Here is a 58,726-nt window from a genome sequence, read left to right as displayed (position 1 = left end):
AATGTATTGTTGATTTCTTTACAGGGTTATTGTTTTCATGTTGGAAGGCCATTTGATAATAGTAGTAACATCAAATTAAATCGTTTATTTAGATTAATATGATAACAGTTATTGTGTTTACCCATCTTTAACAGAGTATTAAGGTATAACCCAGTCATGTAGAGCTGTTGTTGTGATAAATATAAATCAGATTGTTTTATGAGGTGATGAATATTTAAAGTATAAAATAACATAAACAAACCATAAAATAAAAGCCCGACACACAGAAGAGCATTTTGCATCAAGTAAGTTACATTTATTTTAGCTAATACTATTAAAATAATGAAAATGCTCCTATTTTAATGTTCATGTGTAGAACTAGCAGGACCATCACTCACTATCCGAGCCGCTCGTTTTGCGCATGCGCGGTGTGAAACTGATGGCGACTATTGACAGCAGAAGCTAGCTATCGCCGTAACGTTTATCACAGAATAAATACAGATTAGTTCATATTACATGTTCTGTATGGTTTTATTTGTAGTTTATAAATTACATTAAAAGTAAATGGTAGACTCGTGGAAAGGATAAGAGTCCGTAAGTATTGTTTCATTCATTCATATAAAGCATGGCTAATGTTAGCGGTGTGTTCGTTAGCACTGGTTGTTTTTAGCAGCTAGAGCTAACGGAAACATTATAATGGCTTTATTTAATATACATTAACCCACAGCATCACTTTATACCCAATTTCGAAATCTTAGGCACGCAGGTCATTTAAGTAAACAGATTTCGGAACTGAATTACTGGTTAATTTTGTTTTATGAATTGCTATCTAGTTAGCCAGCTAGCTAACGGACTGTTCATGTATTGATAGGCCCCTGGTTAGCTTAGCCTAGCAGGCTAACCACATTCAGTCTGTATGTTCACTTATTTATCATATTTATAAGATAAACACAAGCTTGAAATTCAAACTGGTTTTACAAACCTTAGGTGTGCATTTATTTGCACGCTGTATATGTATGTTTTGTTTATTTGTTGATAGACCTTTTGTATAGAATAATATAATTTAAAAATTTAATATAAATATCAGTGGATAAATACGTTTGCATTCATGAAGGTATAAAATACAGGATAGTTTTAAAAAATAGTGTTTATCTTATTAAGCTTATTGTTTATTTTTATGCGTGTAAACTATTTTACTCTAAATTTATGTTATCTCGTTAAAATTGGTTATTTAAATGAAAACATTCTCTTAAATAAAAATAAAATTTTAATAGTCAGTGTTAATTTAAATTGTCTTAAATTTGACCTGGTTGTTAATGACTAAAAGGGCAGCGTAGCACATCAGTCAGGGTACTAGACTAGTGATCAGAAGGTTGCTGGTTTAAGCCCCACCTCTGCCATGTTGATACTGTTGGACCCTTGAGCAAGGCCCTTAACCCTCAATTGCTTGCACTGTATGTGGCCACAATTGTAAGTTGCTTCGGAGAAAACTGTCAGCTAAATGCCACAATGTAAATGTAAGAAATCCTGAATGGCAATGAATTCGCGTACATTTAAAAAAAATATATAATGAGCTAAATCTTATGGTTTTCTTATTGTTAACTTAATAATTAGTAATAAACATACTATTTTTGCATACTATATATTGTATATATGCACGTTTTACAGTCGCTACACCTTACTTACTTTATTTGTATTTGTATTAGTTTCTCTTCTTTGCTTGTTAAACTACTGGAGGCCAATAATTTCCCCCAGGATAAATAAAGTGTCTGTCTGTCTATCTAAGTGGGTAGAACTGTCGCCTCACAGCAAGAAGGTCCTGGGTTCGATCCCCAGGTGGGGCGGTCCGGGTCCTTTCTGTGTGGAGTTTGCATGTTCTCCCCGTGTCTGCGTGGGTTTCCCCCGGGTGCTCCGGTTTCCTCCCACAGTCCAAAGACATGCAAGTGAGGTGAATTGGAGATACTAAATTGTCCATGACTGTGTTCGATATAACCTTGTGAACTGATGAATCTTGTGTAATGTAATGAGTAACTACCGTTTCTGTCATGAATGTAACCAAAGTGTAAAACATGACGTTGAAATCCTAATAAACAAACAAACTCTCTCTCTCTCTATCTATCTATAATTTCCATTAAGATTAATTGCCCCTATTAAAATGCTAAATCTATCTATCATTTGCCCTATCAAACAGCCATGAATTTACATCTTTTTTTAAATCCATTTTCTCTTGGATAGTTTTTTGTTATCATGAGTTATTTGTGTGATTAAAATGTGATAAATTGTGGTTCATTAAGATCTTAACATCTTGAGATGACGGATGGTGGTTTAATGAATTTTCTCTCTTAATGCATTTAGCAATTTCTTTGGGTGCCAGTCACATACTGAATAACAATAATTATATGAATACAAGGAATAAAAATTTAATGCACTGATTTACTCCTGCTCCCCCATAATTGCAGCACAGTAAGATATAAAGATATATCCTTTATCTAGCAGAGCCTATTTAAGGACAATGCGTTTGCTTGTTTGTTTTTATTAACAACCTCTAGGAGGTTAATAAGGAACACATTAGAAATGTTATCTCATGGTCTCATGAACTGTTATGGTTGTTGTATTGGCACAAACACATCAAGTGCACCAGTAATCAAACAGAATGAATCGTTATCATATAAAAACATAAAAAAATCTGTAAACTAGGACAGATGGAACAGTGCAGAGCAGCATGCAGAGCATTATCCTCAGTTTTGCTTGAATTAAATGATTTGTTCTGTGGCATGTGTTCATCGTAAAGAAATAATTTGACCCTTTTTCGATTTAGAGTGTATTTGTGAAAGCCACGGCAACAGCAGCACGAAATGCACCATGGAGGAGGCCCATCAAATGCACAGAGAAACCTTCAGAGATCCAAATCCACCACGGGTTCTGAGACAGAAGACCAGCAGCAGCAACCCAGTGCAGTCACACAACAGCAGCCCGCAGCGGTCAGTCAGACTCAGCCCCCGGTGACGCCCTTCAACCCGGCAACCAGCACCTCGGCCCCGCAGTCTCCCAACTACCAGATCATCATGAGCCGAAGTCCGGTGGCTGGTCAGAACATGAACATCACTTTGCAGAATGTGGGGCCCGTGGTTAATGCGAACCAGCACATTACGCTCACCCCATTGCCCATGCAAAACCCAGCCTCTCCAGGCTTTCAGCACCAGGCGTCTCAGTGGAGATTTGAGCCTGGTTCGTCTTCGTACATCCAAGTGACCTCACCGCTACCCCAATCGATTCAGCCTCAGAGTCCCACCCAACACAGCCCTGTTCCCCTGCAGGCTGTGGCCAGACCGGGCAACGCTTTAGGTGTGTGTGGGCAGAGCCCAACACGTTTTGTTGAAGCTGGCATTATGGTACGGCAAATTAACCTAGGCAGCCCACCAGGAAGTGGGCATTTTGTGTACCAAGAAAATTCCGGTTTGACCCAACTTGCCTCGACAACAGTTGGCACGGTGCAGCTGACCTCTCCATCTGGAGCACCGTCGGCCATCCGGGAAAGGCGACTCTCACAGCCTCACTCTCAGACCGGTGGCACCATCCACCATTTGGGCACCCAGACTCCAGTAGCACCCGGTACCGCCCTGCCAGCCTTAGCCAGCCCGGGTCATATCACCACATCTAACCTGCCCCCTCAGATCAGCAGCATCATCCAGGGTCAGCTACGGCCCATGATCTTTGAGAAGCCCGCTCAGGGCGTTGTGGCGGGACTCGCTACAGCAGGAGTTGCATCTTTTGGCACAGTCCCTCATTCCAGTCCTTCTCTGAACAATCCAAACTCGATCCTCACACCTAAAAAGATTCAGCCCAAGAAGTTAGAGGAGATCGCTCCGGCCAACGCCGAGGTGGCTCAGCTGAGAAAGCAGTGCCTGGAGCGTCACACCAAGAAGATGGAAAGTCTGAAGGACGTGTTTAAGGAGTATCAAATCGAGCTCTTCTTCCTGCAGCACCTACAGGGAAACATGATGGATTACATTGCCTTTAAAAAGAAGCCGTGTGTGCCGCTTTTCCCTTACCTGAGGCAAAATGATCTGGACCTGGAGGACGAGGAGGAAGAGGAGGAGCAGTCTGAGGTTATCAATGATGAGGTATGATGTTCTAAAGGCTTCTGTTTTCTTTTTAAATAAAGGATGATTGTTAAAAATGAGGATTAGTCATTGCCCAAAGATTTTAGTATTCGGGAACTTTAAGTAAAGTAAATATAATAAATATATTATATTAATGTTCAAAGCAATAAACAATGAAAGTAGAAGTTAATGTTGCGATTTTGTCATGAGCTTAAATGTTTCACTTTTTTAATGTTATTTAATGTGACACTCATTTATGTTTTGCATTACTAGTAGGAACTCATTTGTTCAAACGTCTCTCATCCTCATCTCATCTTCATGTGATCATTAATTATGTACATAATAATGTACATACTTTTAAATAAATAGTATTAAGAGCCGACTAGGTGGCGGCACAACATACAGTCGCTGCCTAGCAGCTCTCTCCTTCTCACAGTGTGACTGTAAGCACGTGCCACGACTATTCGACGCCACCTGTAATTTCATTGTACCTGAGATTCTATTTAAACAGGAACATTAATTCTGCCAGTTCCTTTTGTTATACAAATAATCAGCTTTGTCAGATACAAGCTATGGATGTACTTTGTACAGCATAAGTCCAAAACTTTATACTGTATCGGAGCCTGAGAAAACTGAGGTAGATCAAGTCAAGTATCTTCCGGTCAGGCGTCTACACAGACATGATTGGTTGTTTGGGGGTCTGCAGGAGCAACCAAAAGAAATGTAATAAATAAAGATGACATAAAGCAGTGGTCCCCAACCACCGGGCCGCGGACCGGTACATTTATTACCAGGCCGCACAGAAAGAATAAATAATTAGAGATGCTACATCAGCAATGAAAACACTGCTTCCATTTCCAACACACGGGTGTTTATCATCTCATATCAGCCCCAGGTGGGAGCAGCATCTCGTTGCAGCGAAAAAGCTAATTTGTGAGCAGTATAGTTATTCTATTTTACATCCTCCCGTCCTTATATGAAACCGGTCCGTGGTGCAAAAAAGGTTGGGGAGCACTGCCATAAAGCATTTAACAAAGCTTAATGACAGAAAATAAAAGTGCACAATCAGTATTAGTCAACGTTGATGTTGGCAGAATATCAGCAGTGGTGTGTGGTAAATATAGATTTTTATTTAAGCTGTATGGTATTGCGATTATGTGTGTTAAATAACATGAACCAGGTAAGAGCACTCATTTCATCGCTGCTGCTACATGTGTACCAAAATGACAGCTGCATACATACATCTCCAAAGACCGCTTGATCCATAAAAACAAATAATGTGAAGCGATAAAATGGTCTGGAAATGTGCTTGTGTCGACTCGAAACAGTTCATGTTTACATGCAAACGTAAATGTGACCAATTCAGATTTGAAATGGATAAAAATCGCAAACCACTTCAGAGTAGGGCTTGGTAAAATTACTGTAGAAATGTGAGGCTGTGCTGTAAGGTGTCACAGAACCAAACTTCACAGCTCAGACGATTCTTCTAATCGATTCGTTCATCTTATAATTACAAGACGCACATAACCAGTAGAGCTTTTTAGTTTTAAATATATTGGTGTTAAAAAGCCAATATTTTGATCATTCCATCCCTAGCACGAGCATTCATGAACATGCATAATTCATTCCCATCGGACAGTAGGACCTTTCCATTCAGCCCATTTTTCTTCACGTATTTGACGACATTTTCGCACGCGTCACCACTCTTTCTATGACAACCCCTCAGGTGAAGGTAATGACGGGAAAGGATGGCCAGACGGTGACGCCTGTTGCCATAGCCACCCAACTCCCACCAAATGTGTCAGCCGCGTTCTCTGCTCAGCAGCAGTTTCAGGTGGGACACCACAGACATCCGATCCGGTCGCTCTCAAATGCCGTAGTCACACTTTAAACCCTATAAACCTTGGCCTTTATGCTTCTGTGCAAGACGGGTGTGACGAGTTTAGGTCTGTTAGGACTTTATTTATGTGATTACGCTTGTTAAGGAGCACTCAACCAAGATCTCTGTGTTTTTGAGGTTTGTTGGCAATTCACCTCCTAGCAGCCTGTTAAGCTTACTTATTTGTCGTGTACGGAACCCCAAACACGGCTCACGATAAAGCATATTCTGATCGAATGCCTCAAAAACACCACAGAAAGGAAACAGCTGGAGCTATTAAAGAAATCCTCAACCTAGAAAACACGAGCAATCCTAAAACTCCTGGCGGAAACAAAAATGAAAACAAGAATGTAAATAGACAAATAGAAACAAACAAAAAAAAGCTTGAACATAACACCGATCATGCCACAAATAACACATTCATGTATATAAAGTGGCGTAAAATATTTAGTGTGTACAGACAGTACAAAGACAGTTACACCTTCTAATCCAACCTCGTGACTGCTGAAGTTCTTACTTTGATTGTGCAGAAGTAAAGTAGTTGTCGATGAAAATCCAACACAGTACAACTTCACACAAAGTTTTATCCTGCAGAATTGTTATTCAAATGTAACTGCAGGTCAAATTCAGTCAACAAAAGGCTTGTGTGATCGAGGCTCTGAAGAGTTTAGTCAGAAAGTGCTTCCCAGTAATATTTTCATGCTTAATCTTTTGGTTTGTGATGTTGACAGGTTCATCCGATCGCTGTAGGTGGCAACATCTCCAATCCGGTGGACATGGAGGCTTACAAACGGCAACAGGCCTTGGCGAAAGCAGGTAGAACGACGTCGACGCAGGACAAACTAACTTACAAACTTACTGAAGCTACTCGATTTTCTTTATTTTCCTCCCTTAATCTTTCATTTCCTTTTTCCTTCTCGAATGTGCTTCTGCTTAATCAATGCTCCAGCATCTTTTCCCAGCTCTGTGTGTTTGAAGCTACCGAACGGGGAGCGCTGCTTCCTAACGTCCTACTGCTGGTGTGCAAACGTCGTCGCTGTGTGCCAGTGTTTTTTTGTTTGTTTGGTTTTTTCTTTTCTTTAAATCTTTGTGCTTCTTTTGCGTGTTGAGGGTTCTGTGTGTTTTGCATCCCAGATCAGGCTAAGCGGCCCCGGATCGAAGTGGGACGCCATGGGATGATATTCCAGCACCCTGTTGTAGCTCCTTTAGGATCACCCGGCGTTCCCCTCCAGCAGCTTATGCCGACAGCGCAAGGTAGGAGCGCCGCTGTTTCTCGGCCTGTATCCGTGGTTTAAATGCTGCTGGAGGTCTAAGGTCATACCCAGAGGTCTCAGAGTCGACCTGCAGTTCCTCCTGAGCCCAGTCAACCAGATTTTACTTCATCACTGGACGTTCAGATTTAAGCATAGCAAAGTCTTTCCATTAACTTGAGTGGGCAGAAGATCCAGCAGAAGACAGAAGCTCTGAGAGGGAGGAAACTCATTCGTCTTTCATTCGTTTTGTTCTTTTATTATTTCAACAAAAAACATTCATGTGTGTTTTTTTTGTTCTTCTTTACCAGTTTCTTTAACCACTCATTGGTCAGTGGATCTTCGCTAGCTCTCTTTGTAGCGCTGCACTACCTCACTTCATTATTTGTCTTCATTTTGGCGTTCGTTTGCGTTTTGCAGTTGAATCTCTTTCAGCTTCACCTTTTTTTTGGTTCATTGCATCAACCAGCGCACCTGAAGTGTTGGTTGCCAGCACATTAAAAATCAGTTTGTTTGTTTTTTTTACTTGTTCCACTGTTGGCATCTTTTGGTTTGTCATTCTTGGTTTCTTCAGCATCAGTTCAGATATTTTGGGCCCTGAAAGTAAATGATTAGAATGGAGCTGTGGAAAATCAGAACAGATAGCAGAGGCAAGAGAATCTAGTGACATTTACGCTGCAAGTAAAAGGGACTCAAATGTATAATTTTACCTCATTTTATGATGTTAATAAGAGAAAAGTCACTACCTGTTGACCCGTTCAGTTTCAGATTGGCCACTCCTCACATTTTAAGAGACACGATGGCTTGCGCTCCTTCTCGGCCAGTGTGGTTGTAGTGGATGCATTCATGTAATTGAATATGGGAATATGGGCCATATCAGTTAAACACTTGGGCCTGCAGTGTAAATGTAGTTAGTTTACCCCAGAAGGGGCTTCTATAAGTGTGCACTGTAAGCCCTACACTGTCCTGCTTTCTGCCTAACCTGCCCCCTGTCTTTATCCTGCTCTTACACCCTGCTTTGCTCTCTTGTATTAGCTGTCTAAATGCAATGCCATGTAATGTAATAGATGTAACATGCATGCTCATCCTCTAGTGTCTGTGCTTGATTCTGTGCATTCTTTTCTATTCTATTTTCTTTTGCTGGTCATTTTGCTTTCCCTCTTTTTAACTTTATTACATTGTGTTTTTTTAAACTTTTAAATTATTTTATATATTTAATGCATGACGTATTATTTTAATTAAGTCATTAAACATATGACTACTTGGTTTTCTTTATGATTTCTTTTTTCTCAATGTTTTATTCTTTCATATGTGATTATTATTATTTAGATAGTGTTTTCTTTAATACCACACCACTTTTGTTGAGTAAGTATATAATTACTGGTAATTCATAACATCACACCCATATAATGGTTATTGTGAGTCACAATATGATGCTGTAAAACATAGCAGCACTTAAAAAAGGAGAGTAAATTTCAAACTGTACAATATTATACTCAGTGCCTTCATCCTGTCCTTCTTTGGCGACTTTTCTCCTTCCTTCTCTCCACACTTCCTATCCTGCTCTTCCTCCCTATCGTTTCCCTCCATTCTCTCTCAGGTGGTATGCCTCCCACACCACAGGCGATCCAGCTGGGCGGGCAGAACCAAAACCAGCAGCAGTACGACCCATCCAAAGGTCCACCGGTGCAGAACGCGGCGAGTCTTCACACTCCTCCGCCCCAGCTCCCGGGCCGGCTGCCCCAGGCCACGCTGCCCATGGCGGCTCTGCCTCTCGCTCGGTCACAGGCTCAGCCTGTGGTGCTAGATCAGCAGTGCCAGGTGCCGGGCGGGCAGCTCCAGGCTCAGGTCAAGCTGCAGGGCGCTGGCGCAGTTCTGGCTACGGTGAACACACACCCACATCTGAAGATGCAGCTCCAAATACATCAGCAGCAGCAGCATCAACAGCAGCAAACTCAGCAAGTCATGCAGCCAGGACAAGCTGTGAGTGAAATGTTTTAAAACACATTAAGTAAGGTTTACTATTAAAACTGTATGGCTGGCTTGTATATGCCTGCATCTTCCACTCCTCTGAGGAGGCTTTCCACAAGATTTCGAAATGTAGAGGCCCAAAATTGGCCACAAGTCTGCTGGGTGGAAAAGACTGGACTAACTGGGTGGGGTCTTCAAACACTGTGCAAGGACCCTGGTTAGCAGACCGAGGCGCCTGTGCAGAAGTGGATGAGCCTCAAGTGCTAATCCACTGAGGCATGGACGAAAAAGAAAAGGTAGAGGGAGTGCGCACACTTAGGAGGGGTCGTGGAGCAGGCGAATTTACCCTCCTCGAACGCATTTGGGATCCCCAGCAGTGGAAGACTAATTGACTATGCTAAAATTCCAAGAAAAGGGGAGAAAATGCACAAATAAAAGATTTCGAAGTGTTTCTGTGAGAATTTCCACCTATTCTATTAAACAGCACGACTCTGAGGTCAGCCACTGATGTCTAATTAGGTCTGGGTCTCCATCGACCCAAAAAACACTGTAATTTTAATAAATAATTAGTGACCTTGCTGATATTTTTTACTCCTGTTAAAAATCTTCTCTTATTCTGAACGTTTTCTACAGACCGTCACACTGGTCCGTCCTGGAGTGGAGATGTCCCAGCCTGCTCAGCGTCTGATGTCCAGCTCTTTGATCTCCTCAGTCATGTCCCCCTCTCCTCTTGCCTCCCTGCCCTCCCCTCACCCATCCGGCCCAGTCCGCACCCCCACACCCCACACGGCGTCCCCCGGTTCACACTCCAAACTGGCCACCACCAACGGCGGTGCAACTCTGAAGCTCTCCACTTTGGGTCAGGGCTCGACTGGACACAACGCTCAGGAAAGCTCACAGGACAAGCAGGCTGAGCAGGCCAAGCTGGTAAGAAGAACAAATCTAAAATGATTTATCTATTTGTAGTGGGTCTGTCATGACTTTCTGGCATTTTTTCCTTGCTATGTTTTCTGTATTTATATGGGCTGTGCAAATATGGAATGCTATGGGTTGTGCCAGTATGTATTCGTTTACACTGACCATGTTTGAGATCAGTAGCTTTGAAAGTCCAGGACATTTCCCACAGGGGCAATAAGATGTAATAAATTTGATTGTGATACCCCCTACAGGAAAGCAACGTGCACCAGCGCATAGCGGAGCTCAGAAAGGAGGGCCAGTGGTCAGCCAGTCGGCTTCCAAAACTTCAGGAGTCCAGCAGACCCAAATCACACTGGGACTACTTACTGGAAGAGATGCAGTGGATGGCTGCCGATTTTGCTCAGGAAAGACGCTGGAAGATGGCGGCAGCCAAAAAGGTGAGCGGTGAAGAAATGTATCACAAATCTGAAGTAAATGTGCCACTGAAACCTAACAAGGAGCCACGGGATTGATTACAAATTACAAAAGGTCTAAAAATGTTTATTTTTTCCCTGCCTGTGCAGTTGGTGCGCACTTGTGCCCGTTACCACGTTGAGGTAAAGAAGGCAGAGGAGCGGGAGAAGACGGAGGAGGAGCTCAGGATGAGAAACATAGCCAGCACCATTGCTCGAGAGGTGGATTACTTCTGGTCCAACATCGAACAGGTGAGAGATTTGTGAATGTGTGTGAAGTCATGATCATGTATTAGTGAAATATGCTTTGATGGTCTCAGCCTCTTATTTAGCGGGGTTGCAACAGGGGATCATGATCATTCTGGTCTGCATACCTGAATTGGCACAGATTTCCTGACGTAACCCTCCTTAATATATCTGTGTTTGGGATCAGCACTGAGAGCACACTGACAAGTGCACCTGTTATTAGCTAGGCGGTTTTTGGTCATCCCCCACATCGGGCACCAGCCTGACATGTCTGTAGACGCCTGATCGACCAATAGTAGTGGGCATAAATACTTCATCTATTACATTTTGAACATGCATTTGATAGATTGTTGTTTGGTTTGTTTTTGTGGCTGCCGGGAACAACACGACTTTGTTAATGGCCGTTGTCAACACTGAATTGTTTACAAGAGAAGTTTCTCTCTTTTTAATTGGCTGGAGTAGGTCCTTTATTGGTGACTTGTGTTGTAGCTGATTGCTTTGTAGTAACATGAGCATACAAATTGAAACACAACTCAGGGTAGCACTGTCGCCTCACTGCAAAAAAAGGTCCTGGGTTCGATCCCCAGGTGGAGCGGTCTGGATCCTTTCTGTGTGGAGTTTGCATGTTCTCCCCGTGTCTGTGTGGGTTTCTTCCGAAAGCTCCAGTTTCCTCCCACAGTCCAAAGACGTGCAAGTGAGGTGAACTGGAGATACAAAATTGTCCATGACTGTGTTTCTTATTAAAGACTTGAACTGATAATCTTGTGTAAGCAGGAACTACCTGCACTATCATGAATGTAACCAAAGCGTATAAAACATGACGTTAAAATCCTAATAAACAAATGAAGCACAACTCAAAACGACTTGAGACAATGCAAACCATTACACTCAACCAGCTCCCTCACCAAACTGTTCTGGATGTATCTCATCTCACCCCTATCTGTTAACAGGTCGTGGAAATTAAACTCCACCTGGAGATCTCTGATAAAAGACAGAAAGCTCTGAGCCTCCAAAAATCAGGAAACAAAGGTGAGAGTGGTATTAAAATAAAATCATTGTCTTTAGGTACACTTAACAGTATCCAGCTGTAGAGCTGTGATTTTTACCCTACTTTTGTTATGCTGATCCAGGACAAAGTGGCAAACTTGGACAGGCTACAGCAAAGAAACCTGAGAAGGAGTCCAGTGAGGTGGGGCTTTTTGTACCTACGTTTTTCTCTCTGGGCGTATTCAAGAATCCACAGTTAAAACCAATAGAACAGTACTGAAGTGAGACAGATGAACTGGATAAATGCTTTATTTAGTGATGAAAATGCAAATACGTGCTTAAATACATGCTTTTTAAACTTTGTTACGGATCACGTTGCATGAATACTGGTAATATACTGTATAGAGTAGGGAAGTATGAATGACTAAATGAATGAAGGATGCATAAAATAGCTGTAGAATGAAATCATTGGCTACCTGGTGCTTCTAAGCTCAGTTCAGCTCTTTCTGTTTCAGCATGAATCTGGCAACACCACCACCAAGAGGAAGTCAAGCATGTCACTTTCTGATGTGGACGGTATGTACTTTAGACATGTGTAATGGAATCTGTGTCCATTTCAGTTCATTAACTGTGTGTGTGTGTTTGTGTGTGTTGCAGCTGAGGATGAGGAAAGTACGATAGAGGAACAGGAGGCAATGGAAGTAGCTACTGACCAGAAAGAGGAGCTCGCTGAGCTCTCCAAGGAAGGTCAGTTACAACCTACACATACGTGACGTTTCTGTTTTTAATCAATTGTTTGCCCCATGCATATGGCATGAGATCTCTGGGAGTCACATGGAGCTTAATGTGACTCTCCATTCGCAAAACGTAAATATATAAACATGTGGAACAACTTCTGTGGTAGACTTTTAAATGAATCCGCGGGGTACAGGATTTAGCATAACACTGGGGTTGCACATTTAGGGCATCATTCATAAAGTAAGCTTTCATAATATCACCAGTTTTTACTGTAATATCTGCAGTTCCTCTCTCAATTCAAATAGCACTCGTGATTTAATGCCGTTTTTAAGGAACAGTGTCAATTAAACAATTCTTTAAAACATCCCGAGTCCAGATGACTTGGGCTCTGCTCATGTTTTCTCCCCTCTGACACTCTGATACTGTACAATCTATATAAATATAAAAGGCTTTCATTTACTTAATGCATCTGCTGTCTTTCTTTCATAGCTGAGGTGCCATTAGAGGCTTTGGTGAGGAAATACGCTGGTGCTTATGCCGAGGGATTTGAGTGGCCCCAGCCTGCCAGCCAGAGTGAGGACGAGGAAAAAGATAAAGTTGAAGGTACAGTGGTGGAGCTATAAATTTTTCATTTTCATCACTTGCTTTATTCAGTTTCAGTTCCAACGGCAAGACAGGGATACACTGGAACAGTCTTTGGTCATTTGGACTTTTGGTAATATCCCATTTCCTCCCCTTCAGACATAGCCAAAAGTGTCTGTGTAAATGCCCAGCCAGCAGGTAGCACAGCTGAGCTTCGAACCCGATCGCTGGGGTGATGGACTAGTGGAATAGATGGCTTCCCCACCTGAGCGCATCATCATTCCTCTAAATCAGGGGTGTCAAACTCATTGTCACCAAGGGCCACATCAGCATTACTGTGGCCCTCAAAGGGCAGATTGTAACGTGTCCTGCTGTGATTGCAGTCTGCTGTTTTTCCTGGAGGCCGAATTCTGTGTTTGGTGTCAAATTGTCAAATTTATTCAGTATATTTATAATGTATATCTACATTTACCACAGACACGGCCTCATAACACAAGAGACGCACCGGTTTCTCTTCCTGAAGCACAAACTTGTTTTCACTTTCATTACATTTCTTCATTCTGCTTAATTTTCTTAATTATCTTCTTGTACATTTTAGGATCATGTGTAAATATGTGTAACATCATCTACTGTGTCACTTTGCAGGTCACAAAAAACAATAAAGAACTTAATACAGTAAAAGCACACAGCTGTACAATATGAGATTTAACCAAACGTAAAATAGCGCTAACGAGTTAGCATTTAGTGTAAATATACTAATTACTATAGTAACGGTAACAGTTGTATTTAATTACGGTAAATTTGTAACTAAAACGCTGTGATAAACTTACTAAACATTTACTAAACTGAGAATATAAACGCCACTACTTACAGACTTACAGTCTGTATTATATTGCAAGAGAATTTTTTTGTATTTATTTATTATTGTTTACGTTACTCACTACGCTACCCCGCGTTCTTTCGCAGTAAAAGTCACATGGCTACTAGGCGAGGTCAAAGTTAGTTGCTATGACTACGATGTCACCGGTTGCCACTTAAAGGCGCAGGAGTCCGATTGAATTATAAGTGCGTCTCTGTAACGACTCGAACCATCACAACAATCGTACAGTCGTTTAAGCTCTCGCCGGATCTGGCCCGCGGGCCGTGAGTTTGACACCCCTGGTCTAAATGATATTTTTCTTATTTGGTGTTTTGATTGCTGTGAAGACTTTGTATCTGGTAACTGTAAGGGTCATAGCATGTCGTTTTTATACTCATCAAACCATTTAGTGGCTTGTCATCCTAGGAAAGGCCACTCCCATCTGAATCAAACGTTCCTTAATAATTAATGACACCACTTTGTCTTAGAGGACAAGCATACCCAAACCATGCCTTCCTTCCAACTACACACAGCATAACAGTCAATGGGGCTTTTTACCATAGAGTTTAAGCATTTAGGCTGCACTGTTCCCTTGGTGTACAACTTTAAACCCTTACTAGCTGAGCAGCCAGCAGAGGTTGTAATTGCACCAGTGTTGTGAGGAACCCTGGTCCGGCTTATACCACCCTGTGAACAACAGCCAGTCGTTGTTCATGTAGCCGCCCTGCCTAGGTGGATGGCAGAGCTGAGATCGCAACTCTGGCGTGCTAGCGTATTTTACTGCTGCGCCACCTGAGCGGCCTAGTTGAGCAGTTTTAATGATTAAAGCCTTTTTCTTATTTAAGTTACTAAGTTATCCAATCTGTCATCCTGCTGAAAAACTAACATTGGTAAATCTGCACGGACACTCCCTCAAATATCTTCAATCTTGTTCCTTCTCAGACATGAACAGTTGTCCTCTGGACAGCCCTCACGAGGCGGTTTTAATCGACTCGCTCTTGAGCAACGAGCAGTACCGTGGAACTGAACGAAGCAGCAGCTCCTCAGGAACCAATGGCAAACCCATAAAGGATATAGCAGAGGTGTCCACAGCTACAGACCTCATCCTGCCTAAAGGAAGTGCTCGGACAACACCAACCGTGAGTCCATATCCAGTCTTTCAACACGATATTGTAGAAAACAAGCAGTATTTAGGTCACTTAAGTAGAACCTTCACACTAGTAATAGTTCAGATGAGTGAGTCTCAGATTATCAGATTACGATCTTATCTCAGCTGTGTTACTATTAGGTTTTCATTAAGTCCTTATCTGTCTTCTTTCTCTGCCGTTAGACTCGTCTTCCCGTGCCCTCTCTGCTTCATGGCTCTCTAAGGGATTATCAGATGGTGGGTGTCGAGTGGCTGGCCAACCTGCATCGCAAACACCTCAACGGCATCCTGGCAGATGAGACCGGCCTGGGCAAAACTGTCCAGACTGTAGCATACTTCGCACATCTGGCTTGTCACGAAGGTCTGTCCACAACTGGTACCATTTTACCATTGTTACTGAGTTAGTGGTTCACATGTTAACTCCAAATTGAATCTACTGTTGAAGTAAAAAGTTTAAGTACACCTGTAGGGTTTTTTTTGTATGGATGAATGAATGATTATGGCATTTGACTTCTTTCATAAGTTTATTGAGGATGTTTCTAAAAAAATCTACAGATAGTTTTGTGGTGTTAAAAGTTTAATAAGGTCATTTAATTTTGTGGCATGACCTTCTCATTTCTCATGAGTGCCTTGGATTGACTACAGCCGTGGCCATATAAATAGAGCTAGTTTGACTGCACCCATTAGAGCCACATTCATTTCAAGGGTAAAGTCTGAGGAGCTCTGTACAGATCTCTGGATCATAGATTTTCATGAACATAATGATTTCATGCAGGCGCTATTTCTGAGCATCTTTAGGTCCCAAAATCCCAAGTGTACACACAGCTGTTCTTTAAAAAAGTACACGGGACAGTAATATATTTGCCAAGCTCAGAAACGAAGAGAACATTTGTCCTGATGGTCAGATGTAATCCAAGAACCAAGAAACATGTTCCATTCCTGACACAACCCTCTTTATTTAATCCGGGCTTGGGACCAGCACTGGGGGTGCACTGACGAGTGCACTGCAAATGGCTGGACTAATTGCCCAGTCCTACCCCTTTGACAAAGCCAATTACTGCCTGATAGCTGTAGCAGTAGTAGTGGGCTTACACATTTTTTCATTACGCCATCCATTGGATCATCTTATTAGAACAAAACTTGCTCTAAAGGATGTTCTATCCATATTGCCAAAAGAGACTTAATCTACTGGTTAAAGGGAGAGCGTGACGTTATTGATTCTCGGTCTCGATTGCAGGTATCTGGGGCCCTCACCTGGTGGTTGTGAGGACCTGCAAGCTGTTAAACTGGGAACTGGAATTCAAGCGCTGGTGCCCTGGCTTCAAAATTCTTTTGTACCTGGGCAGCAAAAGAGAGCGCAGATACAAGCGATCGGTACAGATCTAATAACCTTCACTCACGGAACCAGTAACTAACCGCATTTGTTGCTGTTCTGAACAAAGAACAAAGTCTTACGTTTGTCTGGTTTGTTTCTTTTCAGTTGTGGCGTGAGCCCAACAGTTTCCACGTTTGCATCACATCGTATAAGCTGCTACTGAAAGACCAGGCCTACTTCCAAAAGAGGCGCTGGAGGCACCTGGTACTGGACGAAGTACAGCTGATCAAGAAAATGACTGAGAAACACTGGGAAACCATCTTCAACATTAGGAGGTATCCCTTCATCTCTCGCTCTGTCTCTTTTAGAACATTTTAAGATACTCCGGGTCTTTTGATTACATCAACACTCTTGATCCTTGTTGATTTACAGCCAACAGAGGATCCTGTTGATCAACAGCCCTCTGCAGAACACTCTGAGAGAGATGTGGACCACCATCCACTTCCTTCTGCCCGGAATCACTCGCTCGTACCTGGACTTCCCCATTAAACCTGGCGGCGAACAGAACCAGGACTACTGCCATAAACTGGTCATCAGACTGTACAGGGTGGGCATGCACTCACCATACCGAAAAACCAGTCTTATAACGAAAATCATGTTGTGTTCCTGAATAATGAACGCACACTTATTTAGACTTTTAAGGAGCAAAGTTAATTTCATAGCAAATCTCCATTTAAAATCTCTATCATATCAGAACTGTCCTTCACTTTGTACATTTAAATGTAATTATTATGGATGAAATATTGCTGTATTTTGTTATATAACAATAAACGACCACATTAATTAATTCAGTCTTGTGCCGTCTGTAGATGATCCAGCCTTTCATCCTGCGGCGCTCCAAAAGAGATGTGGAGAAGCAGCTCCCTAAGAAGTACGAGCACATTCTGAAGTGTCGTCTGTCTGCAAGGCAGAAGAGCATGTATGAGGACATCCTGACACAGCCCAGGTGCGTATCAGGCACAACTGTTAATTAATAACGTGTTCAGTGTGCGCATAAATATATTAGATATCGCTACATGGCCAAAAGTGTGTGGAGTTTTATGCTTCTGACTTTTTTGTGGAATGCAGTTTTCTCTTCCAACATGACTGGACACAAAGCAGGGTCCATAAATGAGTTTGATATGAAAGAACACCAGTGTTCGGCACAGACCCTGACCTCAGTTCTATTGAACACTGTTTCTGTCCAACAACATTTCTAATTATTTCTAATAAAAGGGCACAAATGTCCTTAGGCACATGCCAAAATCCTGTCCAAACCTTCTATTAATTCACATGGTTTACCATATAAGAACTCACAGACAAACAAGTTTGATATTAGACTATGCTGGGTACCTGGGCATTGCAGAATATCAGGGAAATGAATAAGCTGACCAGTTAGCAAGAGGAAGAACTCTCCAAAAAAAATCATTCATCTCAAACCCCTTATAAATGACTACATTAAAAATAAATGGCAACTTCAATGGAACACACAAACAAACAGTAAGCTACACGAGATTCACCACAATGTCAGAAATAAACCAAAAATACGTTATGAAAACGTACAGATTGATACACCAACACGAAATACTAGAAGAAAACCCCAGCAAAGAATGTCAGACACCAATCACCATAAAACACATCCTGAACGAATGCCCAAAGTACAACAGTGAAAGACTAAGACAAGATAATACAGAAATAATCATCAAATTCCTTAATAATATAAAACTGAAAACATATATGGTTTCAGAACAGGGTGTCTAATGAGCCCATGGTCGTGTGTGTGCAGCACAGGTAAACGAAATGTCGCTGATCTCTTGTGTGTTTTGGCTCCGTAGTGCTCAGGAGGCTTTGAAGACGGGGCACTTTGTAAGTGTGCTGCAGGTCCTCATGCAGCTGCAGAGAATCTGTAACCATCCAGATCTGGTCCAGCTCAGGGACACAGCCAGCTCGTTCACCTGCCAGCCTCTTCAGTTTAACACACCGTCTTTAGTGCTCACAGCTCTGCAGCAGGACCAGTGGAAGGTAGGGGTGTGTGTGTGTGTGTGTGTGTGTGTGTGTGTGTGTGTGTGTGTGTGTGTGTGTGATCGACAGATTCCTGTTGCTGTGACTCTGTTTGTTTTTGATGTTTGCTTTATTTACCTTTATTATAGATGAGTTCCTTTGAGATGAAATATGTTGTTCAAGGATTTGTGAACTTAAAACAAATGTGACGACAAACTAATCAGGAAATATGATTTCCTTTCCCTGTTAGACAGTTGACTTGTCCCCGTTTGACCTGATCAATAATGAGCTCATACTGAACCGCTACGAGACTACAGAAGTCTTGCCCAAACTCAGACTGACCAAGCAGCTCATTGAGGAGATCCACAGCACACCAGACCCTCCAGCCAGACCCAAACCCTGCAAGATTAAACCCATGAGGTATCCTCAGGCAGTATACTGAAGTATTATTAAGTGACACAAGCTGTTGTTTTGAAGGTCTTGACACCAAATACTTTGTTTTTTAGGTTGTTTCAACCAGTGCAGTATGGGACAAAACCAGAGGGGTGTCTTGTACCCTTAACTAGCAGTTCTCAAACTAATCGCTCTAGTGCTACAACTACAACTGCCCCCTCCACCACCTCCGCCCCTGCTGCTGTGGCTCAGAACGCACAGGCCAGGGGCAAACCGTCCATTACTACAACAGCATCGACGCAGGGTAAGACCTGTTCATTATCTGGGTGCCTCTTGAAACTTATTGAGTAGTGCTTCTTCAGTTTGTTCCTCATATTCCAAATAAAAGTGTGATTTTTATCAAATTCTAGCAAATTCCGCCACAGGTACAGAAATTAACAACAAACTTTTTGTGTTGACCATGACAACGTCAGCAGAGCTTCATTAAGACCCGGTTTTGTGCCTACAGTTACAGAGGTCTTTAAAGTGAACAGGGTGTTTAAGCATTTATCACTGTCGGGGTGGCTGCTGTGACCAAATACAAACCTGCATCGTCACTTTAGCTTTGTAAAATAATTGAACTTAATAGCGTGGGTTCAGTTTTTAGACCATAGATGTCTATAACAGTGCATACTCCATATGGTCAAAAGTATGTGAACACAGCTCTAAACGGTTGGGTTCAGCTGTTTTTGTCATACCCGTTGTTAATGGGTGTATAAAAGCACTGACATTAGATTATATGGTTCCAACGTTGTGGCAGAAGTCTAAAGAAGGCTCTTTCCTGTTCCAGCATGAATGTGCCTCCGTGCACAAAGCAAGCTCCATACATACAGTACATTCTTTAACACATTTGTTGTGGACGTCCTCTGTTAAAATCACTCATTTAAATCATTTAGCTTTTAACCCCTAGGCGTCCAGGTGGCGCAGCGGGATATAACCGGGACACCCCGGTTCGAATCTTGGCTCTGCTACCGGCCAGCTGGGCAGACTAGCGACCATCTAGCGGGCACAATTGGCAGTGCCTGCAGCAGACAAAATTGACTATCGAGTCTGCTGGGTGGGGAAAAAAGTGGGTGGGGTCTTCTAACGCTGTGCAAGGACCCTGGTTAGCAGGCCGAGGCGCCTTGGCAGAAGTGGATGAGCCTCCTGTGCTAATCCATCGAAGCACGGGCGAGGGGGGTGTGAATCGGGCGAGTATACCCTCCTCTAACGCAACTGGGATTAAGACTAATACAAGACTAATTGGATACACTAAAAATTAGGAGAGAAAGGGAAAAAATGCATAAATAAAAAAAACTGTGCACTGTCTTTTTGTGAGTTGTATCACCAGCCACGTTTGATGTTAAATCATAAATTTTGAATGTGAAAAGTGGCTTTAAAAAACTGCTGCATGTGATCTTAACCTAAAACAGTAATGTTACCAGCCAATTTGTTTTCCAAATGACAGCAGTGCATAAACACCTTAGCCATCCCAGCACCTTTCAGTGCTTAAAGTCCCTAATATTCACAGCCCAGTATGATGTTTCATCAAGTTTCCTTTTATTTCTTGCAAACTTTGCAATTCATCCCCCGTTTTTTTTTTTTACAGCTAGTGCAGCACCAGTTGACTTTTATCTTCTCCTCCCTAAACCCTACAGCTGGCAGCACACCAGGACATGGCATTGCAGCCGCACCTCATTCCACTACTTCTACCCATGTGGCTTTGGGTGTAGCAGGGGTGGGTGCGGTAGCCCCCAGACTTGCTGTTACACCACAGGCTCTATCCACCCAAACCCTGCTTCCCCAGAGGCTTCTTCTCAGCTCCCAGGCTCAGCCTCGGTTGCCTAGTAAGTGGCAATGAAACTTCCTTCCCGTTCAGTCACTGTTTCTTCTTTTCACGCTCCCAAAAGCAAACTACTGAAAATGGGAGACTACTGAGTACTAAAAATTACTTTGCACATAAGGCCCGTGATGGATTGGCGTCCTGTCCGGGGTGTGTTACTGCATATAGCGCCCAGTGATTCCAGGGAAAATCCTCTGGCTGAGGTGATTTGAGACATAAGCTCTACTATCTGATATCTGACTACAAGTGAATTAGGAATAAATTGAGCATTTTATAGACTACACCAACCACCTGTGGTGCTCGGGTGGCATAACGGTCTATTACGCTAACCCATCACCTCTAAGATCCAGGATCCAATCTCAGTGGTGGTGGACGAGCATAATAGATCCTTACGCCACTCGAACGTCAAATCAAAACACTAAACAAGACTCTTAGCATTAGCCCAGATTTAGTCTCTCCGGCGTCAGCTGCATGAGAACGCTCTCTGACCTGTACACAGCTCCTGGTTATGTTACGTTAACCAGATTTTTATTTCTTTTCATTTTCTTCTCTCTTCCCACGCTAACTCTCTTCCCTATTCAGCACAGCTCAAGGATCCTGCTCAGACTAGCTTTGCTCGTGATTTTCTCTCTTTTTTTAAGATATAAACACATTTTCTTTCAGCTGAAAGCACATGTAAGCTGAAAAGTGCATGACTTTCTTCACGCTGCACCTTTTTTATGCACTTTTCAAGCTCATAAAAAAAAAAAAAGTTTGTGATTAATACGACTATTAACTCTAACTTCTTTTCCAGGCCTGTATTATTCACTAATACATCTCTTAAAGAAAGCAGTTACCAAACCGTGGTCCATGTTTAAATCTGCTTAGAAACTGTCCAACACTTTTGTTAATTCTGTTTTGTAACAATGTTTTGATTTATACAATATCAGGTGATTTTGCTTGCTGTCGACCTCAAAATTATTCTAAATTCCAATCATAACGTCACAGCATTCAGATACGACATGACTTACAATTAATGGATTCTGGAACATCATTTTTTATTCTGCATTGACAAGATTTTGAGTAAGATTTTGCAATGCGAAACACGTCTTGCTTGAATAGCCTATTGTGTTACAATATTTTTAATCTGACCCACTTGTCCAGTGATGGTTTATTGCATCACAGCAATACAGTCCCCCCTCCTGCAAACATTTTGTTAACTGCTCCTCTAGGAGTCGAAAAAGTTAAGAAGTTCCTTTCTCATAGGTCACTTTCTAATAAACCTACCCTGAGCATGTCCTACTTGCCAAACTCATTACCTTTCTTACTTTTAAAATAAAGGCCATGCCCTCATCCACTTACCGTCTGTTTGTCTGTTGCTGCTGTGCTGAAGGTGACACGGTGAAGGTGACTCAGCTGGCATCTATAACAGGAGCTCAGAGTCGAATAGCACAGACAGAGACCCCGGTCACGCTGCAGTTTCAGGGAAACAGGATCACCTTGTCCCCCAGCCAGCTACGTCAGCTTACCGCAGGACAACCTCTCCATCTTCAAGGTACTTTGTCCACACTTTTTGCTGCAACTAAAATTAGTGAATATTATATGACGATTCACAACAACTAGGTTGTGAGATAATGGGGGGAAAATCCAGAAAAAATAAAGGGACTTGGATATAAGCAAGACTAATGCTGGCATGGAGGCTTCACCACATGTCACATCGCCAGTGGACCGCTCAGTGATTAAGAAGCTAAACTATTGACCAGAAGTTCCCACTGTTGAGCCCCTAAGCAAGGCTTTTAACCCTCAGTTGCATGCATTGTATTTACTCTATTTTATGACAGATTTTATAAGTTTCTTGACAGTCCTATTGGCTAATAAGGAATTATTGTTGGTCATTTTTTTCATTAGAATCAGTGATTATTTTGCACATTGATGCCACAGCAGGTAGTTGTGCTTCAAATAGTCATGGTTAATACATTATTAGATAGAACACAGATGCACCTATCAGGTTTGTGCTATTTATGTTAGAGGATATGTTTGAAAAGAAAGCTTTTGTTGTGTACTTATATATGTGTATATATTTATATATATGTCTGGGGTTGCCACTGCTGATCTGATCTGCATACCAGACTTGGCACAACCTTCCTAATTTTATCCGGGCTTGGGACCGGCACTGAGAGCGCACCGACACATGCATCTCCCAATGGCTAGGGTCTTTAACCAGACTTCTCCTCAGACACTAGTCAATCATGTCTGTGCAGACGGCCAACAGTGGGTAAAAACAAAACAAGTAAAAGTGATGTATTCATAACCTGGCTCTGCCACTTAGCTGGTTAGCAAATCCTCATCAGTTCTTCTTTTCAAAATGCCAAATGTGTTGTTATTTTTTCTTTTTTTGCTGACAGGTGCACCAACAATTATGACTGGATGTCCCTGTGACACAATATACACGTTTTTCTAACTGGTTGTCCCTCTTTGTGCCAGCAGGTAACATTCTGCAGATAGTGTCTGCCCCCGGGCAGCCTATCCACAGACAGCAGAGCTCTATGGTGATGCAGGCGAATTCTCAAACTGTGCCAGTTCAAAACTCCACAAGTGCTCCGGCTGTGCATCCTCCAGCTGCCGCCACACCTCTGCAGGGTAACAATCCTTATTTTACTTCTTTGTCTGAGTGTTGAGATAAAAACATGATCTGCCACTGACTCTTGCTTGTCCTTGTAAAGCAGCTGGTGTCAAAGCTGGTGGCACAACCCCGGGCCTCTCGGATGCAGGAAGCAACGCCAAACCTTTAACCAACGCTCTGCCACAAGTGGGTGAAAGTTTTATTTCTTTACAAGATGCTCAGTTTGCTTCGTTTTAAATAATTCTTTCTGTAAGCCTGATTGAGCTTTTATTCAGCTTTATTTCTATTGGACAGCCCTGTTTTAGGCATTTTACACCTCAGGTTTGTACTAGGGATGTTCTTTTATTACACAAGACTGAATATTGAGCACCATTGAACAAATGTTTAAATGTTTTGTCTTAAGATTTAGGTCAAATTTGGTCACATTTTGTTGTTGTTTATTTTTCTTATCAGGTGTCAAATGAAGAGAGAACCAGGCAGCTGAAAGAGCGTTTGACTCGTCTGTTCAGCGTTAACGAACGGCGTGTTCAGCGCTCTGTGCTGTATGGGGCTGACGTGCTAAAGGCCTGCAACTTACTTGAAGGACGTTCTCCTTCTTCCATCTCTGCTCCCGAGCACTCCCACTGGTCATGGGCGGGCAGAAATGCCTGCTTGAAGGCCCAGAGAGATAGTGTATCTACGTCTGACTTGCTTCGTTTGGCTGTCTGCTCCAGTACGGACAGACTACAGGATGAGGGCAGCCTCCTCACGAGGTTTGTGTTTCTTCCACACTTTTGTATATTTTAGATTGTATTTGAGTGCTATTTTTAACCTTTTATACTAAGTGAACAGTAAAAGGTTTTCTCTCTATGCAAGATTTCAAGTTTGATTGCCAGGACTGTCTGTGACAAGGAGTCCTAAAGAACATAATTGGCCTGATATTTTTGTCCATATAGTGTGTTTGTGTGTATACTGCTTGTGTGTGTATATATATATATATATATATATATATGGGGTGTCCTAATACTTTTTGTCTATATAGTGTGTGTGTGTGTGTGTGTGTGTCTGCTTAATTAACTCATCAATGACTTCTTCCCGCCCAGGTTGTCGTGTGTCCTTCCTGCTGCTGTAGCTTCAGCCCCTCAGCTGTACGCATCCAATCCCCCACCATCTTACAGCCTGGAGCAGAAGTCTTTTACCCATCGTCTTAAGGAAGCGTCCGCCCCGTACAGCTCGGAAATCCGCACTCTGACCTCTCCTACTCTGTTTGAGCTCCCTGATAAACATCTGCTGGAGATGGACTCAGGTTAGTTACATTTCATTATTCTCTGTGTGGAGAGGAGTAAGGCTTGGTTTGTTCTGCAGCAACTGTGGGCTCAGTAGATTTATAGTCTATTTAATAACTCTAGTAACTATTGCATACAGTCTAAAGATGAGCATAAGGTTATTATTTTAACTAATATACAACTTGCCCAGTACAGCAAAGACCTTGGTTTGGGTCACTGTAGGACCACTAGTCGGTTAGCCACTCTACAAACACTATTAGGCCTGACTGGAGAAGGAAGATTGGAATGTAGTGCCCGTCAGTGTACTCAGAGTAATATGGAGTGTGTGGTGTGTTCCTCCAAGCAAGTAGGGCTCATAGGGCGAGTAGAAATGTGTCTCTAGGGTGCTCAGGTAGCGCAGCAGTTAGTCTATGTCTGAGATTGGGAATACTGATCCTGGTCTAGACTCGCCTCATACAGGTGAAAGGAAACAGTTGGCTACTACACACGTTTCGGAGGGGGTGTGTGTTAGGTACAGCCCTCTTGGTCTGGGTAGGAGTCTGCAGTAGTAGTGTGTGCTAGCTGGATAGGCAGGATGGAGAAAAACCTTTATAGCGGTAACACAACACAGCAACCGAATTGCTCAAGTCAGTAAGTAAATCTGGAAGGACTGGTGTATGTGATTATAAAATGACCAACCGTTTATAAGGTATAGCTACAATGTAAGCTATATGCTATGTATTTTAGTCTGTAGGCTATATTAACTCTTCATTTATTACTTTTATTTATACTTACTTTAATATTTACTTTATAAAACATCACCTGAATAATGCAATCTTTGTGTTGTGTTGTGTGTGTGTGTGTGTATGTTATTGGTTTCTATAGGTAAGCTGGAGGCTTTGTCTATCTTGCTGCGAAAGCTGAGGGCAGAGGGCCGCAGAGTCCTTATCTTCACCCAGATGACCAGCATGCTGGATATCCTGGAGGTCTTTCTAGATCGCCACCATTTTACTTATGTGCGCCTGGACGAGAGCCTCTCCCTCCAGGAGAGACAGGTATGTGGAGGATCTATAAGAATGTACAGCTTCCTCTCAGTTTCCATTGTTCTATACAATTATATAGTAATATATAGAATGTAGTGAACGTGTACCAGCATTACTGTCTGTATTATTCATTGCATTAGGGAAATATCACTATACACTATAAGGCCAAAGGTGTTTGGACACCTGACCATGAGCTTGTTGGACGTCCCATTTCAAAACACCGTCCATTTCGAGACCCCACGATAGATTGGTGTCCTGTCTGGGAGATGTTCTCTCTGCACCAGTTCTGCTCTTAACATTGTCTCCCCAGTCTAAACTGTGGGATTTGTATTATGTAGAATAATGACAGTTTGAGCTCCACTCACATCTTCACGCATTGCTTTACCCCTTCCAGGAGCAGATGAGGGCATTTAACCGTGACCGAAAGTTCTTCTGCTCCATTCTGACCAATCGCTGCTGCTCGGCCGTGGGTCAGGTGTTCGACGCAGACACTGTCGTTTTCTTCGACACGGATCTTAACCCCAGCATGGACTCCCGCACGCAGGAGTGGTGTGACAGGGTCGGACGATCCAAAGATATCCACATCTACAGGTAAACTGTGCATCCGTAAATCCATAAAATAGATGATGTTGATTTTTCCCTTTGTGAATGCCGAGCTATTATTGCTGATGCCCTCAGGTTGGAGAGTGGAAACTCTATAGAGGAAAAGCTGCTGAAGAATGGCACTAAGGACCTGATCAGAGAGGTGGCAGCACAGGGCACGGACTACACACTCGCCTTCCTGACACAGGTACCCAACTATATCACTATACATACCTGTTCAGTTCATTTTATCCCTCTTGGTCTCAACATTTAACCACAAATTTGCACTGTGTTGGTTTTTGACTGGATTAGTGACCATTCAGGTGAAGGAGCATTTGTGAGGTTAGGCAAAGAGGATGCCTGTCTCTCAATCTATCAAGCTGCTGTAGTTCCTCCATGCCAAGCGTATAGAACCACATGTTTATGGGCACAGTCATGCATTTACATTTACGTTTTTGGCGTTTAGCAGACGCTTTTATCCAAAGCGACTTACAGTACTGTGATAATACACTGTCTAATCAATTAAGGGTTAAGAGCCTTGCTCAAGGGTCCAACAGTGACAGCCTGTGGTGGGGCTTGAACCGGGAACCTTATCATTACTAGTTCACTTATCATTATTGCTCTTCCCTAACACTGTTGCCTCAAAAATAGATTGATTCCGGATGGAAACCTTTTTGATTGTATTTATTAACACTGTAGACTCAGGAACGCTGCTTTGATGCGTTTAATTTCATACAACCTGTGCTTCGTTTGTTGCAGCGCACCATTCATGACCTGTTCGAGGTAGAGGCGGGCTCTGGAGAAAAAGTGGAGGAGTATGTGGTGCTTCATCAGGAACCGTCTCCATCAGAATCGATCCCCCCACACGTAGCCAGACCGTACATCCAGGCCCTGAACAACATCATACGGCAGACTCTTCTACTGGAGGAGGAGCGGGGGATGGCGGAGGAAGCGGTGACTAAGAAAGCGAAGAAGCGGTCGGAGGACAAGAGTGTGGTGACCGGTGATGAGTGCCAGCTAGATGAGCTAGCAGCTGTCATAGAAGAGGTAATTGGACCAGAGTGGAAAGGCTGATGATTGAAGATGGTTGAAGATCTATTTTTGTAACTTAACATTTCCTCTGTGTTTGTTCTAGCTGACTCCTATTGAGAGATACGCCCTGCAGTACCTGGAGTACCTGCACATCAGTGACGATGAGGTGGTCGCCAGGGTGAGTAGAGAGTTTACACAGAAGTATTTTCTTGTTTTATTCCAGGGTGTCCACTCAGCCCTTAAAGGTTTGGACATGGTTATCAATTGCAGGGTCTCAGCCATCCTGTCCATCCCTGCTCTCTCAGACATAGCCAATTGAGTCTGAGCCTATAGCACAGCCGAGATTTCAACTCTGATCTCACCGGAGGTGGACTAGCATAATAAATGGCTGTGCCACCTGAGCACCTATGGTAGATTCTGTATTTCATTTTCATCAACCACTTAATCCTTGTCTGGGTCGCTGGCAGGTCCAGTTCCACTGGGAAACACCCTGGACAGAATGCCGGTCCATCCCCATCTTCCTTATCTGACATTGCCGGTTATGTTGGTGTAGACACCCAGCCGGCTGATAGGTGCTGGGGTGTGGTAATAGACCAGTAGTAATGGTCGTAATGGGGGGAAAAATAGTAAAAGCTGCTATGCTGGTGGTTATGGAAATAACAAATATTGTGATAAACGAACACCACTAACTGTTTAATGGAATTTAGGTTTTACTCTGAACAGAAACATTATAGAAAGTTCACATTTATCTCCTGGACTCTGGGCTTACTCTGGTCATTGTTTAGGCTGATATGTGTTTTATTCATGGCTGTAGGAGTGTATCGAGGCTACTAAGAAAGCGTGGGAGCTGCGTCAGCATCACAAGATGAAGCTGGAAAAAGAAGAGCAGATGATCCTGGAAGAGGAGGAAGATCTGTTTACATACACACGAGAGGATGCTTACAACATGGTACACTCACAAACCTTTTCTTATCATCTAAAAGGTCATGGGTCGAGTTTTATCCAGCGGCTTTTCTACTCACTAATGTGTTTTTCTCTCTCTCCGCTCTGTAGGAGTATGTTTTTGAAAATGCAGATGGTCAGACCGAAATAATGCCGGTACGGAGTAAATAAATACCCTCTTTATTTTGTAGCATTTTTAAGGCTTAGATGTATAACCTGTGGATTTAATGGATCCACAGCTCTGGACCCCACCAACACCCCCTCAGGATGATAATGATATCTACATTGACTCAGTTATCTGCCTGATGTATGACACCGCCCCCATGCCCGAGTCTAAACTGCCCCCTGTCTACATTCGCAAAGAGCACAAGAGACTTAAGATGGACCCATCTGGTAAGTAAACAGGATGACTGGAACTTTTTAGGTCAGGATAAGCTTTACCAGTTTGTTAGTTTAAACATGCTAGTTAGGTTGAACCTGTCATACCTACCTAACAATGTATTTTCTACAGCCGTGGGCCGGAAGAAGAAAAAGGGGCATGGGGAGGCGGTGATCCCCCCGCGTTCACTGTTCGACAAAGCCAGCATGTTGAAGGTGCGGCGAGAGGGTAAGGACCAAAAGAAGAACTTCTCTCCGTTTGCAAAGCCGTTGCCCTCATTGGTCAAACCTGCCATGGAGGCCGGACTGGACAATCCAGAATGGCTCATCAGTGAGGACTGGGCCCTGCTCCAGGTACTAAACCACGCTCCTCTGCATTATTGCAGTGTGAACACAGGTACAAAGTCTGTGTTAATAGTATAACACACTACTGTGTTTTTCTTTTCCTCCCAGGCTGTAAAGCAGCTGCTTGAGCTTCCTCTGAACCTGACCATCGTGTCTCCAGCTCACACACCCAACTGGGACCTGGTGAGCGACGTCGTGAGCTCCTGCAGCCGCATCTACCGCTCGCCAAAGCAGTGCCGTAGCCGCTACGAGAATGTGATCATTCCGCGTGAGGAGGGCAAGGTGAGAGAAAGAGAACTGCCCCTGATGACTCTTTGTGCTTCTTGGTGGCTGATCTGATTAACTGGATAGAAATTATCATGCGAACAACGGGCTTGTGATGCAGATAAATGTTATTGTATTATAGTGTAATATAAACCTAGTTGTATATATTCTAACTGTGTTGTTTTGTAATGCAGTTGATCTATGAAGCGAATCCTAAAAAGAAGACCAAGAGCATCTATAAGGTGAGATTATAAGCACACAATAATAAGCCTTGCTCCTTATTTCTGGATTTTCACCCCTTTGACCAGTCTCCAACAAGCGCATATCGCAGCAGGAAGAGACCCTGTCCTACCTTCCCTTCCTCAAACAAACTTGCAAGTTCCAGCACTCCACAATGAGCCATTTTTTTATGCATTTTACCCCCCTTTTCTCCCAATTTATCATAGCGAATCCACTGCTGTGGACCCCACAGTGACCAAGAAGGGTGTATATTGACCTGACCCACACTCCCTCCAACATTGTGCGCAGTCCACCAATCCCTTCACGCATGTCGAGCCACGCCCCGATCTCTGTGCTTCTCCACTTTCTGTACAGACGCCCTGGGCAAGGTCCTTACACAGTATTGAAAATACTTAGTCCGATCTTTCCCACCCAGCAGACTGGAAGCCAATTTTGTCTGCTGCTGGCATTAGCCAATTGTGCAAATGCTGAGATTTGAACCGGGGAGCTCAGAATCAGCGCTGGTGTGCAGCGTCGGCCTCGATGACCCATGTTTTTGTTTTTTTTCTTTGCAGTCGAAGAATAGCCGTCCTCTACGCACCTGTCAGATCTACACCCAGGATGACAACGCCACCCAAATCCAGCTTTACAACAGCCGCTTTGAGCTCATGAAGATCATTGCCAGCAAGAGGAGTCCTCCCATTAAACCTATGTAAGAGCTGAACTGTTTTAATAGTGCTTTACACTGAACCCAATACAAAGACCTTGGTGAGTTGCTTTATTTTGCATAAATTTTTTTCTTTGTTTCTCAGGTTGGGCATGAACCCATTTCAGAAGAACCCTAAGCACGCTGCTGTGTTGGCTGAAAGGTAAGTTATGGCACTGAATAAAATGTGCTCCATCATAGTGTGATATTTCTTCTCCACATAATTAGTACCTTGTGGACCTGGCTTTGTAACGAGCTAACCTCACTCAGGTTTAGTCACAGGTTCTTTAGCCACACAGTTCTGTGGCTATTATCAAAGTCTTTATTCATAATTCAACTGAATTTAGTGTTAAGACTAGTTAGTCTTCCAAAACAAGGTTTGAGGGTAAGGCTGGACTGGGGAGCAATTTAATAATCTGGGAGAAAAAGTGGTTTCTCGATGAAAGAGCATATTGTGGCTTTGTGCCCACATCCTGTACTCAGTTTGGGCTGTGAATTTGCAGTTTGGGGATCAGAAGTAAATAATTGGGAGAATCTGTGTGTTTCAATAGTTTTTTAACACCTTATACAGCTTGTAATAGTTAAGTAGTTTAAACAACAACTTTTATTGTAGTACTTCTGTTAAATGCAGCCAGAAACCTTTTGGCATTTCCAAATACTCCGATAACTAAGAGATGAGACCTGCCTATATGAGTTATTACACAGATTTGCTGTCTATCAGATACACCCACAGGTCAGTGTTGTTGTTTTTAACTCTGTGCTCCCTCTGTTTATTTTCCAAACAGTGGTATTAGCTATGATAAGCCCTTACCTCCAATCCAGGTGGCCTCTCAGAGAGCAGAGAGAATCGCTAAGGAGAAAAAGGTGAGCGATCGGTTCGTTTTTGGTAGACCAAGACCAAGACTGTTCACGTTATAGCAGAAATAACCCAACAGCTGATCTCTTTCAGGCTTTAGCAGAGCAGCAGAGGACTCAACAGTTGGTTCAACAGCAGCAGCAGACAGCCGGAGCAGCCCAGACTCCAGGTGCTGCAGCCCAGCCACAAGCACAGCCACAGGCCGCCGCCACAGGACTGCAGACCGCCGGAGTTCCTCAGGGCACCCAGCAAGGAGTCACCGCTGTTCCCAATACTGCTGTACTGGTAAGACTTTACTCCCACCACAACTTTTTACTATTTTAATATCAAAATGAAATGTAGTATAAAATAGAGTTAGGGAGCAGTAGGGCTTCTGTTGTGCTGAAACTAACCTTTTTTTCGTTTGTTTTGTTTTCTTGGAAAGGCTGGAGCTATCAAGACTGCTGCTGCTGGAACAGGCATTCAAACAGGTAATCCCCCTTAAATCACTGCCCAAAACTAACAGCAGGTTTTTTACATTTCCTCATATGGTTTATTGTTGCTCTCATTTCAGCGACTGCAGTGGGAGGGAACGTGATCGTGAACACGGTGGCTGGAGTTCCCGCGGGACAGTTTCAGGCTAACAAGCGTATCGCTTCTTCTGTCATCCCTGGAGCCTTAACTGTAAGTCTTGCGTATCTAGATAGCAGCTTTGAGTATTTTAAGTGGGCCCATTAAAATAATAATAACAAAAAAAATCACAGTTAATGATGGAGGCTCGATGGGTAGCACCGGCGCCTCACAGCAAGAAGGTCCTGGGTTCGATCCCCAGGCGGGGTGGTCCGGGTCCTTTCTGTGCGGAGTTTGCATGTTCTCCCCGTGTCTGCGTGGGTTTCCTCCGGGAACTCTGGTTTCCTCCCACAGTCCAAAAACATGGACATTGGAGGCACTGACTTGCCCTATAGCAGAAACCTTCTGTGGTGAAATTGAACCTTGGTGATGGGACTCATCCAGCAGGGCAAGATTTAAATCCTCATCTCAGATCATCTTTGGTTGGGTTTTAGGAAAGCAGTTTAATCGTGAAAGTCATAAACCTTGACGAGCTCAAAGCTTTGCACAAGAAGAACAGGTATAGATTCTATTCTATCTATTTGCTAATTGAGTTTATCAGAGTAAAAGATGTTCCACCAAGTACTGAGGCCGGGGGTTCAGTAATAATAGTGAATGTGGACCTTTGTCAAGAGACGTACATGATTTTTCTTTCAACTGAAAATGATGTCGATTCTCTTTAGTAAGACTTCATGTTGCAGTTTTTTATTGAATTCTATTCACATCTTAGTAATAATAAGAGGGTTGAATATGTTCAGTCGTAACTATAAATTATTATTATTATTAGGATTAGTATTATTATTCTGACCTTTTAAAAATAAGCCATACAAAGAAGTTAATCACGTGTCCTGCAGTCGGCTGTATTAAGTGTTTGGTTTATAAATTCTACCCCAGGCTACAGGAGCCGCTACAGCCCAAGTGGTTCACACCCAGCAAAGGACGGTCCCTGCTGCACCCGCCACTGCCCCTGCTGAGGTTGTTACCATAGCTACCAGCCAGGTGGTCCGAGCTGTTGCCCCGGTCTCCGCCTCGGCTGTGGTGTCCACCAGTCTGGCTCAGGTGCAGTCACAGACACGCTCGCTCGTGGCTCCAGGTACAGCAGTTTGAACACACACACTCACGGTGCATTTTAAATTTTGCTGTAAATATTGACCTTTTCAGTACGTTGATTTAAATCTGTAGATCTTGCGTGATGATGCTGAACTGTTGTGTATCGAATCATTAAATTCAACCCTAAAAGAAGGCACTACTTGGATTGATCAGGGATCAGGGTTAAAAATGATGTCAAGTATTAGGGGCGGCACAGTGGCTCGGTGGGTAGCACTGTTGCCTCGCAGCAAGAGGTCCTGGGTTTGATTCCCAGGTGGATCAGTCCGGGTCCTTTGTGTATGGAGTGTGCATGTTCTTCCCATGTCTGTGTGGGTTTCCTCCCACAGTCCAAAGACATGCAATTAGAGATACAAAATTGTCCATGACTGTTTGACATTGAACTGATGAATCTTCTGTAACGAGAAGCATAGCGTGGTTCTCGGTTCACTATACTTTTCTGTGTGGGACACCAACACTGGCACGTGATGTGAAGCGGCTGTCGACTGGGTGCATGATGGTGTGCACTCCTTGGCCAGATTGGATGAAGTGCAATCGGCAGCGAAGTTACCATCACGAACTGTAAATAACTAGATTAGATGAAAGAAAATCTGAGAAGAAAACATGGGCAAAATTGGATTTTTAGGCATACTTTTAAATAATGTATTTTTGTTTTTCCCACTGTTTTAGCAGGGGTTCAGTTGCCCCAGGGGAAGCCGATCACCCAGGCACAGCTGCAGATTCTCAGGCAGCAACAGCTGCAACCACAGCAGCAGCACGCTGGATCTCCTCAGATCAAAGGAGTGGGAAAACCACCGGTACACACACACACACACACACACACTTGTTAGGATATTTGTGATTCCTACTGATGTTGCTCAGCTTGCTGCTGGTCTGGATTTTTGTGCTCTTTATCGAAGGTGGAAGTCTGATGTTATTACGAAGCTGCTGAAAAGCTGCTTTGCTTGCTACAGCAGGATAGGTGCTTATTCAGCACCTCTGGCTTTAGTGCACCGTGTTTCTTCCCTTGCCTGTTTTTTCCCCCTAGCTAATGTGTAATCCTAAGCACAGCTTAAATAAATAATAGGTAAAGCCTTACCTAATTCACAGCCGTAAAAATGGACCGTGAAATAAGTCGTTTCCTGTGTAATATGCAATTTGCTGTGAAATTCATACTTTAAGGTTTGTGTTTAGCAGTTTACCATTTTTTTATTCGTGTAGCGTTCAAGTTCCTCAAGTTTACTGGTTAATTTGCGCTATGAGGCGTCCTAGCAATCCAACGGCAACTCAGTTACCAATTGGTTAGTGAAAATGTCCAAGATGTTGAAGTTTAAAGCAGCTAAAAACACTGCTCAGTTTGGAATACTCCCAACCAATTCTGTGGATGCGCAGGGGAGGGAGGGGGGTTGTTTAACACAGTCGAGTATTTTCATGAAGCCTCATTAACATTTAACTATTAAGGTAGGCTGCGCTGTGTATTGTAGCCTCTATTTATGCTTTCATTTAATTTATGAGTGTTATTTAATAATATAAAATAATGTAAAAAAAATATATAAATTTAGTTAGGCCCTAGTTATAGGATCAATGCTGTTAAACAGTCCTGGTGGGTTGACTGTTCTAGGTGTAAACAGGGTGCCTTTGAGGCGCAGTGGTCTGTTTTACTAGCCCACTACTATTGGCAGGAAGGGCATCTACACAGACATGATTGGCTATGCAGGGTGGTGGGATGTGACCAAAGCCCTGCAAAGGATAGGTGCTATTCTTGCCTTCCAGACTCCTTTGCAACCCTGACCAGGATAAAGAGGTGGATTATTGGGTGCATGGCAGAAATACAATCCGGACAGTGTACCAACTCAGGACCAGCCCTAAAAATGCAATAGCAGTGATCAACAGGAAGTCATATGTAGGTTCAACCTAAAATGTTCATACTTGTGCCTGTGTGTAGGAGCTCCTGAAGACGCACAAGCCGAAGATCCAGGTGGGAGCAGCGGTAGCTGCGGCTCAGGGCCAACAGACCACCGTTACCGCGCAGCCTCAGCAGGTTCAGGCTGCTCCAGCCCCCCAGGCCAGCACACAGCTTACTGCAGTGCCCGCTGCATCCAGAGGCATGCTTACTGGGGCCACTGTTACCAACCTTCCGATGGCCAGACTGGTGAGCACACCGACACACACAAACATGTTCTAGCCAACTAAAAGAAATCAAAAACATTTGGAATAGTTCTCTTGCTTTTCCACATCTTTTCTTCCTGTTCTTTTCATTTCAGGCTCGAGTCACTCCCTCAGGTGCTCTCCAGGCTCAGGCTGGTACGGCGACGCAGGTAACTCTGACTAAACCTCCACCGGTGGTGTCCGTGCCTGCTGTAGTGTCATCCACCGGAGTCACCACCCTGCCTGTCACCGTCGCTGTAGCCATTGGGCAGGCGCAGAAACCAGGTACTAACCTCAGTGCTGGCATGATTAACAGTAGTTACGTCTGTTGAATATTATTAACACAGGTTTATTTTAATTTGTGGTCCAAACGAATCATGTATTATGTATAATTAAGGCCCGACCTAATTCACAGCCGTAAAATTGGGTCACAGACTTTAAAATGAGGCAGTTTTTGTGTAATATGCAATCTGTTACGACATTTAAAAAGGTTTGTGTTTAAGTGCCTCATGTTTACTGGTTAGTAGGAACTATGACACCTAGGCTAGATCCTAGTGTAACTGAGCGTCTTTAGAGTTTGTTGAGTTTATAAAGAAAGAAATAAACTGTACATAGACAAACTATCAGGAGCATAAAAACTTTACTGGCTTGTTCTTTTGAGGTGCAGCTCAGACTACAGAGAGATGATCATGTGTGTAGAGAAGCACACTTTTCCATTGATTATGGAATCCCCAAGGGGACAAAATGCACTCAATACGTAATCACATCCATCAAATTTATCATGACTTTTAAAAAACAAGGTCTGTGAAATTAAACACATTTTCCTGTAGGGCCCTAATTTTTATGTAGAATTTTATTGACCTGTTAGCTCGGGTGTTTTTGAAATACTTGAATTCAATAATTAGGAGGGGGTGTCCACATACTTTTGGCCGTATTGTGTATGTTGTATAGCATATTCAGTGGCTAAGATACAAGTCAAAACATTTTACAGCAATTAAAAAACGGTTCTGTGTGCCTTCGTTTGTTTGTGATTAGGCGCGCAGGTTGCGTCCCACATGTTTTCTCTACCGCAAGTGCAGCAGCCGGTGCGGCCGAAGCAGCAGGCTCCCTCTCAAGCCGCAGTCGCGCAACAGAAAGCCGCACAGCCGCAACAAGCTCAGGCTGCAGTTCAGCAGAAGGTAAGTGAGTTAAAAAGTGAACCAACTATCACCTGGAGCTTCTGTTCCATCAGATTTTCTAACCGTCCTTCCATTATCGTCCCAACATGTTATAAAGCTGGCCACTCAGCAGGTTGCTCAGACGGCAGGTCAGGGCCAGAAGATGACCTACACAACCACCACCCAGCTGCCGACAGGCATCAAGACTCAGTCCTTCACCACTTACCTCGCTGCCCCGACCCAGAAACCTGCCACACCGCAGCATATACAGGTACACACACATCTCAGCATCCAAGTGTAGCACGTGTATGCATGCTGTCAGCTAGCGCAGGGTTTTACAAACTGAGCCAAATAAATAGGTCACTGAAAAAATAGTCATCATTAAATACACGAATTTTAACAGCCACATAAGTACAGTACTTACGCGTTAGTAAGTACGTTAGTTATTAGCTTTTCGTTACACCTTGTAAACCACAGCGGGACCAGATAGCCACCATTTTCATTAATTAATTAATTTTGTTTTGTTTTTATGAATTTAATGTGTTGCCTGGTCGCGATAAAAATCATGGGCAAAAGGCGCAGCGGTTAAACATGCTAGCACGCCAGAGCTGACATTTCGAACTCGTTGGTTTGAAACTCAGCTCTGCCATCCAGCTGGGCTCGGCGCCTACATGAACAACGATTGCCCTGCCCAGGCGGCGCAGCAGGATATTTTACTAACACGCTAACGTCAAGATTCTGAACTCCTCGGTTCGAAACTCGACGTTGCCACCGGTCAGCTGGGCGCCAACTAGCGGGCGTAATTGGCAGTGCCTACAGCAGACTCCTAATTGGCTACCGTGTCTGCTAGGGCAGGATGACCGGACTATGTGGGCGGGGTCTTCAAACGCTGTGTATGGACCCTGATTAGCAGAAAGAGGCGCCTGTGCAGAGTGCATGGATCAGTAAGAAAGGGTCCGCTAAGGACTGCGCATGGGTCGATGGAGGTGTGAGCAGGAAATATACCCTCCTCGAATGCAATCGGGGATTCCTAGCAGTGGAAGACAGACCTGACTACACTATATCGGGAGAAAAATGTGTGTGTGTGTGAAGTTGTAGTTGCCGTTGCTGCTGTGTTTCAGTTTCTGCTTCTTCTCCGCTTGTAGGTTACTAAAATCCCCCAGATAGTACAGCAACAGATCGGGTCCTCCCCCCAGCAGGTAAGAGCGAACAAAAACACGCGTAGCTCTTAATCGGCAGCGTCACTACAATCTGCGAGGTCTTATCATTTCGCTTGTGTTTGTAGATCCAGACAGTGACTCTGACGCAGACGGCTGCGGCGGCGGGACTGTCTCCCCAGGCTCAGGTGCAGGTCATTCCCGCAGGCGCAGCCCCCACCATGCAGGTCGTTCAGCAAAAACTCCTTACCCAGCAGCAGCAGGTGGTGGCTGCCGCCGCTCCCGCCGTGTCTCCTCAGATCACAGCGCCGGCCCCACAAAGCCCCGCCCAGCAACAGAGCTCTACGGTCGCACCCGCAGCCGAGATGCCCATACAGCAGCCTGGGACCCCACAGTCCGCACAGGGCAAAGGAAACGCACGAGCAGGGGCCGCCATGCGCGCTAAAACACCAGCCAAGCCCAGCGGGGGCAGCTGAACGCACGCAGCTGAACGCACGCAGCTATGTAATGGGTGGATTTTTTTATGACTGATTAGAGGTGTGTGTTCATTTATACACCGTGTACACTTTCCCGATGTAACATGCGCACATCCATGCGCACAGTGTACAGTGTGGCAGTTCTGTTTTACAGGACTTATGTGCTGTAAAAAGCTTTTTCAAGTACTTTTACTTTGTTCAGACATCCATCCATGTTCCACTGTCACAACTTTTGAGAATGTGAACAAATTAAAGTAAAAGTTTCACTGAAAATTACATTTACATCTTTTCTCCCCCTGAATGCCGTCGTTCAGCCCAGCCATGTTTGGTGTCTGTTTAATTTTGTCTAACATTACTAAGTCTCCCTATTGGTATAACAAACAGTAAAGAAGAAATCTTGTCCAACTCCACAGTGCCATACCATTTATTATTAAGTGTCCAAGCAGCATAATCGGCACTGGCTCTCTCTGGGTAGAAGGCACGGTATGAATAGAGAGACTCCAGACCGTCTCTGGCCTCTGTAAGCTAATGTGTATATAACAAGCAGTTTGCACCCTACTTCAAAGCCAGTTGAATTGTTGAGTGTTGTTACATAATCATTATTATAGGTTTAATAAAATCAAAATATCAGCTGGATTTACATGTCTCTGAGAAAACCCTACAACTATATCTTGTTAACAACTAGTAATCCAAAACGATTTAGCATAGTTCAAGTACGAAACTAGAATAAACGTCAGATTACAAATACGTCTTAATTGGCAATATTTCACATGCATTTAATGTCAATTGCTTCTTTTCTCCCACACGAGGCGGTTTTACACAGAGGGAAGTGTTACAGTTAAAGAATCACACACTGCTCTTCATTATTCACCATGTCCGTGCAGGCACCCTCGACCAACCAGCAGAGGTCGCAGTTGCAGGAGTAATGACCATCCCAACCTTATTTCAGTAGGGAAGGGATTAGAATCTGGCTGGATAAGGGTACCTAGCTGGCCCTAGCAGACAAAGGGTTCTCGAGTTTGTTGAAAGTAAAAATAAGATGGCAAGATAGCAAGTCCTTTACAGAGAGCAAACGTAATGCAGTTTTTACTTTGAAAATCACCTGTTAACCACAGTGTTCTAACTTTTGCGTAATATTAAGGTACACGGCTGAACTTCAGGACCTCTGTCGTACTTTTGCAACCCTAGATTTTCCTCTGATTGAGGATGTGTGATGGATTGTTGGAAAAAGCTCCAAGAATCCAAGTTCATTTAGTTAAGACATGTTTAGTGTCCAATCTTTGTTTTTGTTTTGTATTAAAAACTAATGACGAGACAAGACGAGACTACATTTTGGCAGTTCCACGTCCATATATTCAAATATTTGCTTTAAGCATCATTTGACATCAGAAATTTCAGTAGTAGCTGGTGTATTTACGTCAATTTTGGAGCTATAATATAATTGGATAAGCTTAATTAAAAAGATTAAGTTTTGATTATGTATTCACACTTTAGACCTCAGCAGTTTAGAGAAATCTTGGCTTATTGGATGATCACTTGGGTTAAGTAAAAAATAACGGTGTAAATGTAACGTTCCATCAGACTTTTCTATAAGGGTGTCTACATCTCTGTTTTTTGGGCATAGTATTTTTACATGTTAATGCATGTGTGGCCAGAGACCAGCTCCTGTCCACCTTATGAAGGCCAGCTGACGAAAAGTATTAATATAATGGATGGTTCCTGTTTTTAGAAAATTAGATGTTTCCAATACACGTGTTTGTCGCTTTGTCATTAGGAATGCACTGATCCAGTATTGATTATCTGTATCAGTTTATTAATAACGACCCTTGATCCTATGATCCGTGTTATATTTGATGGGTGTGATGGCGGCACTCTTAGACGTGTGTAACGGTGATATGCTGCTGTTTCTTAGAAAGGTAAATGGTAAAGTAGGTTGTGATTTAAACTGTCACTGTGAGCGTTTCATCTGGAGCTGCTCAGGAAGCACGAAAGCCTGTTAGAGCTACATGTCTACTTATAAAACGATCAAGTGTCTCCCGTACAGCAGAAACAAGGGTTCAGACACTGCTGTATGTGGTTTAGTATCCCTCCAGTGCATATATTCATTTCAGATTTACACACAGTCTTGACTTTGTACTATAATCATATAATATTAGCATAACATGCATAAATATACATGTTCCAAAATCTGATTGAAACCTTAAGGTATTTGGGTATTTTGATTGGTGTGTTGCTGCCCTGTTGAGTCGTCTTGGTTGATAAGCTGGCACATGTGTAACATCTCACTGCTATCATACTTGGGATTGTTTAGTACGTTTAATCCCTACAGGATCTTTCATGGCACTGAATTTGCAGGAGTAACTCGATCTATAACTCGACTTGTTTTAATCCAGCCTCTACATATTTCATTTTTTAAATAGATTTTAATGTATATTTTTTGTTTGAAATATGTACTGTTCATATTTTTTCTTTATTAGGGCAAAGTACATCATGTGTAAATTTGAAGTGGGTGTGTGTACTGGATGTATATGAACTAACAATACTTGGTGGAATGCTTGTAAACATGTAAATGCAGTGATGATTGAGCTCAGGCGTTTATCTCTATACAGAAAACTGCATCAGATTGCAAATGTTTTTTATTTTATTATTGTGACTTTGTGTGAGCTGTATTGTAAAATTGTCTTGATGTATGTGTAACGTCGGGGATTTTTCCATGTATGTGTCCTTTTTTATACATTTTGTGGGGGAGAGCGTGTACATATCAGGAGGGGTTGGGGACGTTTGTAACTGTAAATCAGTCGTGTTTTCATTGGATGTTTTTCTTTTTTCAACTCGATAAAATGTTGTTTTTATACCAACGTTTGCTGTTCGAGTGTTAATAATGGTGATGAGTAATGAGCAAGAAGCTCCGTGAAGCACTGTGATGCAGCTGGGTTTAAACCTGGTCTTTGGTTCCTGTCTGTGTGTGGTTTGTTTTACTCGTATCTGTGTGGGTTTCCAACAGGCACTCAGTTTACCTCCTGGTTCGGCTTGGTGGGTAGCACTGTCGCCTCACTGATACAAAGATAATAATAAGTTACATTTATATAGCTCCTTTCACAAAACCCAAGGTCGCTTTACATACAAAAAGTAACAATCACACAGAGATAGCAGAAGATGATGTGAGAGAAAGTGCTGAGAAAAAAGATGAGTCTTTAGACTAACACTAAACAATCGACCGCACATAGTACTCAGCCTAAACCTGGGAACAACCAGGAGACCAGCATCTGACGACCCTAAATTCTAGGATGGAGTGTAGCTCTTGAGAAGGTCTGACAAATAAACAGGACCTAAACCATGAAGTGCCTTAAATGTGAGAAGCAAAATTTTATATTGTATACGCTTATTAATGGGCAGCCAACAAAGCTGCTCAGGGACAGGAGTGATGTGATCGGATTTCTTTATTAGAGTTACAATCCCAGCAGCAGAACTTTGAACTATTTGTCAAGGTCGAAGATACAAAATTGGCGGTGTTGGTGTTTGAGACTGAACTTAAATCGATGAATCTTGTGTAACCATTAACTACCTGTTCTGTCATAAATTAAACCAAAGTAAAACATGATCTTAAAATCTTAATAAATAAAATGATAATTTGTTCGCCCCCCCTCCCTCTGGAAACATACAGTATTCACTCTATTCACTGGCTTCCTGTAGGCTCATACATTAATGGGAGCTATGGGCTGTGGACCACAAGAATAGAATAGAATCTTTTGTCTTTACTAAACAGAGGTACAATGAAATTTCGAATGGCTTCTCTCCGATAGAGTAGCAGCAGTAGAGAAAAAGACAGTAGTAGTAAAATCACAAAAATCTTTACACTCTTAAATAAATTTACATTTGTAGGTTTAAATATTAAATACTGACTGTGTGCAAATGCTGCATAGTCCGTGTGTGACCCGTAGTCCTGTGTTTGTCTGTGTGCTCAGTCTTTTTCAGTTCTGTGGTGTGTGATGAAGGCCACAGCTCTGGGGGAAAAAAAGCTGTCTATTTGTGTGTGCTTTTATTGTCTTGAATCTTTTGCCTGAGGATAGTAGCTGGAACAGTGTGTGTCTGGGGTGTGTGGTGTCTCAGATGCTGCTGCTAGCCTTCCTCCTCAGTCGGTAAGCATACAACATAAGTGGGTGGTTCTGTGACCTACAAGCAATTGGACCTTCTTGTGCCAGTGACCATCCTTGTAATATACAAAATGAACTGAACTGTTTGTGTTAATTGAAATGGTTATTTTTACTGATGTTACCAAAACTGTTTTGATGGTTTTTGATTCACATGTGATTTAAATACACACTATATAAAGTATGTGGACACCTGAGCATGAGCTTGTTCTACATCCCATTCTAAAGCTGTTTGCATTAATATGAAGTTGCCCTTTCCCACACACACACACCAACACCAACCACATTTATTATTGTGTCATTTCTATTACAACACTACTCTGTTCTGTGCTCATTGAATTAAGAGTATTTGCGAGGACTTGATGTCAAAAATTAGACCTGGCTTGCGATCAGTCGTCCAATTAATCCCCATTTCTCCACATCAAAGGTGTTAAACAATGTTTACTGTAAAACTAACGTGGTGCACAGTGGTGATGGAACAGAAAAGGCTCATCATGCTTTTTCTCATCTTGTACAGTGGGGGCGCTCTGGTCCTTCAATTACTATGCACTGCTTATTACTCCAGCAGATGTGGACCATGCTGGAGTGAATTTTCCAGATGTTAATGCAATGGGATGATGTTGCTTTCCTGTGTGATTACTATCTCAGACAGGTCTGAATTATCCAGTCAGTTCAGGTTGAGTGAGGTTGGCTGCACATGTGAAACAGATCTGCGTGTGTGTGAATACTTTCACTGTCAGTGTAGGTATGAATCTGGGGCAGCTGGTTGTATGGGTGCTGCACGACAAAGTGAGTCTTGGGGATCTAGGTTTGTTCTTTCCCTCCAGCAGCTTTCCCAGTTGTTTGGTACGTCCTCCAGAGGTTTTCTTTAGGCCCTGATTCAGGGGCAGAGGTGTAGCTTAGTGGTTAAAGTACTTAACTAGTAATCAGGAGATTGCTGGTTCAAACCTCACCACTGTTGGGCCCTTGAGCAAGGCCCTTAACCCTCAATTGCTTAGACTGTATAAAAGTATCTGCTAAATGCTGAAAATGTAAATGTAAACTTATTCACAGTGCAGCCATGTGTCTTTTTTTTTTTTCTACCTGAGTGTGGCTACATTACCCACGCTGCTTCACTCTATTCTCTGGCTTCCTTTAGCCTCCTGTTTTAAATTCTACGTTTACATTTTCGGCATTTAGCAGACGATTTTATCCAAAGTTACAGACTTACAGTACTGTGACAGTATACAGTCTGCAATTGAGGATAAAGGGCCTTGCGCAACCTGTCTACCACTAGGCTACAACTGCCCTCTAAACAGCGATGCTTGCCTAGAAAGCCAATAAATGCACCTTTCTAACACTTTTCTGTTCCTTTTTCCCTTTGAGAACTGAAGGATGACAGCTGTACTAGCACCTGGGTGGTGGAATGATCTCCTCTTCACGTCTCTATCAAAGAAATGACACTTCTGTTCTAGCTGTACTTTCTGCTAACAGGGTCTCTCCACATCTGTGTTCTTGGACTGTTGTAATAAGGTAAGGAAATGTTTACTGAGGAATCTGTTCTGTATGTCCCTCTGGAAAAGAGCATCTGCTGAATGTCTGTAAATGAATGATTCCTTTCAGCTGCTTCTGTCAGGATTGTCCACAGCAGGTCATTCGTCCACATATTTCACTGACGCTCCTCCTGTTTATCCGGGCTTGGGAGCGGCACTAAGGGTCTACCACAGTGCACCATCTGTATTTTGAGCCCAGCCTGAGATTCGAACCTCCAAACGTTCTTGTTGTTACGCCACACAACTCAAACCTTAATGAAGCTTTATTGGCATGACAAAATATCAACATTTGCATTGCCAAATCTTAGTTACATATTTAGGAAATAATATAATAAAGATAAAATAATAACAATGAAAATATACAGTATATAAAAAAGTTACAGGTATACACTAATCAGCCATAACATTGAAACCACCTCCTTGTTTCTACTCTCACTGTCCATTTTATCAGCTCCACTTACCACTTTGTAGTTCTACAATTACTGACTGTAGTCCATCTGTTTCTCTGCATGCTTTTTTAGCCTGCTTTCACCCTGTTCTTCAATGGTCAGGACCCCCACAGGACCACAACAGAGCAGGTATTATTTAGGTGGTGGATCATTCTCAGCACTGCAGTGACACTGACATGGTGGTGGTGTGTTAGTGTGTGTTGTGCTGGTATGAGTGGATCAGACACAGCAGCGCTGCTGAAGTTTTTAAACACCTCACTGTCACTGCTGGACTGAGAATAGTCCACCAACCAAAAATATCCAGCCAACAGCGCCCTGTGGGCAGTGTCCTGTGACCACTGATGAAGGTCTAGAAGATGACCAACTCAAACAGCAGCAATAGATGAGCGATCGTCGCTGACTTTACATCTACGAGGTGGACCGACTAGGTAGGAGTGTCTAATAGAGTGGACAGTGATTGGACACAGTATTTAAAAACTCCAGCAGCGCTGCTGTGTCTGATCCACTCACACCAGCACAAAAACACTAACACACCAGCAACATGTCAGTGTCACTGCAGTGCTGAGAATCATCCACCACCTAAATAATACCTGCTCTGTGGTGGTCCTGTGGTGGTCCTGACCATTAAAGAATAGGGTGAAAGCAGGCTAAAAAGTATGTAGAGAAACAGATGGACTACAGTCAGTAATTGTAGAACTACAAAGCGCTGCTATATGGTAAGTGGAGCTGATAAAATGGACAGTGAGTGTAGAAACAAGGAGGTGGTTTTAATGTTATGGCTGATTAGTGTATATATATATATATATATATATATAAGATTCTTAAGAAAAAACAGTGCAAGTGGTAACAACAAAATAACAAAAATCCATTAACAGTAAGCTCACTGCTAAATGTCTAATGTGTTTTCTTGCCCTTAAGGTGTAACAGGTTCCTGTTTTGCACCCATAATTAATTTACACTTTGACTACACGTACTACTGAACAGTGTAACAATGATTTTATAACAATTTAACTTGTTATTTTATCCGCTTCCTTTATTTATTCTTTATATTTTTTTTAATTGTCTATTGCATTCTCAGCTTGAAAACATTAATCATGACAATCTAACATAATTCCATGTTTCCATAACCCCCTGAAGAATCAGTCGATGCCCAGCATGAAGCCCCACATCTTTCCGTTATCACACTTTGACATCAGAAGGCAGTGAAGCTCCTGGCAGCCTGGATCCTCGATCTCTTCCTTCAGTGTAACTTAGATGTGTTGGTCTGTGTTGATAAAGCCTCCTGAGATCAGAGAGTGAAAATTCTGTCAGATCTGGTTTGATTTTTCTTATTCTGACAGACATTAAAACCACTGAACAATCAAGCTAGCAAAGAGAGGTTCAGTCAGAGCTTTTAAGACATTGAGACGTCTGTTGAAGCTTTTATTGTTTATCTTTCTGAAGAGCGGTAATACTTCAGCCACGTTTCTAACAGGTAATATAATCAAGCATCAGTCAAACAATATTATAGAAATGCAATGGCAGTAGAATCGGTCTCTTGCTGAAGAGCTTTTAACATGGCACTGTCATAGATTTTCTCTTTTAACTCGATCTGGTTTATCAAATTTCTGTCCTGCTGGAGCTGAACCACAACTTTAAGTTCTGGTGTTTCAAAGTAGAAACGTCTGAAATCTACTACAAGCTCTAATGAGGTATTTCATGGTTTGAGCTTCTTAATTCCAGTTAAGAAAAATGAAATGTTATGATCTTGTTTCTAAGCATGAAGGACAAAATTCTCTAAAATGACATTCAGAGGTGAAGCAGGTTGTTTTTCACCCGCTGTGTTTTTCCCTCCTGTGAGTCAGGATAGCGGAGGCTGATGTTTCCCCCTGTGGCGGTTTGTTTGGTTTTGTAAACAGACAGGGCATTGTACAAATCTCAGGAGAGAAGGTCTTACACTGATGTCTGACAATTGATTGGCAGTCCGTGTTCCTGCCCTGCACCCAATGTATCTGTGTGGTGCTGGACTGGAACCCTGACCAGGATTGAGTAAGACATTTAAACGAATGCATATTGCCATACTTTATGATATATAATAGCTATGATATTGCAAATTGCTTCGACACACACAGTGACTGGAGGCAAATCTTGAGTCACCAAAACCCATGTTGCTGAGCAGCACCCACTCTCCCAGCTGCTACACTACACTGTAGGGTGATACCAGCACATGGGTGGTAAGACTGGTTGCTCTGATGATGAATAAAAGTTAAAATTGGACTGTCAGTCCCATTTAAAAGTCACATGGATCTTACAGTTTATGACACACACATGTATCATGTGTGTAGATGTGCGACACTGGGGAAAAATGATAATAACCAATATGTAAAGTTGTGTAATGTACATGAATATTTCTTGTGACATTTTACTTGTGAATTCTGTGTGAAAATTTACTTGAGAATTTTGTGTGATGATTCCATTCATTAGTTCATTTTAACCAACCGGGTCGTCCTGCTCAGTGTTGTGGTGGGTCTGGTGCCACTGGTGATTTTGGTAATTGTGTTGATGGTAAAGGTACCAGAATCAAGAATCAAACGTGTACTTTAACCCTTATTACAGAGTCCGTTTATTTAAGAATGTATCCAGTAGGTGCTGAACACTCTCTAGTATTTCAGTTACTAATTGCACACTTTGGTGGGTCACATGTAAATCTCAAACTGCAAAAATAATAAAGGTTTTTTAATTTACAAACGTTATGACTTGAACACACCATCAGCTCTTTCATTACTGTAAAGGTAAACAACAAAGCTGTGCTGGAGTTTAATTTAGCACTAGACATTCTCTACAAGGGGAATTCGGAAATTTTATCAGACACAAAGGGAATGCATGTGAGTCAGTGATCTTGAGATCTCTGCTCAAAGGGAGGTGATGTGGAGGACCTCCAGTGGCTCACACAAAGCCCTGACTTCAACCACATGGAACGCCAATTGAAAACCAGCCTTGTTAAACCAACATCACTGCCTTTCAGGGCGGCACGGTGGCTAAGTGGGTAGCACTGTAGCCTCACAGCAAGAAGGTCCTGGGTTCGATCCCCAGGTGGGGAGGTCCGGGTCCTATCTGTGTGGAGTTTGCATGTTCTGCATGGGTTTCCTCTGGGTGCTCCGGTTTCTTCCCAAAGTCCAAAAACATGCAAGTGAGGTGAATTGGAGATGCTAAATTGTCCAGGACTGTGTTCGATATAAGCTTGTGAACTGATGAATCTTGTGTAATGAGTAACTACCGTGTCTGTCATGAATGTAACCAAAGTGTAAAACATGACGTTAAAATCCTAATAAACAAACAAACAAACACTGCCTTTCCAACACAATGAAAGCTGATGTATGATATAGCTTGGGGTGAATTCGTATTAATGCCTATGGTTTCGGAATACGTTGTCCAACAAGCAAATGGTCAGGTGTCCACATAGTTTTGACCATACAGTGTACTTATAAAGAGTACAAGTATGTGTCAGTGATGATACCCAACGTTTGGCTAAACTGGCTGCTCTGTGTGAATGTGAATGAGTAAGTGGGTGGGTGGGTATCTTTTTCCTTGTGATGATATGGTGTCCTGACTTAGAAGACTGCTAGTTTATCTCTTACCTTATCAATATTCTAAGAGTTGTGATGATATAAAATCTTGTGTGGTTCACTTGTCTGGAGAAAATTTGATTTGGGGTTCCATGAATCTTCTATTTGCATGTTGTCTAAGCAGTAATGACTGGGATGTGGAAGGAGTTTGTTCATACTCACAGTTTCAAAATGAAAAATACATGATGCGTTGCAAATTAGAAGTGGATACATGAATGTTCAATTTATTTGCATGTTTTACCACCATTCTATGTTGGTGGGTCCACGATGGGTCCGGCTTTCCCTGGAATCACTAGGTGAGAGTTTATCGCAGGGCCTCAGCCATGCCCTTCACCCCTCAGACATAGCCAATCATATCTGTATGTAGATGCACCATTGGAGATTTGAACCCTGGAGGTATATTAAAACATAGGTAGTTCAATAGTGGTTTCCTTCCTCTGTGAATATGTCGTGGAGATTGTTATATAGGCAGTACGTCCGTTAGTACTGGATAAACGATAAATAATCAGAGAGAGACCGAGATGTACCGTTAGCACAACAGGTGCATGTTTACTAGCGTTTTCCACCATTTACAACCGCTGATGAGGAACAAACAACATATCCCAGCATTCAGTGCATTACCACAATTACGGTATAACAGAAAGGTCAATTCTTACAAAATACATCACAGAGATGAGGTGCTAAATGTGGAGGCACGTACCAGTCAGATTCAGTAACAGCTCGCACTCACAGAACAAGGTTCTAGTGCCAGAAAAGTCTTTGATGCATCACACAGCAACTCTCACTCTGTTTTCTTTTCCTAATATAAAGACCATGTGCACCATTTCAGAGCTGCTGCTCTTTATTTGTGGCCTCCTTACATCAGACTCACTCACTTTTCAAAATCAAATTCCAGTCCAAGCACAGAACTGAGCTGCCAAATTCTTTTTATTTGGGAAATCACTCCGTGTTACTCAGTAATGCGCGGTGAGGGTTAACCCAGGATCTTCCAGCAGGGTTTGGAGCTAATACTGCTTCTTTCATCTCCCAGCTCTCTTGGCTGAATCTTAGCGCTGAGAGCTGTTTTAAATCTCTTATTATTTATTTACAAAGAAAAGAAAAGGAGCAAAGCCAAACGGCCTGTCAGTGAGGTTCAGATCTCTGGAAACATTCGGAAACATTGAGACTGAGAGCGGTGAATAGAAGACATTCATGCGTTTATTCACCACTTAATCCTGGCTGTCCTGGCTTTCTTAATCCTGCTTCTGTTTCACACAGCAGTGTCATCTATAACTGAAACATCATTTCCCCATTTCAAACTGAGTAAACACAGCAAATCTTTAAAGTAAATAGACGTCTTTTTTATTCAGTTCTCTCTGAGGTGTTTTAATGAACAGCCTTTCTTATATGTAACAGCACGGTGTTCACATTTTGATGACTAGCTGCCTGATCTTTAGCATTCATTTACTCAGACTGGTGAGTCTCAGCCTTACAAATATTATTCATCATCATTTAATCACATTAAATTGGTTCTTCACACGTTTAGGGTACAAATTGACACTTATTGTTCATCTGTGATAAGAAACGGTTGATTTTGTTTCCTAACTATGTGCTGAACTGCATCCTGTGTGCTATATAGTGTATACTTGTACTATTACTAGTGCAATAATAAGACCTACAATTTAATACCTTTAAATCCCTCAGATGTTTATTTAGATGTTAAAGGTTGTTTCAAGGCGCCCAGGTGGCGTAGCAGGATATTCCGCTTGCACTTCATCGCCGAGATTCTGAACTCCTTGGTTCGAAACTCGGCATTGCCACCAGTCGGCTGGGCTTCATATAGCGGGCATAATTGGCAGTGCCTGCAGCCGACATGGTTCTGCTAGGGCGGAATGACCGGATTATGTGGGTGGGGTCTTTAAACGCTGTGTATGGACCCTCACTGGCAGATAGAGAGGTGCCTGTGCAGAGTGCATAGTTCAAATGGTTCCGCTAAGGGCTGCACGCAGGTTGGAGGAGGCGTGAGCAGCAATATACCCTCCTCAACTGCAATCAGGATTCCCCCAGCAGCGGAAGACAGATTGACTACACTAAATCGGGAGAAAATGGGGGGAAAATGCATAAATAAAATAGAAAAAAAAAAGTTTCACATCTAGATTGAAGAGAAAAGTTTACCATGAAGCACTGGAATACACTCTCGTGAAGGTCACACACATTCAGTTGCTCACACAGGAGCAATTATCAACAACCAATCCACTTTCTATATACAGTTCCCTCTATTATTATTGGCACCTCTGGTAAAGATTTACCAAATTTACCAGTTTAAAATGGTAGTAAGGGATGCCACTATAACAGTGGTATAGGGACAGTGGTAGCCTAGTGGGTAGAGCTTTGGACTATCAGTTGAAAGGGTGAGAGTTCAAATCCCAGCTCTGCCTTGCAGCCACTGTTGGGCCCATGAGCAAGGTCCTTAACCCTCTCTGTTCCGAAGGTGCAGTACGATGGCTGACCCTACGCTCTGACCCCAGCCTTCAAACAAGCTGGGATATGTGAAGAAAGAATTTTGTTGTACTGTATGTGTGTATATGTATATATGAACATACAGCACTTTCATCATTGGCTCGCCTCACTGAATATCAGATCAGCGGACTGAGATGGTCATGCTTGATTTTCTGATGCTTGATTTTCTCCTCAGTTAACCATAGTTGTGAGAACTGGACATGTGTTTCGGATCATCGTCCTGCTAAAGGATCCAACAGCAAACCAGTTCAGTTTCTCAGCACAGGCAGACAAGCAGGTTTTGATTTAAAATGTTTTGGTATCTCATGGAGTTTATGATGGCGTGTATTCTAACGAGGTTCCCAGGCCCTTTGGTCTCATCACACACTGTCCAGCATGCTTGACATTGGGTATCATGTTCTTTTCAGTGTAGACATCTCTCTTTCTACACCAAACCCCCCGTGAATGTTGAGAAAAGGCTCAGTGTTCGTTCTGTCTGACTATCGGACATGGTTCCAGTCAAAGCCCTAGTAAAGTTTGTCTGTCATTGCACAGAAAATGACTAGAACTCACTATGGACTGAAACATGAATACCTCCACTTGTTTGTTTATTCTTTTCACTAGTTATACATTTTAGTTGAAATTAATTTTGTGTATGGGGGCGGCACTGTGGCTCTGTGGGTAGCACTGTTGCCTCACAGCAAGAAGGTCCTGGGTTTGATTCCCAAGTGGAGCAGTCCGGGTCCTTTCTGTGTGAAGTTTGCATGTTCTCCTTGTGTCGGCGTGGGTTTCCTCCTGAAGCTCGGGTTTCCTTCCACAGTCCAAAGACGTGCAAGTGAGGTGAATAAGAAATACAAAATTGTCCATAAATGTGTCTGATATTAAGGAAACTACCGTTCCTGTCATGAATGTAACCAAAGTGTGTAAAACATGACGTTAAAATCCTAATAAGTGAAATAATAATAATAAATAAATACATTTTGTGTATGTTTGATTTGTGTAAATCCAAGGATGATGGAGGTCCCTGATGAGTCTGGTTCCTCTCAAGGTTTCTTCCTGTATTTTTAAATGAGTTTGCCACTGTTTGGCCCTTGGTTTGCTCAACAGGGGTTTTTGGTCTGTCGGTCCTGGATTCTGTAAAGTTGCTTTGAGACAACGTCTATTATAAAAAGCGCTGTACTGATAAATTTGACAGATAAATTTTCACTCGACTTGATTAATTCACATTCTAATAACTATTGTACTGGTGTACCTGATGATGGATATTGCTCATGGTAGTAGATTTTCTAAAGCTTAGTTGCTGTCTCTACCAAGAACTACCAAGATATATATTTTATATTCACTTTAGCTCTCACCAGTCCTGTATTGTGAGCTGTTGTTGCTCCTAGATACTTTCTCTACACAATAACAGTGCAAACTGGACAGCTTGGAAAGGTTTTAGTCACTGAGCTCTTCAGCTGTGGCCCAATTTGTTCTATAAGGGTCAGTTCTCAAGTGTGTGGGAAACAGAACACAGGGTCAGAGTTCCCTATTATTCACCTCAATATAGTGTGTAAATAAATCCAGCAGCCTATATAACCATTTTTTCTGCATATACCATTAGACAGCACCCCATGCCCTCACACACACACACACAGACACACACACACACACATTCATTTACCAAATGGAGGTGAGAGGTTAGGAAGCCCTCCTGATCCTCCCCTCACTCTTTGTGCCCTAATAGGACACTCCTTTCAGCCGGGATGTGTGTGTGTAAAGGAGAGAGACAGTAGGATGTTATTTATTGGTCATGCTTCAAATCTTGTGGAGCCTTTTTGTTCCCCTCGACGGTCCCATTGATATGTCTGATGCAGCAATCCTCTCATACAGCCCACTGTGTGTGTGTGTGTGTGTGTGTGTGTGTGTGTGTGTGTGTGTGTGTTGCATTGTGGATAATGGATTGTGTTTGTCTCTGTGTAACACTAAACCTCCAGTCCTCACTGATAACCTGGTTACTGTTTTATCTAAAAGTTACTGATCGACCAGCTGTATTACACACACACACACACACACACACACACACACACACACACATACACAGCACATCGTTTGTACACATGAGTATTAGTATTTATTATAAGCAAGGCTGCATGTTGACATTTTGATAATGTGGAAAGTAACACCAACAACCTGAGGACCTGGGTTTAAACCTCACCTTTGGTCTCTAAAAGGTTTTGCATGTTCTCCCTGTGTTCACATTGGTTTTCTTCATACTTTGGCTGTCTTCAACCTCCCAAAACTGGATTAGCTGTAAGTAGGTGTTGCCCTGCATTTGCATTTTACATTTTCAGCATTTAGCAGACGCTTTTATCCAAAGCAACTTACAGTACTGAGACTGAGATATTGTCTAAGCAATTGAGGGTTAAGGGCCTTGCTTAAGGGCCCAACAGTGGCAACCTGGCAGTGATGGGAACTGAACCAGCGACCTTTCGATTACTAGTCCAGTACTTTAGCCACTAGGCTACAACTGCTGACCCAGCATGACCCTAGATTGTTTGGACACCAGGTAGCCAGGTGTAGTGTCCACTTTTCATCCATGATTTTCACTCATGTTTTGTCAAATCCAATCAGGGTGAAGATTCTCCCCTGTGCCAACCCCTCTTCCTCCTGTAGTGTTATTTTACCTCTCTTACACTTGAATGTTACAGGATCCTGCAGGTTATTCTGGGTTATTGGAGTTTAGCGGTTGCTACAGATTCACAGGTTAATACAGGTCACTGAGTGGTTGTCAGGGCCGGTTGCTAAGGGCTTTAATTTTGATAATAGAGCGGGATTTATCGCCTCTCGTTATAAATGGAACGTCTACACGGGCAGGAAATGAATTTATCATCTTTATAGCTTCCTGCTAGTAGCCTTTAATATCCTCTCTGAGATTCAGGTTAAACACAAGACGCTTGAGTGTCTGATTTATAAACACTTTCAGGGCATGTCCCAAAAATCTGTTTTACAATAAATCATCACACAGCCATGGAAAATACAGGATTATGATTGGCCTGGCCGGTGTGGGTTAGTTTCCACTTTAGGAATGGAATAAACACCACAATTAACACATACAGAGTAATACGAGGGTTCTTCAAAAAGTTTCTGCACTTTTTTAACTGTATTACAAACAAATTCCATCACTTCTCTACATCGTCACCTTCTGATGCATTTTTCCAGCGTCGTACCAACTTTTTAATGCCGTCAGCAAAATCTGTTTTGGGTTGAGCTCGTAGCCACTGATGCAGCAATGCTTTCACATCATCATCACATGAAAATCTTCTTCCCCTTAAAGCTTCTTTAAGCGTCCAAAAAGGTGGAAATCAGACCACGATAAATCCGGACTATAAGCTCTCAGTCTCTCAAACACGACTGATTACTGCTCCTCCCACCCTCACCGCTTCCAACCAAAATATAAAAGTGTGGAAATTTTTTGAAGATTGTGGATAATCTTCAGTTGCTTACTACCGCTCAGATCCAGGGTTTGAATCCCCACCTGTGCTAACCGCCAGTCAAGCATCTACATACAGACATAATTGACTATGTCAGGGATGACCAAGGCTCTACGATGGATTGTCGCCCTGTAACATTTACATTTAATAACATTTGCTGTCTGTTTTAAGTCTGTCCTAAATGTTCTACCTTTGTTGTACCTTACAATTGTTCTAGTTTGTCTGAATGTTTGTGTCCAAAGTCCTGTCTCACTGTCTGTGGAATTAAGATTTGAATTAACTGTTTGAGGATTAAACATAAAAACTGATATTATTCACATTAGGGTCCAAAAATGCTCCCACTGAGTGAATACAGTTAGCAGAGTGGTAGCATCTTTTGGACCCTAATGTGAATGAATGAATGAATGAATGATCATGCATGTTGCTTACTACCACCCAGATCCAGGGTTTGAAACCCTAGCTGTGCTATCCGCCAGTCGGGCATCTGCATACAGACATAATTGACTATGTCAGGGATGACCAAGGCCCCACAATGGATTGCCGCCCTGTAACCTTTACTTTTAATAACATTTACTGCCAGTTGTAAGTAAATATAAACAAAAGGGAACTACTTTCAATAGGCTTTTGTTATACATTAGCTTTTAGCCAACGGATTTTCCTCTTTATCTCTAAGTAAATGGAACATGTCGATATATTTCTCTCACACATACACTACAGATGAGCAGGATAGAGATTTGGTTTCAAATACCAGAGTGGTTCTTTAATTCTCCAACCTTTATATAATGGACATTTCATGTGTATAAAGGATAAACACACACACACTCAACACTAACATTTCATTCTCCTCCTCTTCAGCCTCCATTTTCCCTGCTATATACACAAGGCCAGCACCATGAGAGCACCACTCATCACCTACTCACACTCGTCTTATATAGATTCAAAATGTGTGTGTGTGTGTGTGTGTGTGTGTGTGTGTGTGTTTGATGAAAAGGGGGAGGTGGTGCTGATGTATTGATTGGATAATGGGGCTCCAGACTGATAATGTTTAGACGACGCTTAAGGCTGTGGATTGAGGAATGAGGGGGCGAGAAGAAGGAACAAATTGTTGGGGGGGATGGGCTAATCACACAGATAGGCTGAGTATTATTCACTTTCCCCTAAACCACAAAACATGATTCATAAATGGTTGCCTCATACAGGAAGGGTGATTCTGACTGATACTTAGCATGAGCATACTGAGCATAAACACACACACACACACACACACTATGGTTCACATACAGAAGAAATAGCTTCAACTTTCAAATAATCACATCTGATATTTAAAGTATTGGAGAATTACAATGTTAAATTACCAACTAATAAATTAATAGGATTATTTTCTCTGTGTACGGAGAGACACACCCTGACCAACGCACTCCTTCCCCACCCTGTGCAGGTGCCATCAACCAGCCAGCAGAGGTCGTAGTTGCATCAGTTATGAGAGAGAGTTCCTATCCGGCTTAATATCCCACCCCTATATGAACAACAGGCCAATCGTTGTTCATGTGGCTGCTCAGCCCAGCCGGCAGGCAGAGCTGAGATTCGATGCAATGTATTCGAGATCCCAGCTCTGGTGTGCTAACGTGTGTTTTTACTGCTGCGCCACCTGAGCGGCAGGATTATTTTCTTTGATATGTGTAAAGGTTTAGTACTGTGGGCAGAACAGTAGTCGTCCTGCCCTGCCTCCTTGTTGGTTTGGTGTGGTTGGGATCAGAACCCGCATTACCTTTTTTCCTCTTAAATGTTCTACTTTTGTTTAATTCGACCGTTGTTCTAGTTTGTCTGATTGTTTGTGTCCAAAGTTCTGTCTCAGTTTTGTGGAATTAAGGATTGTATTAATTAGTTGGGGATTAAACATAAAAACCAATTGAACAATGAGTGAATACAGTTATACAGTGGTAGCACCTTTTGGACCCTAGTATGTGTGTGAATGAATGAATGAATGAAAGATCATGCATGTATGTACAAACTTACACATGTACGAGGGTTCTTCAAAAAGTTTCCGCACTTTTTAAACTCTATTTATTACGAATTTTAAAAACAAATGACATCAATTTTCTACATAATCACCTTCTGATTTTTCCAGCGTCGTACCAACTTTGTAATGCCGTCAGCAAAACATGTTTTTGTTTGAGCTCGTAGCCACTGATGTACTGCTGCTTTCACATCATCATCACATGAAAATCTTCTTCCCCTTAAAGCTTCTTTGATCGTCCAAAAAGGTGGAAATCAGATGGAGCTAAATCCGGACTATAAGCGTCTCTCAGTCCCTCAGACATGATCGATTACTACTCCTCCCACCCTCACTGTTTATAACCAACATATAAAAGTGCGTAAACTTTTTGAAGATCCCTCGTATGTCTACAGTTTTTTTCTGATCAAAAACTGGGTAAATGGAAGGATTTTACTCTGGACAGGGTACCAATCCATTGTTTGGCACCACAGACTCTTGGGAGAAACCCAGATATCTATACCTAAAATCAAACCCAGGTCTACAGGATGTGGTTTCTGTGCTGCAGCCTCTTTACCAAATGGAAAAGGTCAGAGCTTTTTAAAGCATTGTAGAAGCTGGTACAGCAAGTTCTTAAATGATTGGATTCATTATTGGATTTGTGTAAGTGTGAATGGGTAAAATAAAGATGTTGCTCTGGGTGTTGCTATCACTGCCAGTAGTTCTTCCATTGTTAACATGTGCAGACAAAGCTGTAGCTCATGTGATACTACAGCAGTCTGAGACATCCTCTTTTGTTTGTGTGTGTGTGTGTGTGTGTGTGTGTGTGTGTGTGCTGTCTGAAGGACACACATTAATCCACAGTGTCATTTCTTTTAGTTGAATACAGTCTGACTATGATTAATACTGAGAAAGCTGCTACTGTGACAAAGGTCACATTTACTGTGTTAATCACAACTGACCTCCAGTCTGTGTGTGTGTGTGTGTGTGAGTGTGCATGGGTGTGTGTGTGTGTTTGTGTGTGCCTGTGTGTGTCACTACTGACCTATAACCCTGCTGAGGAAATGTAGGAGAATGGGCACATTATACACACTCGAATAATCATCATTCATGGAAGAAAGAGAGAGAGAGAGTGTTTGTGTGTTTGTGTGTGTGTGTGTGTGTGTGTGTGTGTGTGTGTGTGTGTGTGTGTGTGTGTGTGTGTGTGTGCGTGTGTGTGTGTGTGCATTAAAGCTGTGTTTCTGGAACTACACATCCTGATTACAGACAGAATTCAAACCATATTCATGCAGCTACACCCATTTACTGTACCTTCTCTACAAGCCACGAGCCACAGTCAGTATGATCTCTACAGTCTATAACAATAACATTGTTGTACCTACTGTATGTACTTCACTACATGCTTTAAATAAACTAGGATTCATCTCTGTTTATTACAGTTTAACCTAATTCAGCATGTATAACACAAGTTTGATTTAAAATACACTATATGGCCAAAATTATGTATGTTTGATTTTAGGTTGCTTCAGTCACTCTTATAGCTAAAAGTTGTGTAAAATCACTCACTCACTCACTCACTCTTTCTTAACTGCTTATCCAATAAAGGACACGGAGGGGTGGGGGGGTCGGTGCTGGAGCCTATCCCAGGTTTTCAATGGGCGCAAGGCACACAGTAACACCCTGGGTCGGGGCGCCAGTCCATTGCAGGGCAGACACACACACACACCCATTCACCTATAGGACAATTCAGTGTCTCCAATTAATCTGCATGCTTTTGGACTGTGGTAGGAAACCCACGCAGACACGGGGAGAACATGAAAACTCTGCACAGAAAGGACCCGGACCGCCCCGCCTGGGGATCAAACCCAGGACCTTCTTGCTGTGAGGCGACAGTGCTACCCACGAGCCACCGTTGTGTAAAATCAATTATATAAAATAAATCATTTGCTTTAAGCTTTGTGGGAACAGTTTGGAAAGGCAATTTACTTTTCCAGCATCTTGTGCATCAAATGAGGTTCATAAAAACACGACTGGCCAAGTCTGGCACGACAGACACTGCTGGGCGCCTGGGATCCTAACCCTTAATTGCTTGCATTGTATTCATTTATAAACTGTCTAAAACATGCTGTGAATTTAAACGGATATCTTACAAGCTGATGTTTAGATGTCACAAGTTTCAGAGAAGTACAAATTAGATTTTAAAAACAGCAGGTCTGAATCCTGTCTCCTGAAATTTAAGTTTACTACTAGCACAGAGCCCTAATCACTAAGCTAACACTGGGATGTGTTGACAATATTTGGAGCATGTGAAAAAGACAGAGAAGGATTTAATCAGTGTTAAAGCCTGTATGGAGTTATCAGAATCAGAATCAGAATACTTTATTGATCCCAGAGGGAAATTGCAGTTCTTACAGTAGCACCCACTTATGTAGAAAGAATAAACACTCTACTAGCTAAAAACTAAGAAGAAAAAAAAGAAGAAAATTTTGCAAATAGAATTTAAAAAGTTATTTACACATAATTAAATAATTAAATGCTTGCATTATTGTTATTGCACATATGAATACAAAAATTGCACTGAATATTGCACAGAATATTGCACAGGTGAACCATAGTGTCACATATTAAGGGAGGAATTATAGAGTTTGATGGCCACAGGTAGAAAAGACTTCCTGTGGCGCTCTGTGGTGCATTTTGGGAGAATGAGTCTTCCACTGAATGTGCTCCTTTGACTCATCACTGTGGCATAAAGTGGGTGGGAGCCATTGTTCATAATAGCCTGCAGCTTAGACAGCGTCCTCCTCTCCACTGACTCTTGTTCATCACTAATACACAATGAGCGGGAACAAAAGAAACATTACAAATTACTATTCCATTACAAAACTGATATAGTTTATCCCCCATTCTCCTCTCTCAATGCACTGTTCTCTCTCTCTCTCCCTCTCCCTCTCTCTCTCTCTCTCTCTCTCTCTCTCTCTCGCCTCTCTCCCCCTCACCACCTCCCACACATCCCACCGCTATAGGCTCTTGTGATTGAGTGAATGAGACCATCTAAAAACCTTTTAAGGTGCTGCATTTTCTCTCCCACTCTTCCTGTTTTTGATTTTTTTCATCTCTCTGCACCTCCCGGCTCTCTGCGTGGCTTTCACATCACACTGGTGTAATTACAGCATTACAACATTGCAAACTCACAGAGGATGAAGAGGCAGTGGGCATTTCACCAGAAATATCCTCAGCAGCTGGAGTCACACTGGGGCAAAAAACCCTAATGACTGGCCCCTACCTGAGTTAAATGCCTAAAAAGCACTTGGTCATTAACACAACAAGCCTCGCCATATTACTCATTATAACCTACTGAGACTCTGGAAAAAGCACTGCTTATTAATGTTCTGTGACTTCACCAGCTACTCTTCTATAGTATAATATAGTGTAGTGTAGTGTAGTATGTATATTCATGGTATGGTATAGTAAAGTACAGTGTAGTATAGTGTTTAGTATAG

General features: G+C 42.5%; 1 protein-coding gene across 6 annotated transcripts; it reads left to right on the top strand.

Annotated features, from left to right (window-relative positions):
• Nucleotides 1-506: 506 nt before the first annotated feature.
• ep400 (E1A binding protein p400) lies at nt 507-40,403 on the top strand. 6 transcript variants are annotated; one of them, XM_062999385.1, is made up of 53 exons: nt 507-573; nt 2,798-4,103; nt 5,809-5,916; nt 6,693-6,777; nt 8,812-9,194; nt 9,816-10,109; nt 10,352-10,537; nt 10,664-10,804; nt 11,749-11,827; nt 11,929-11,987; nt 12,301-12,361; nt 12,443-12,532; nt 13,013-13,126; nt 14,907-15,103; nt 15,295-15,472; nt 16,349-16,485; nt 16,592-16,761; nt 16,859-17,033; nt 17,296-17,432; nt 18,301-18,487; nt 18,717-18,886; nt 18,973-19,163; nt 20,536-20,724; nt 22,093-22,254; nt 23,187-23,339; nt 23,426-23,508; nt 23,776-24,074; nt 24,405-24,607; nt 25,452-25,621; nt 26,004-26,200; nt 26,288-26,399; nt 26,951-27,238; nt 27,327-27,401; nt 28,038-28,172; nt 28,277-28,321; nt 28,405-28,558; nt 28,677-28,897; nt 28,997-29,170; nt 29,347-29,394; nt 29,947-30,083; nt 30,184-30,240; nt 30,863-30,941; nt 31,027-31,218; nt 31,358-31,403; nt 31,487-31,596; nt 32,416-32,614; nt 33,301-33,425; nt 34,553-34,759; nt 34,872-35,040; nt 35,791-35,933; nt 36,031-36,183; nt 37,058-37,111; nt 37,198-40,403. In XM_062999385.1, exons 2-53 carry the CDS (start codon nt 2,835-2,837, stop codon nt 37,543-37,545), a joined length of 9,138 nt encoding a protein of 3,045 aa, XP_062855455.1. In that variant the 5' UTR covers nt 507-573; nt 2,798-2,834; the 3' UTR covers nt 37,546-40,403. The 6 variants fall into 6 exon arrangements, with proteins under 6 accessions (XP_062855455.1, XP_062855451.1, XP_062855452.1 ...); XM_062999381.1 differs by having other exon boundaries at nt 33,298-33,425; XM_062999382.1 differs by having other exon boundaries at nt 23,184-23,339.
• Nucleotides 40,404-58,726: the final 18,323 nt, after the last annotated feature.

Source organism: Trichomycterus rosablanca, chromosome 7 (genome assembly GCF_030014385.1).
Source record: "Trichomycterus rosablanca isolate fTriRos1 chromosome 7, fTriRos1.hap1, whole genome shotgun sequence".
NCBI classification, from domain to species: Eukaryota; Metazoa; Chordata; class Actinopteri; order Siluriformes; family Trichomycteridae; genus Trichomycterus; species Trichomycterus rosablanca.
This window is presented reverse-complemented; position numbering and strand designations above follow the sequence as displayed.

Excerpts from the sequence above, each read along its gene's own strand:
- ep400 (XM_062999380.1), top strand. The coding sequence starts at position 2,835 with ATGCACCATGGAGGAGGCCCATCAAATGCACAGAGAAACCTTCAGAGA. Across the intron at positions 30,241-30,862 it reads GCTGCTGTGTTGGCTGAAAG|TGGTATTAGCTATGATAAGC; the intron begins GTAAGTTATGGC and ends TTTTCCAAACAG. Across the intron at positions 37,112-37,197 it reads TCGGGTCCTCCCCCCAGCAG|ATCCAGACAGTGACTCTGAC; the intron begins GTAAGAGCGAAC and ends TTGTGTTTGTAG.